Source organism: Girardinichthys multiradiatus, chromosome 24 (genome assembly GCF_021462225.1).
Source record: "Girardinichthys multiradiatus isolate DD_20200921_A chromosome 24, DD_fGirMul_XY1, whole genome shotgun sequence".
Lineage (NCBI taxonomy): Eukaryota > Metazoa > Chordata > Actinopteri > Cyprinodontiformes > Goodeidae > Girardinichthys > Girardinichthys multiradiatus.
Genome location: NC_061816.1, coordinates 24,341,480 through 24,405,324, shown reverse-complemented (window position 1 = coordinate 24,405,324; position 63,845 = coordinate 24,341,480). Strand labels below are relative to the sequence as shown.

Sequence of the window (63,845 nt, the reverse complement as noted above, 5' to 3'; positions counted from 1 at the left end):
GCTAAGGAATCCTCAATGTACTCCTTCATGACTCTTCTCTCCGGTCCAGAGAGATTGTATAGTCTGCTGGATGGTAACGGAGCACCTGGAAGGAGATCAATAGCACAGTCATAGGGGCGATGCATGGGTAAAGAAAGAGCCCCCTGTTTACTAAAAACAGATGCAAGATTGTGGTATTCAGGAGGAATCTTAGACAGATCAACAGGCTCAGGTGGTTCAATTTGTTTGCTAGAGTGAGAGACAGCAGTCTTTAGACAATTCTGGAGACAGTAATCACTCCACTTCTCTACTCTGCCCTCCACCCAATTAATTGCGGGATTATGTCTCTGCAACCACGGAAATCCTAGAACCAATTGTGGGGAGATAGAGGAGACAACAAAGAACTCACCCCATTCATGGTGGTTACCTGAGGTAATGATGTGAAGGTGTGGCACTTTAAACTTCACCTGAGATATGGTTTGACTAGTGATGCCCGAAACAGAAAGGGGGTGGTTGAGAGACTGAGAAGGTATCTTAAGTTTGTCAACTAGATCCAAGGAAATAAGATTCTGTTCCGCACCAGAATCAATAAAAGCATCCACTGGACACTTTTCTTGGCCAATAATAATAGTGACTGGAAAACACAGACGAGATATAGGGGAAAAATGGGACATGCTCATCAAAGTCCCCTGACCTATTGACGAGCCCCCTCTTTTCCCTTCTTAGGGCATCTTGCAACATAATGTCCACCTTGTCCACAATACAAACAAAGACCAGCCCCAAAACGACGTTGTCGCTCTTCAGGAGAGAGACGAGTGTGACCAACCTGCATAGGCTCAGGTTCCACAGATCCCTCCGAAGAGGAAGTGGGTGTATCAAGGTAAGCGGTCCGAGGTGCCATGAAGTGCTGCCACTCTGACTTATGATTCCTCTCTGCTTGTCTCTCTCTTAGGCGGTTGTCAATACGGATTGACAGTTTGATTAAATCATCCAGTCTCACAGGTTGATCTCTTAAAACCAACTGGTCCTTTATCTGATCTGTAAGGGAATTCACAAAAATACCCTTGAGTGCCGCTTCATCCCAACCCACCTCCTGTGCTGCCACCCGGAAGTCGATGGCGAACTCCGCCAATGCCCTCTTTCCCTGTTTGAGGGTAAGTAACTTCTTAGCAGCTGTCTCCTGTTGGAGTGGTTGATCAAAGACTTCCTTGAAGTGACTGAAAAAAACAGCGTAACTCAGAGACTCAATAGGGTTAGTTGTGAGAAAAGCGTGCGCCCAGCATAAAGCAGATCCTTTTAGGGAGGTAACAATAAAAGTGATCTTGGAAGCAGCAGTCGGAAACAGAGAGGGGGAACGACTAAAAGCCAACTCACATTGGAGAGAAAACCCACCAAAATTATTAGGGTTGCCATCAAAAAGTTCAGACGGACGGAAATCAGGTTCTCGGATTCCGGACGAGTGGGTTGTGGGTGGCTGAGGATTCTCAGAACGAGCTGGAGGATTGGAAGGAGCGGGTGAGAGTTTGGTTAATATTTCACTTAAAGCATGTACCATACCACCAAGTTCCGTGAGATGGGCATCTGTCGTCCTTTGTTGTTGTAGCAACTGTTGAAGCATGGTCTCAGTGGATTGGAGGCGTTCCCTCCAGGAGGTCTGTTCATCTTCATCTGATTTGTTTTTCGACATGTCTGCTGGCTGGAACATACTATCAGATATTTACTCAGGTTGTCGAAATATAACCAAATCAGAAGATGACACAGATTCGATGCACAGAATTAGATTGAAATGAGGTTTTATTGTTCCAACTTAGGTAGACCTTGATTAGAGTTGTTAGAAGCCAGAGGATGAGGAAGCCCCAAGGATCCGAGCAGAGAGAGAGTGTTCTGGCGGTGGAAATATTTACAGTGCAGATTTCCTGAAGAAGAGTTCCATATGGCGACAGGCAGGCAGACAGATGGGCAGATTGACAGGAAGGCAGGACAACAAGCGATCAGGCAGGCTGACAGAAGTCCACATAACAGAGACTATGTTCCAGCAATAGACTTCTTCTTCTTCTGTGTTATTTTTTGGCAGTTGGCAAATAACTTGAAGATGTGCATTACCGCCACCGACTGGTATGGAGTGTTGTTTTTCATGGTTTTAAATCCTATTTACTATTACAACAATCAAATTCTATTTATTAATTTAGTGCTTTTGAAAAATCTAATTATAATTTGAATATGTTTGCTACCTAAACTTCTTTGCAAAGTATCTCTCAATATAAAATTTTCTTTAATACCTACAAATTCTCTCCTTAAAATTGTTCTTTCTTGTTCATATTTCTGACACTTCAATATTACATGTTCTATTGTTTCCTCCTCTCCACAATAATCACATTTTCCTGTATTATGTTTCTTTATCTTGAACAATGTAGAATTAAGTCCTGTATGTCCTAGTCTTAATCTTGTAATTAATCTTTCCTCTTTTCTACTCCTTCTTCCTGTTCTTACTTCTCCTACTATCTTGTTGATTCTGTAAAACCATCTTCCTTTCTTTTCTTCATCCCACCTTTTTTGCCACTCTTTCCTTATTCTCTGTTTAATTATATTTCTTGCCTCTGACCTACTAATATTAATTATAAAGCTAATGTTGTTTTGTGTTGCCTTCTTTGCCATCCTGTCCGCCTTCTCATTCCCTCCAACTCCTACATGTGCTGGTACCCATAAAAAGCAAAGGTGACTACTTTGAAGAACCTAGAATATAGGACATATTTTCAGTTGTTTCACACTTTTGTGTTCAGTATATAATTCCACATGTGTTAATTCATAGTTTTGATGCCTTCAGTGTGAAGCTACAATATTCATAGTCATGGAAATAAAGAATACTCTTTTAATGAGAAGGTGTGTCCAAACATTTGGTCTGTACTGTATGTGATGAATGTAGGATTTAAGGAAAAACCATAGGTGACTCCGTAACCTCTGACACCAATCTTGCTCCGATTTTCTGTGTCTTGTTTGCAGCACTTCAGTCAAGAAAACAGCCGTGCAGAAGAGTGGAGTGAAGCTTAGTGAGCACAGATAAAACTCAAAGTGTTGCTGGAACAGTGATGAGCAAAAGCAAAGCACCTTAGAAACCTAAAGTTTCCAGCCTTAGATATAGTGAGGGGATGAGGGAAAACTTTGATCTGAAGAAAACGTTTCCAAAGTGAGACACACTGAGTTGTCTGTCCTCGTGCAGTCCTGTCTGTCACATTCTGGGGCTGTAGTGGACCAAAATGCAGACAAGCACTGGGCAGTAGCATGATGAGACCAAGCTTCTATCTTTAATAAAAGGTTTTCCAAAAACGTTACATAAGTTACTTCCAAGAGTTAACATGAGTATATCCCAAACTTACATGAGTTCTCTGAGGGAAAGTGTAGCACCAACAGAACTTAAACAAGGGTAGTGAAGGGAGGAACCAGCAACTGGAAATGGAAAACAATGAGCTTTCAAACTGAGGGAAGTGAGTGTGGAACAAAGGAATGAGAGGCAGGCAATCAGTGGGAATAGAATCCGGTGTGGACCGGGTAAGCAAGGAGGCTGAGGAACAGGTAAACTGATTACAAAACTAAACCATGGGAGAAGGGACTAAAAAACAAACTCAGGGAAACAGATTTAAGAAAACTATAAAAACCTAAGATATAAGAACCTGAAAAATGAGAACTAACAAAGAAACCATAAACAAAACCCTAACTGAAAAAGTAAACAAACCCAAACAAATACTGACTGAACTAACTGGGAGCGAAGCAGACATAGAATAAATGCAAACCAAACGTAAACAATAAGTGGAACTAAGTATAGCCACAAACAAATAACTAAAAGCTAACTTGTCAGAAGGAACTGAAACAATAGAGACTAACACGGGGAACTATACTAGGAATAAGGCTGAGGAGAACAACTAATCTTTAAGGGGAAGCAACTGGGTAAATAACAAAAGTGGTCTTGGACCAAAGGGTAAAGGGAACTGATAAACTCGAAGAATGCAGCAAGAACAAATAACCTAACAGTAAACAAGCACAGAACGACTAAGCGAGAAACTAAACTAGAAAACCCAAAGAAGCAAAGAGAACTGTTCTAATAATAATAATAATAATAATAAGTGGAGAAAACCATCTTAGTAATAAATAAATGAGGAAGCAACCACCAAGGGAACTATTGGCAAGGAGAGAAGGAACTACTAAAACTAGGAGGCAGGAGAGAGAACAAAACTATCAGAAGGAATAAATAACTACTAAACCCAAAGGAATGGAAACATCTAGCTGAAAAGTAAACAAACACAAAACCACAACAAAGTCCAAAATGGCAGATCCTAACACTGTCAGCGTTAGGTTTGTCTGGGTGGCCCGTTGTTGTGCTGTGCGTCTGCCTGGATGTGTCTGTGCTTGTTTGTTCAGAATTCACTTTGCATGCTGTTTATGTGTGAGTCAGGGTTAATAAGAGGTCTGTGAAGGTTGCTCCAGCAACCTGCTGCCCTCTCTTTACACTCCAGAAAAAACAGAGTGCTTTCTTACAACCTTTACTCGGACATAGCAGCTCACAGCTGAGTTCAGTGGATGCACACTGTCCATTTTATCAAGATACTAAGCTCATGGCTCCCTACAAACACCTGTTAAATCATCAAAATTAAATTGCTTTCAGACAGGAGACACGGAGGTGAAACAGATGTCGTAAAGTGAATAGAGACACATTTAGACATCAGACTTAACTTTTCCTGTTTTATTTTAGTTAGGATTACCTAAATTATTTCCATTTGCTGAATGCGAGAATGATGAGAGATTTTCTGATTATCTTCTTCACACTCAGAAGTTTACACACTTAGATCAATATGCTTTCAAACAGTTTGGTGTTTTCAGTCATCATGGTGTTCAGTCACCATGATGACTAAACACCAGTCATCATGGTGTTCAGGAAGGAGATGGGTTCTGTTTCCTAGAGATGAACAGACTTTGGTAATACTGTGGGAATCGACTCCAAAACCAAAGCTAAAGACCTAGTGAAGATGCTGCTGAAGTTGCTAGTCTTAAGGATGACAAATCCATGTTTTGAAGGGGCCATGATAAAGCACTGATCCAAGTCCCAGAGAGCATTGGTGTGCAGATCTGAACAAATGGAGGAAAGGTTCTAAAAAATCTACAGTCAGTGGAGAATATTCTGGTCCAGATTAGACTTGTCCATATATTATGGTTTGTCTAATTCTATGGTTGTTCTATGATTGCCAGAAAAACATTGCTTCCTTTTTGTTTTCACTGATAGAAATAAGGGGTTCTTCAAGCTGATCTGGATCAGTTAATTTGTCTCAGAAATCTGAGCTTGGACCTGGGATGACCTCACACCCAGGTAAAGTATGTGGGAAAACTGTGGGATGTGCCATTTCTTTAGGTGCAAACTACTATTAGCAATACAAACCGATAAGAGAGTATTTTTCTCCATTTAATACGTTAAAAAACAAAAGGAAAATTATTTGCTAATTGATATTTTACAGCACCATGTCTACCACAGGTTTAATGTGATACCAACTACAAGAAGTGTAATTAAATTGTTCATATAGGCAGATTTCACTATATTTAATACTATATCTGCGGCAGCAATATTGGATACAAAACTCTGGGCTGCTCGCAATACTCCAACTTACCTGGTCAGAATTCCAACTTCAGTAGGCATTCTTTTTGTATGACTGGAAGAAAAATTCAACTTCAAAGAAGTTGCATCATTATACCTAACGAAGTCTCCAACAGAGTTGCTGCAGGGGATACATATCTGTAACCTTTTACCAGAACCTTATTTTTAAACATCCTGGAATATCAATTTAAGAAAATTGTTCAGCTCAGAAAAACAAGAAAACATTGTGGGTCACAGAGATGAATCAAAACAGAACCTCAGCTTTGGTCCTTGAACTGTCAGTGGAGCATCTTTTTTCTGCATGGCCTCTTTCAAAGCCCCTTCCTCTCAGTCAGTCTGTACTCAGCTGCTGAAGTCAATCTTTGTCATTCTAATTAAACTTATCCAAGCGACACTTCACCAACATTCTTGCACTCAGCAGCATCACAGTATGGTTAACTGTCAGAGCATATGCCCTCCTTCAAACTTTCCTTGCCCCTCCCGCTGCATCTCCAGCAATCGCTCTGCAGCTGCTCCTTCACTTGCTCCTGACTGGAAGTGAGGAGAGCGCACTGCCACTTGGAACTAATACCACCTTTTGTTTTTTTTTTAGAGTTTTTCTGATCCATTCTGTGACCCCAGCTTTTCTCTTTTCAGTTTAATAGCATTAGTTTTGCCTTCACACATGACATAATGGGACATGAGGAGATGCCTGCAGAGAAGCTTTCAGTGCTTTGAGGTAAGAGCATTTGCAAATTTTAACAGTGGGAGCTTGAGTTTTGTGCAACAATTATCAGATTTTTAGCATTATGACCGAAGCCATTCGTGTAGTGGTACTCTCTTTATGTTCACAGCAATGTGTATACAATGTGAATTGGGGCTGTAAATAAAAGAAGGAATCAGGGAAATCAACCATATTACAAAAGTGAGTTAGACTTTCCAACACTTTGGTTGTTGTTGTAGTCAGGCCATCCAAGCAGCTGCTGTACTCGTGTCTGTGGATGAAGATGGAGCGCACGGTACTGTGGGTCCTCCAGACTCTCTTGGTGCTGCTGCCTCCTGTGGTTTCTGCACCCTGCCCCCGACCCTGCTTCTGCCCTCAGCCCGCAGAGCTTCACTGCACATTTCGCTCCCTTCTCACTATCCCAGCAGCTGTACCCAAGCATGTAAAGCGGATAAACTTGGGGTCTGTGTTTTCTGGCATCCTTGAACTCGCCAGGATGTAGTAAGAGTGCATTTCAGTTTGATGTTGTTTACAGTGTAGGTTAAACTGACCACACCGGTTGTGTTGTTTCAGGTACAACAGCATTAATAAGATAGGTAACACCTCACTGTCCAGGCTGGGGAAGCTGGAGCTGCTCATGGTCCATGGGAACAACATTCACACCCTGCCTGATGGAACATTCAGAGACTTGGTATCACTTCAGGTACACCCACTGAAAGCACAGTGAACATGTTCTGATTCAGTAAACGAACTGTGGTCCCACCTTTTAACAATTTTGTTCAACGAAAACTCGGAATTTCATTCAATCTCCATCAATTTCTGGTATGTTTCAGTAGTGATGATCAGTTCGCAGTACAGTGCTTGACAGAAGCATTCAAACCTCTTTTCTAAATTCTTTCACAGATAAATTGTAGTTGCTTTTCATAAATTGTATGTGATAGACCAGAATGATACATTGACAAATAATAATTAAAGCCTGCATTTGTAGTCAGTCCTCATTGCTTCAATACTGTGAAGTTGCACAGTTCCACCGCTCAGTTTAGAGAACCAGTTCACAGAAATACTATCATGGGATTAAATGACCAGAGATGTGTCACCCTGATGTCTGTGGTCATCAAATCCTTTGAGCATCTTGTGCAAAAGAACTTGAAGGGCATCACATTCCTCCTGCTAGACTTCCTGTAATCTGCTTACCAGGCAAACAGGTCGGCAGATGATGCAGTCAACTTTGGACTGCACTTCATCCTGCACCACCTCAACCACACTGTTTATGGTCTTCAGCTTGGCCGACAACACCTTCAAGACCATCAACCCAGACATCCTCCAACAGTAGCTCACCTAACTCACAGATCTGCCTCTACCTGTCAGTGAATCACCAGCTTCCTGACTGACTAGCAGCAGCAGGTGAGATTGGGGTGCATCTTCTCCCACACAAAAACCATCAGCACTGGCATCCTGCATGGGTGTGTTGTCTCCTCGCTCCTCTTCTCCTTGTATACAGAAGAGTTCACCTCTGTGACAGCACTGTCATTGACCTGATCCAGGACAATGACTAGTCTGCATACAGACAGGACGTGGATTGGCTGGTCCTATGATGCAACAAAACTGTGTTTACTCTGGATCGCTTTCGGTTTCTAGGAACCGCCCTTTTCGGCAGCTGAGGTGGTCTTTATAGATGGTACTGTTCAGAAGAAGAAAGAAGCAGAGACTGTACTTACTGTGGCAACTCAAGAAGTATAACTTTCCAAAAGGAGCTGCTGGTGGTCTTCTACACCACCGTTATTCTGTCTGTCCTATGCACAGCCATCATTGTATTTGGCTCATCCACAAAACAGGACAGGCCCAGGGTACAATGAACAACCTGTTCATTGTACATTGTTCATTGTAATCTATTCTGCAAAGAGAATCATCAAGGCTGATCAGGTCACAATGGTGACGTGTTTGGGTTTTGATTTTTATTTGTGTATGTATTTTGAACAATTCCTCATGGTTTACTTTGTTCGTTAGATCTTGGTTTCTTAAGCGTATTTACCTGCACTTCTTATTATTCGGTGTTTTTCCTTATTATTTCATTATTTTGTGTTTGCTTCCTTCTATTGTTTATGGTAAATTTAGAGTTATTTTCTATTAGATTTCTGTGCGTGGGGCTTCTTGTATTTCTGTTTCTGCTCTGCTATGGTTAATTAGTATCTCACCCTCAACCATAGCCACCTTGCAATCAAGTTGATTTTGCTCATCTGTGCCAACTCATTTTGTCAACAGCCTTCACCTATTCCTTTTCCCTTTCAATCTTCCTGTTTGTTGTTGTTTACTGCTGAATCTTTCTGTTTGCCTGCCTGTTCCATGTCCGTTATTCTGCCTCATTCTCAGTTACTCTCTATGCCCACCTTCACCCTGTTACTCTGCCCAAACAGTTTTCTTGTTTGTGCACAAACATGGTGAATAAAGCTGATTCTAATTCTAATTGGTTGTGCAGTACACAGATTTGTATGGCAAGAAGAAAGTCATGGTTCAAGACAGACATAACAAGCCCTGTTTGCCACAAGCCATGTTAGAGACACAGCAAACATGTGGAAGTAGGGCCAAAATCCAAAATGCTGTTTGTGGTAGAATACTAACTCTACACATCACTTTGAACTACCAACCCACTGTGAAATATGGTGGTGACAGGATCATGCTGTGGGGATGCTTTTCTTTATCAGGGACAGGGAAGCTGGATGGAGCTAAATACAGGACATTTCTGGAGGAAAACCTGTTGGAGGCTGAACAAAACTTAAGGCTTAGAAATCAATCAAAGACTAAGAAATCAATTGCCCTTAAGGGATAAAAAAAGATAAAGATTCTTGATTCTTGAGTTTCTTGATTGAAATATTTTGGATGAAACAGATGCAGCAATCAATAGTTGTATCAATAGCTCCTTCAATTGCTGTGTCTAGGAGAGAGACTGGGTTAAACACAGAAAGACAGGTCAAGGGTTAAGAGTTGTTAAGAATTAATGACTCATTGCAGTCCACTGTTGCTACATGCTCATCCAGGAGGAGGGACTGCTTCATGTCACTGACTCAATGTCATCTGTTAAGTTTTCTTAGAGAGAAAACCTTTTAACCAGTTTGAATAAAAACTGAACTTAACTGTATTGTTTGATAACTAGGACCAATTTAGAATGGAGATAATTTACCTGGAAATTGTCTGCATTATGTGACTGAATTCACTGTATATATTCCGTACTTGAATTGGATGTTATATTTTTTGTAAATTTCCTTCAGGCATTGTTTAGTAAATCTGCGCTATACATAAGCTGAATTTATTTAAACTGACAAAATGTTGAAAACATGTATCCATTTCTGTACACAGTTCTGCATTATTTTGTGTCTGTCACATAAAATCCAACAAGAAAATTTGAATTTTATAGTTGGAATGAGACAAAATGCGCAAATGTTCAAAGGGTTGGAAAACTTCAGCAATGCATTGTTTCAGAATATGAATATCAGTAACCATAAGATTTTTGCCATATCAAATGACATTTGTTGTTATTTTCTTTCAAATTGAAAGATTAGATTTTCTGTTTTCCTTCCTCGATAGGAATAAAAAGACCTTAAAACTCACAATAAGCAAAAACTAAATTTTTAATTACAGAGAACAAAATTATCTTCAGGTCCTATTTAAATTCCTAAAGTGTCAACAACATAAAAAATAAGTATTAAACGCATCTTGTTCTCAGTTTAAATATTCATATTGTGGCCATTCACATAAGATTTACACCAACAACCCAACTGATTCACACATACAGATAAATCAAAGTAAGTGAGTCCACACCTATGATGTTCTCACCTGCAATCTGTACTTCTAGCATTGTGTTTTTGGGGTAATGTATAGAACCATTCCACTTCTAAACCTAAAAAGAGTCATACTAAGTATCACAGTGTTTGACTGGCTTATCCAAATCTTCAGCAGCTAACTTTAAACAAGTTTCAACATGCCTTTTCGTCAGCAGTGGAGTTTTTTGTGGGAAATTGGAGACCATTGTGTAGTGCAATACTTGTTTTCATTGTAAAAACCTTCATCTACTATTTCCAAGCCTTTCTGAAGCTCTCTTTGAATGCTTCCTGGCTTTTGGACAATTGTTCTTTTGACTCCTCTGTCAGGAATCTTATGAGGTCCACCTCACTAGTTTATTTTACCACTGTTTATGTTTATTTATGATCCTTCCACTTCTGGATATTTGCTGCAGGTGGGCTCACCGGAACACATTCAAAGGTTTAGAACTGCTGCTGGAACTATTGACAGTTAAATGTTTTGCAACAGTAAGAACTGTTTTAGAGGTTTCTTTTGGATCATTTTCTACACACTGTTTCATTAAATTTTTTAATCTGATCTTGATTTCTTTGTATAGGTGCATTACTTGGGTTGTTGTGTTCAACAGTGACTATGCAGCAGGGAACTAAAACCCTTTAAAGAAGAATATGAAGCAGCTAATTTGCTGACTCTCCAGGTTTTTTCCTACATTTCTCCTCTGTCTGTAAGACATTCTGTTTCTGCTCCGAGGAGAGTCCAGGAGACAAACACCAATCCTATCTGACCGTCAGACTTCAGGTTCTTCTGAATATCACAGCCATGAATTGAAATCCTTTAATTAGAAGCAAGATGTTCCCGGCTGACATGTCACATTACAGAACAGGACACTTTTATCAATGATGACTTCAAGCGCGAGTTGATTTCCTGGGAGTGGACGCTGGCACAAATTGTTGCAGCTGCTTACCAGGGGTTACCACTGGCAATGCACCCCCTCTTTGTCATCTCCTCTACCAACAACTTACTGCCAATTTTCCTCCTCTTCGAAATTCTCTGATAAAAATCTACGTTTACTCTGCTGCCGTTACCTGGGATCTACGATCTTCACTCCTTTCACCTGTCACGCTAACTTCACCCACTCACATAACACACCACTTGGACTTAATCTGCTTCCTTGGCATTTCCCCAGACAATATTTTAGCTCATCAGCAGTCTATTTCTGATCATTGTCTCCTCTTATTTGCTGCTTCATTTTGTCCTTCCACCATTAAGACACCTGACCTTATAATTTACAGAAACATAAAAAATCTAAAACTGGACATCTGCTCTCAACGTATCAACAATATGCTGGTTCTTGACCCCTCCTCCAACCCTGACAACCTAGTAGCAAAACACACCTCAATTTCTACTGAGACAATATCAAAACGGCCAAATCCATCTAGAACTCCAAATTAATAAATAGAAACCTTTGCAATTCTAGAATCCTTTTATCACTCTTCAACAAGATACTCAAACTTCAAACTCTCTCTCTCCCCACATGTATTCCAATGAGACCTTCACCTCCCTGCTCTCATATACAGGTCCTTCTCAAAATATTAGCATATTGTGATAAAGTTCATTATTTTCAATAATGTAATGATGAAAATTTAACATTCATATATTTTAGATTCATTGCACACTAACTGAAATATTTCAGGTCTTTTATTGTCTTAATACGGATGATTTTGGCATACAGCTCATGAAAACCCAAAATTCCTATCTCACAAAATTAGCATATCATTAAAAGGGTCTCTAAACGAGCTATGAACCTAATCATCTGAATCAACGAGTTAACTCTAAAAACCTGCAAAAGATTCCTGAGGCCTTTAAAACTCCCAGCCTGGTTCATCACTCAAAACCCCAATCATGGGTAAGACTGCCGACCTGACTGCTGTCCAGAAGTCCACTATAGACACCCTCAAGCAAGAGGGTAAGACACAGAAAGAAATTTCTGAACGGATAGGCTGTTCCCAGAGTGCTGTATCAAGGCACCTCAGTGGGAAGTCTGTGGGAAGGAAAAAGTGTGGCAGAAAACGCTGCACAACGAGAAGAGGTGACCGGACCCTGAGGAAGATTGTGGAGAAGGGTCGATTCCAGACCTTGGGGGACCTGCGGAAGCAGTGGACTGAGTCTGGAGTAGAAACATCCAGAGCCACCGTGCACAGGTGTGTGCAGGTAATGGGCTACAGGTGCCGCATTCCCCAGGTCAAGCCACTTTTGAACCAGAAACAGCGGCTGAAGCGCCTGACCTGGGCTACAGAGAAGCAGCACTGGACTGTTGCTCAGTGGTCCAAAGTACTTTTTCGGATGAAAGCAAATTCTGCATGTCATTCGGAAATCAAGGTGCCAGAGTCTGGAGGAAGACTGGGGAGAAAGAAATGCCAAAATGCCAGAAGTCCAGTGTCAAGTACCCACAGTCAGTGATGGTCTGGGGTGCCGTGTCAGCTGCTGGTGTTGGTCCACTGTGTTTTATCAAGGGCAGGGTCAATGCAGCTAGCTATCAGGAGATTTTGGAGCACTTCATGCTTCCATCTGCTGAAAAGCTTTATGGAGATGAAGATTTCATTTTTCAGCACGACCTGGCACCTGCTCACAGTGCCAAAACCACTGGTAAATGGTTTACTGACCATGGTATCACTGTGCTCAATTGGCCTGCCAACTCTCCTGACCTGAACCCCATAGAGAATCTGTGGGATATTGTGAAGAGAACGTTGAGAGACTCAAGACCCAACACTCTGGATGAGCGAAAGGCCGCTATCGAAGCATCCTGGGCCTCCATAAGACCTCAGCAGTGCCACAGGCTGATTGCCTCCATGCCACGCCGCATTGAAGCAGTCATTTCTGCCAAAGGATTCCCGACCAAGTATTGAGTGCATAACTGTACATGATTATTTGAAAGTTGACGTTTTTTGTATTAAAAACACTTTTCTTTTATTGGTCGGATGAAATATGCTAATTTTGTGAGATAGGAATATTGGGTTTTCATGAGCTGTATGCCAAAATCATCTGTATTAAGACAATAAAAGACCTGAAATATTTCAGTTAGTGTGCAATGAATCTAAATTTTCATCATGACATTATGGAAAATAATGAACTTTATCACAATATGCTAATATTTTGAGAAGGACCTGTATTAATGACAAAATTTTCAATATTCATCAGTATCTCAACTCTGTTGTCCTATGAACCCTCTCCTTTGAGCCCCCTTCTCTCTCTTGCAATAAGCCATTCTCCTGTTTCGTCCGCCCTGACATGGCCACCATCTCAAACCTCCTCTCAAACTCTGAATAATCTACCGCTCTTCTCGATTTCCTTCCCACTGTTCTTTTCAAATCCAGCCTTTCCTCTCTGCTCCCTACCATTACCACTATTATCCATTCCACGTGGAAGGCAAGGTCAGGTTCAGGTAATCCTGCAAGATAACAGATTCAGATTACTAAAAGTTCAAGGCAAGGACAAGACAAGGTAATGTGGCTTGAGGCTGTACCACTAAGGGCAACACTCTGGCAGTGAGTTGCTGGCAGCCTCCTCCTTAAATACTCCTCAGCAGGTACTCAAGGGAATAGAGAACACCTGTCACCTCTCCTCCAGGATCCATGCCATCTAGGGGCTAAGCACAGTAAAAGCACCAAACAAACAGACAAGGCACAGATCCTGACACTTATGTCATGCAATACAATGCAAATTAATTAATTAAAAATCACACAATGTGATTTTCTGGATTTTCATTTTAGATTCCGTCACTCACAGTTGAAGAGTACCTATGATAAAAATTAAAGACTTTTATGCTTTGCAAGTCTGAAAACCTGCAAAAGGTTTCTGTACCAAATTATTAAGTTTTGTTATTCTGATGTACATGCTTTGCAAATGGGGAAACCTGCAAAATTGGCAACGTGACAAATAATTGCTTTCCCCACTGTACATCCCCTTTATGCTGGGTTTATAATTACTAAGATATTTCTGAAAAGTAAATTTAGAAATATTCTTTTTTTGCTGATAACTCATTCATGTAAAGTTGTTTAGGTTCTGTTGAGGTAAAAATAATTCTATCACTGATATCCTTGCGGCCTCAACCTCTCCCAGTCCGGATGTCATGAGAAAGAACAGATGAAGAGCAGGAAATTAAGATTAACACAAGTTTAATTTGGAAGATAATAAGTCCAATGATTTCTAATGCAAAATGAATACATACAGAATAACACAAAGAAAGAAAATTACATAATGCCTTACGGAGAAATCGCAGGTTTTCAGCAAAGCTTGGCTGTCTTTACCCAGATGTCTCTCCCATCACAAGTTCCAGAACATCTTTATACCATTGACTTGAAGCTTACTGACTGTGCCTTCCCCTTTTGCAGTCTGGTGTTGTAAATCAGCCAAGCTCCCTTGTGGTATCTATACCATGCCCAAAAGTTGACATTTATTGCTTTATTGTCCGTACAGCCAGCTTTTACTGCTTGCAGCTGCCGAGAACCTCCCAACCTCTGTTTCACCCCTGATCTCTCCTCAAGGCTCACTCATGGTAAATCTCAGTTTAATGTTCCCACATGCAAACTAAACTGATATCATGAAAGTACATGATTTTAATTCTCAACAGTTCCTACTTTAAATCCTTTTTTTTTTATTTTATTTTTTTTACCATGTCCTGTCTGGCACAGTGTTGCTCAGAATTGTTGTCTGAGTGCCAGGAAATTGCCCAACAGATTTATTTTCACATCACAGCTAATGCTTTAAAGCTCTGCTTGATATTTATAAAAGAAACTTTATTATAAACTACTTTGGGAATATTTCAATTGTTACGGACACGGAGACTGAAATGAAAAGGAAAACAGAAGCTTGAAAAAGAGAGAGATGGGGCAAAAGGGAAAAAGGGGAGAAAAGAAGGAAAGAGTGGAGGAGAGAAAGAAGGATGAAGATAATAAAAGATTACACCTACTTGCTTATACACCTGCAGCTGTTTTTTTGTTGTTGTTTTTTTTAATAAAATTGCACACGGTATTTATGAATGTAAAATGTACTTAGTGAGAGGTGCAGCCCAATATAAAACATCTGTATATGTGTCAACACCTGAAGCTTAACACCTGTGAGTATGAGTGTGGATGCGCTTTGTATACAAGGTTTCTCCACAAAAATATGCAATAGGGAGTTTGAGGACCCACCGACCTGTCCCGTGGTCCCCGGGCGGACACTGAGGAGATCCGAGCCACAGACATCCAAAGGCCCCCCCAAAGCAGAGGAACCCCAGGAGAACCACCGCCGGGACTACCGCAACCCCCCCAGAGAAGAGCAGTGGAGAGTCCCGGGGAGCCACCCAGCAGCGACAATGCAGAAGCCCCAGGGAGCCACAGTGACGAGCCCACAGACCCCGCCGGCAGCCGTCCACGCCCGAGCAGATCCAGCCCTGGACCCAGAGACCCAAGATGGGACACACCACCCCCCAAGCAGAGGCCCGACAGAGCCCAGGGGGCCAGGCCCCATCAAGCAGCCACCGGGAGTGAGCATGCACACACCAAAGGATCCTGCCCCGGACACCGAAAACCACAAGTACACCAGCGGGCAGAGACTCCAACCACCGGCAGGTAGTGTGGCGGGGAGGAAATAGGCACCCCCCTCCCCCCCCACACAGCGCGCCGCAACAGCAAGGCAAGGGCTTCGCGCAACACCACCCCCGCCCACCAGCGCAACAGGGCAGACCCCACCAAGGACCCCCGACCCCGCAGCATGACGGGACAAATTAACCCACCCGGTACCCGGGGCCACTATCCCCCACCAAGCCCCCACAATGCCCCCATCGGCCACAACAACAAAAAAAAAAAAAAGAAAAAAAAACCACTACAAAGACTGCCTAGGGAGAAACACTATCCAGCTCAGCTCCACCATTGCCGCCCAGCCGATCCAAATGCCGGCGATCCCACATCCCAGAAGTGGATACAACCCCTCCACCCCACAGGCTGCAGCCCCTGTGGGGCCCTGAGCGTGGCGGTCGGGGCCGCCACGCACAGGACCACAGCCCCAACACCACAGCACGCCATACAGCGGAGGACGGAATGCAGCAAAGAGCACCCGAACCAAAAGCTGCACACAAAACTCACAATGCGTAAATGCACCCCAACCAGCCCCCCAAAAACAAAGCCGCCCGCGAAAGTGCACCACCATGAAAAGAAGACCCACAGCATCCAGGTCCTAGAACATGCCTGACACCCATACACCTGCCAGAAGCAGCCCCGCAAGAAGACCCACCCTGAGGCCCACAAAAGGCAAGAGAGCCCACAGAGCCAAAACCAAAACCCGTCCGGAAGCCGAGACCAGTCCACCCCGAGACTAACCCCAGCCAGCCCGCTCACTCAAACCATGCAGACCCCTCCGAACCCCCTCCCCCAGATAGAAAAGGGACCGACGTCAGTAACCAGAACCAAGACAAGGAACCAGAAACTGAGCCGGAACCACCCAGGACCAAACGACACCCACACCAATCCAAGGCCAACCACCTATCCCCACCCCAGAAGGAAACTTACACCCACCCCAACATTCGAACAACTCCCAGAGCACATAAGACGTTGGACACCCAGGTTGACCCCGCCCCACACCCTCCTGCAGACCCTCCGCCCTGCCAGCAGAATGTGCTCCTTGAAGGAAAGAGCACCTGCCATGAGATGGGACCTACCTGCCAGTTTTGGAGGGCCCTATGCTCGGCAATGCACCAAAGGCCCCCGAGCCAGGGCCGGTTGCCCAGGAATGCACTAGCCCAAAACCCCGGCAACATACCCGCCAGGACCCAAGACCCCCAAGGCCCAGCCAGGACCCCAACCTGGGGGTCAATACGCCCCAGGAACCCCGAGCCCCCAAGTCCAGCCCAACCCACCCAGGAGCAGCACGGCCACCAAGCCAGTGACCTATGTCCGTCGGTGCAGGCCCCCCGAGAGCATCGCATGCAGCTACCAGATGTCTCCCCCGAGAGCCACCAAAGCCCCACCCCGGCTGGGACCACAACCCCCAGCGCCAGATCCCCCCAGCAATCCCAGCCCAGGGACACCCCAAACGCCCCCCCATATCTGCCACAACGCCCCGCAGGATGAAGCCAAGGGCGCCCCACCCCCACTAGGTGATGGAGCCAATTAAAGAAGCCCATAGAGATTGATCTGACTTTGAGGCAGAGGCTGTCTCAAGGCTTGTATAATCCAACAGAAAATTTCTATACTGATTAATATTAAGAAGGTTTTTATTTTTCCAGTTCATGAGGATAGTTTTCTTAGCATTGCATAAGGCAGTGAAAACCACGTGAACTGAATTTGTCTCTATGGTGACCTCATCTAAGTTGCCCAACAAGCAAATTGAAGGGGAAGGTGAAATATTACATTTCAGACACTTAGATAAGTTTTCACATATCAGGCACCAGAACCTCTGAACGGGTGTACATAACCATAGTGCATGGATGTAATTGTGTGGTATATTACTTGTACAGTGTAAGCAAGTATTAGAAGGTGCCAAGCCACTCCTGAACATCCGTTGACCTGTATAGTATTCTCTATGAAGGATTTTATATTGTATTAATTGCAAACTGGGGTTACTAGTCAGTTTAAAAGTTCTGCAACATATCTGAGACCAGAATGTTTGGTCAAAGTTAACTGCTAAGTCCACCTCCCATTTTGAAATAGGAAGGGAAATTGATTCATCCATATTAGACAGTGTCCTGTATATTTTTGACATCAATTTGGAGGGGTTGAGTTTTAGGAACTCTAGTACACTTGATGGCATTTGTAACCCAACATTTTTAAGTCTAAATTTATTTTTTATAATAGATTTAATTTGTTGATATTCTAAAAATGTATTCTTGTTTATCCCGTATTGTATAATTAATCTGTTAAATGGGATGAACTGAATTCCTTCAAATATATGTTCCAGGTGTTCAATTCCTTTACTCCTCCAATAAGGAAAATTTATATTATTTTTTGTAGGATGTCAGGGTTGTTCCAGATGGGTGTACGCCTGCATGGGATTAGTGAAGACCCTGTCATTTTTAGATATTCCCACCATGCTGTCAGAGAGGTGCTGACGTTGAGGCTTTTGAAGCATTCATGTCGTTTTATATTTGAGCTAATAAATGGTAGATCGGAAATCTTTATATTATTGCATAATGTGTTCTACGTCTAGCCAGGGTTCATCTAGAGGACTGTATTTAAACCATTTTGAGATGTAATGTAGCCTGTTAGCTAAGAAATAAAGATGAAAGTTAGGCAGATCTAGTCCTCCTTTATCTTTGGCCTTTTGCAGTGTTTTTAGGCTAATACGTGGGGGCTTATCTTTCTAGAGAAATTTAGTGATGGAGGAGTCCAGAGATCTAAACCAGTCAGATGATGGTTTATTTGGAATCATTGAGAATAAGTAACTGATTTTTGGCAAGACCATCATTTTTACTGAAGCAACCCTGCCCATGAGTGATATGCGTAGATTTCCATCTAGCAAGATCATCTTCTACTTTTTTAAGAGTGGGATGTGGTTTGGTTTTGTTAAATTTGCCAATCTAGGAGACACATTAATGCCCAAATATGTAATATTCCCTGACTGTAGTTGTGTTGGAATAATTGAATATAGATTTATCTTATATATTTTCCTTTCTTTAACTTGACTATTTGATCTTTATAACCTTTCATGATGTATGTGTGAGTATGAGTTTGTCTGCAGGCAAGGATCAAAGGTGGAGCTGGGAAGGAAGTAGTCACAGATGAGGGTGTCATAAAGAGGGTGGCTGATTGCGCTGAACAGATGACAACTGATTTTAAGATGGGGGGGAGACTGTGGAAGTGTGTTGTTACAAGATAATGGTGTTTATGACCTGTTTACGATGCAGCTGTTTTTCCCATCCTTAGAGAGCAATGTTTTTTGTAACTAGGGACCCCCGAAAGATAATAAAAAGAGTGGAATGGACAGATGGTTTTCAGAGCGGTAGGAAATTTGTAAGTGAAAAGCACATCTCTCTCCGTTCTCCTCGCGGCGAGTTAAATAACAAATTCTTTGTCTTTCTCTTCGTTTTGTGATGATTATAAGTATTTTAGGTTGTTTAAACCTGACAATAAATTGGTCCTTCGAGAGCCAGATTCCAATTACGCCTGGTGGACTCCAGTAAAGACCGTGCGCATGGCAGTCTTCATCAGGGAGACTCACAGACCCTTTCTGGGACTGGATCTTGGCCCGCCCGCTGGGGTCTGATGGCTGACGGAACTCTGAGACAGAGGGGAAGACAAAGTGGTGAGTTGAGTTTGGATTAAAAAAGTGTGACGAATGACTGGGGGTCATTGCGTGAAATAAAACCCTGTGAATCCTAGGCCCTAACAGGTAAAAGTAGGACGGCGGAGTCCTGAAAAAGTATTAAGAAATAATACTGAAATGCCGTGTTTTCAGGATGGTGGAGTCCGCGTTTAAATATTTTAAACAGAAAATACTAAGAAAATTCCGCATTTAAAAATGTGTACATGTGAGAAATGAATGGAGGATTTAAACCACTAGGTTTTGCCTCATACCAAAGCAGTGGGATTGAAAGTGACTAACTTTTGTGGATGTAAAGGCAAGAATTCTCCACTCGAAAGAGTTGAAGTGAGAATTACCACAAAAGGAGATTTTTCTGTCACCCTACTGAGCAGAATAATCCAGCATTTAGAATACCCTAGGTATTTATATGCTGGACCAAATAAAAAAAAAAAAAAATGGGAAAAGGGGCGAGTAAAAATAAACTAAAAATGAATAACAATGCAAAGATTGGAAATTTATAGAAGCACAGGATCAAATTAAAATATTAAAATGAAAATATTTAGATAAATGGATAACCACATATCATTATGATGGTCGTTTAAACTCTAAAAAATTAGTTAATCTATAGGATACAATAATTAAAGGTACATTAAAAGTACACGTGATTTAAGAAAAATGGACAAAGAAGGTTATGATGATGTAGATTATAGGTTAAAAGTAACTAAAAAGAGAGAGATGTGATGCAGGAGATAAGAATGGATGTTTTTGTGAAAAGCAGAAAACGTCAGAGGGCTAAGAAGTCATTTTTGATGGACTTGCAAAGTAGAACAGCAGGACAAAAGAAAGGGAGTAAAAAGATGAGGTTTGAGAGGATTGGATGGGCTAAAATGAGTCCCTTTGGTGAATGAATCCATCCCCACCATGGCTATACCTCATGTATGTTTTATTTGTGTTTATTTTTTTTAATTATTGTTTTGAGACGCTGAAGGCTGTTGATACAACTTGTCACGGAGGTTCGTGGCATGACACGGTTTTCTTTTTTCCTGTGTAACCTTAGAAAATATTTTACTCTTTTTAGATACACACGCAGAGCTGACTACGCAGAAATAGCCTGAGTGAAACAAAAAGAGGAAGAACCTTTTGAAGAATATAGGATTAGAATGATAAAAGTGTTTAAAATACATAGTGGTCTACAAGAAGATGAAAACGAGCAAGGAGCTTATAAACAGCAGTTTAAACAAAAATGCACTACATGCTGGTTCCAGGGATGAAATCAATACCTGGGTAAGGACACATTTTATAGGGTTCCCCACAACAAATCATGCCCTCCATGCAGAACAAGTAATGAAGGTTAAAAAACAAAACAGAAAAAGATAGCCAGCACCTTTTTCAGCAGATTTATTATTAAAACAACAGAGGAAGAGGAGGATTTAGAGGCAGAGGACAAAATCGCAGGGTGTTGGTGTTGTGGGAAAGAAGGACATTTGATCAGAGACTGTCCTGAGAGGAGAAATAATAAGCATGATCTAGGACAGAAAACAAGTGAAATTGTTCCTAGTACCTCAGATGCCGATAAAAAAAAACAAAAAAACAAAAAACACAGGGGCAGGATGTCCTCCTAAATTTCTAGGACCTTCTCTCCCTAGATAGCATAAAACCTGAAGTTACCTTCCTGTTGAATGGAAAATCAATTACTTTTCTTTGTGATACCGGAGCATGCAGGATCACCTGTAGAGAAACAATCCCAATTTCCAGACTTAGTGATCAGCAAATAACAGTAAGGTCAGCTAGTGGGAAATTGACATGAGTCTGTGAGTCTGAACCAGTTTGGATAAGAGATCCCAATGGACAGTCATGTCAGCTATCTATTCTAATGTTCCAAACAAACCACCCCTAGACATAGGGACAGCTTTATTAACAGAAGGAAGAAATGTCATTACTCGACTACAAGATCACATGATCTACATATTACCATGTGGCATAAAAATACTCCTGGAACAGATAAAACGTATGGAGAAGCATTAACTAAAGTAACCCCTACCAAAGTCATGGTAACTTATGTTTATGCAGATGGGAAGAGTACGTCAGTTGCTGAAGTAGTGTTAGCGGAAGACACTAGGAAGCTCTGCAAAATGTGGACACCTCCACACATATCTTTATTCAAGGATAAAGAACTCAAGTGGCAGGACATGGGAAGAACAGTGCAGAGGGGACAAAATGCCACAGACTGGTTTGCAACAACAATGAATACAGAAATCAGTGCATCCACAGGATTAACTAGGAAGCCATTGTTCTGGACAGTGACAGTGCAGGAAGGGATACATTTGCATACAAAGCATCAATGAGAAATATTCCTTACTGAACAGGAGGAACAGTTCTTGAGTGAAGTCCCTGATAAGTTATGGTCAAAAGACCCTACTGACGTCGGCTTAGTAAAACCTGTCCAAATCAGGGCAAAAACAGAATACAGGCCCAGTGTAAAACAATACCCTTTGAAATATGATGCACGTGAAGGAATAAAACCAGTAATAAAGGATTTAATAACTGCAGGGGTGATAATAAAATGCGAGCACTCACCATGTAACACCCCCATTTTTCCAGTTAAAAAACAAGCTCCATCAACAGGATGGCGCATGGTACAAGACTTACAGGCAGTTAATAATGCAGTTGTTCAGAGAGCACCGTGTGTTCCTGATCCTTATACATTATTAAATTCCCTAAGACCAGATGATAGAATATTTACTTTGTCTTTCTCTTCTATTTGTGATGATTATAAGTATTTTAGGTTGTTTAAACCTGACAAGTTGTATATTAGGAAAATTGTGGAAAGAACAATTGATTGGCAGAACTGTCAATTTTAACCAATTTATAGAATAGTCTGAAATTCTTGAGAAAGAATTTATCAATCCAATTACCTGAGCGACAGAGGTTTGCGAATGCTGGAGAAAGAGTAAAACATAATCTGCATAAAGACATATTTTATGTTCAATATTCCTGCATTTTATGCCTTTAATACCTTTAGATAGTCTGATTGCTGCTGCTAGTGGTTCAATAAAATTAGCAAATAATGAGTGGGAAAGTGGGCATCCCTGCCTGGTGCCCCTCTGAAGACAGAAGCGGGAAGATGTTTGGTTATTTGTTTTGACACATGCCGCTGGGGAACTGTATAATATTTTTATCCAGTTTATGAAAGAGCTTCCAAAACCCAATTTAGTCAAGGTTGCAAACAATAATTTCCAGTTAACTCTATCAAATGCTTTTTCTGCATCTAGAGATAATATATTGGTCTCAATATTTTTATTGTAGGAATAATCTATTAAATTAAGTAATCCGCGTGAATTAGTGGATGAATGCCAACCTTTAATAAATCCAGTTTAGTCAGGATGTATTATGAGAGGAGTAACCTTTTCTAGTCTTTTTGTGAGGGCTTTACAGATTATTTTGAGATCGACGTTAATAAGGGATATGGGTCGGTAGCTGGTAGGGAGTATTGGGTCTTTTCCTGGTTTTAAAAAAAGAGTGATGTTGGCAGAATTTATATTTGGCGGAGGTCTGCCATTTCTTTCGATTTCCTGCACCATTCTTTGGAATATTGGGGCCAAAATATTCCAGAATTCTTTGTAAAACTCTGTTGGCAATCCATCTGGGCCTGGAGCCTTTTTATTAGGCATGCTTTTTAGAGCTTCTTGGATTTCGGCTGAAGTCAGTGGTACATCCAGGGCCATCGCTTGATTATCTGATAGTTTAGGAGTTGTTACTTTGTCCAGAAATTGATCAATGTAATTATCTGATGGGTCTATCTGTGGTGAGTATAAAACTTTGTAGAAATCTCTGAAAGTGCTGTTTATTCTTTCAGGATCATAAACTGTATTCCCTGTCGGGTCTTTTACAGAAAATATTGTTGTTCTTTCTTTATTTATTTTTAGTTGGTTAGCTACAAAGCTACCTGATTTATTGCCATGTTCAAAGTTTTGTATACGAAGTCTTTGTACTAAGAATTGGGTTTTTTTTGTCGTTGATTTCATCTAATTCAAGTTTTTCTTTATGTAGTTTGCCCAGCTTTTCCTCTTCCTGGAAAGCATCTAACAGTTTAATGGTTTCTTCTAATTCCTGTATATGTTTGTTTTCTTTTTTCTTCTTATGTGATGAGAATGAGATTATTTTACCTCTCATCACTGCTTTCCCTGCCTCCCAGAGAACAGATGTTGATGTCCCCGGGATATCATTAAATTCCAAATATGAAGTCCATTCTTTTTTTAAATATTTAATAAATTCTTTGTCCTTAAGCAATGATGTATTAAACCTCCAGTTTTTGCTTTGTGGGTTTTCTTTCTTATTTACAAGAGTTAAGGAGACAGGTGCATGATCACTGACAGCTATAGGGTGTATCTCAGTGTCTGAAATGTCAGTCAACAACGAGCTGCTGACTAAGAAATAATCCAGACAAGAGTAAGATTGATGGACTTGTGAGAGGAATGTATATTCTCTGTGATTAGGGTGAAGAGATCGCCATGCATCGCAAAGTCCGTAATCACTCATGTACTGTTTAACTATGTTTATTGATTGCCAACTGCGCCGAGTCCCTGTTGTACTCCGCCTGTCTATTTCTTTATTTAGACCAAAGTTGAGATCGCCCCCAAGAAGAAGTGAGCAATCCAAGTGTTTAGACAGTGCAAACAAAAAAGAATGGAAGAATGGGGGGTCATCATTCCTACTTTAATTCACATGTGACCATCTTGATAATGCTCTGGTTAATTTTGGAACCTTTTTGTGGTGCTTGTTGGTTTAGATGCTGAAGATTAGCTACAACAAGCTGAAGGAAATCAACAGGCACACACTCCAGGGGCTGTGGTCTTTGGCCAGGTTGCATTTGGATCACAACCAGTTAGAACTCATCCATCCAGACTCCTTCCAGGGACTCACCTCCCTACGCTTTTTGCAGTTGGAAGGAAACCAGCTTCAACAACTCCATCCTGCCACATTTAGCACCTTCACATTCATGGGCCAGTTCTACATCTCCACCCTGCGACACCTCTACCTATCTGACAATGTGCTGACCTCACTGCCTTCCCAGCTGGTAGAGACAATGCCACAGCTTGAGAACCTGTACCTGCATGAGAACCCCTGGACCTGTGACTGCAGCATAAGCTGGTTCCATGACTGGGAACAAACTTCACCAGGTTAAGTTATTATTATTATTATTATTATTGTTGTTGTTATTAATATTATTATTGTTGTTGTTGTTATTATTATTATTAGCTGTAGTAGTTGTTGTAGTAGTAGTAGTAGTAATGATACTACTGCTATTATTGTTATTATTATTATTATAGTTTAAGAAGAGTAAATCTTAGCTTATGGCACTGATGTTCTTTTTGTTGCTCCAGGGGTTCTGAAATGTAAAAAGGACAGAGCACTCGCAGGTGGCCAGTTGTGTCCAATATGCTCTTCTCCCAGACATATGAAGACAATTAAGCTCCATGCTGCTCAACCTCTGGTTTGCAGCAGCCCTGTCATCAACTCCCTTCATAGAACTACATCACCAGAAGATTCTGAGAGTGAGACATTGACCTCAGAGGACTTTAGGGGCCCAATTGGTACCATATCTCTAGGCCTCTCTGATGATCATGGGAATGAATTAGATCTTCAGTGCAGTGTTGACAAGCTTAAAGAACTTACCAAGATCAGCTGGGAGCAGGTCAACAAGCTTCAGCTGGTTGCAAATATCACCTTCTCAGTGGACATTTGGTTGACATTTGTTGACAGAGAAAAACATGAGCAGCTGTGGAAAGTGATTGCATACTACAGTAATGTTCCAGCCCATTTAGAACGGGGAGTCACTCTAAGGAAAGATCCTTACCCAGCATATGTGTATAAGCAGGACTCTGTGCAGGACGCCCAGTATTACACGGGTCTTAAAGTCAAAATGTTGGCTCAGCCCGCATGGCTGATGCAGACATCTGTAGAACTGCAACTGAACCGACCTCAGTCATCGACCAGAATGGTAAATTTAATTCTGAGGACGAACCTCTCAGAGACAATGGACACTGAGCTGCAGCAAAGACTCAGAAGGTCCTGGGTTATGATCGAGTCAGCAAACAGGACACATAAAGTTATGGTTGTGGTCCTTGGAAGTCCAAATGAAATGCTCTGTAACTTGCACAGTTCTGACCAGCCAGTAGTCCAATGGATGCTGCCAGATGGCTCCAAACTGAACAGCCCTTATAGAAGTCCTGAAAACAGAGTTTCTGTTTCTTGAGATGGAAGGTTGAAAATGAAAGCAGTCACTCACACAGACACAGGAATTTACTACTGCATCGCCAATGTTCATGAAGATTTTGCTGTGCTTTCCTTTTATCTAACCATCCAGGAATCCTCTAGATCTCCCCCAAGGGAGGACATATCTATTACATCAATGGAGGAATTTGCAGGAAACCCAATTTCTCTGGGCTGCTCAACATCCGGCTCCCCTGATGCTGAAATACACTGGATTCTACCAAGCAGCAGAATAGTTAATTTGCAAGCTACTTCTTCCAAAACATTGGTGTATTTTAATGGTACTCTTCATATCCCACGGACTCAGGTGTCAGACAGTGGTTATTACAAATGTGTAGCTATCAATCAACATGGTGTAGACACCGTAGTTAAAAAAGTTATTATAGTAAGGTCCAATGGCCTAATTAGACCTTTCCGCAAGTCTCCAGCAACGCCTCAGTCAGCTTCAGGAGTTAACACTCAGATCAATGTCCCCACAGACAATACAGAAGAAGCATCAGGTGACATCGATAGATCTACAATACGCCACCGCATCAGCGGTGTTAGACAAAAAATCCCAGGGAGTCTAGCTCCAGAAAGAAGAGGTGTTCATCCATCCAGGAGCACCTGGCAAAGACCACATGTGCTCCAGAAACCAAATGGGTCTGACACTGGAAACCAGAAAATTTTAGTTGAGAAGAGGAGGATGAATCTGTCCAAAAACAAAATTGACCCGAAGAAATGGGCAAACCGTCTGGCGAAGATTAGAGACCGGAATACTGTGACCTCACTTCCTTTTTCATTTCCAACAAATATGAAAACAACAGAATTGACAACAAAGTCATGGGAAACACCTGACAAGTCATCAGATGGCCTGACTGTAGATGAAAGAGAGGGTCAGCATTACTCCATGTCTTACAGCCCTGAACAACATACACAACTGCAAATCAATACATACAGTACTCATGGTCAATACAATCATGTGACACCTAAAAGCTACACTGAATATAGGACACATGATGCAATCACTAACAGCAGACACACTACAGAACCCCAACCAACAGAAAGTGCATACACTGCACGGCACACAACCCATGACCCATGGAACCAAATTACAATTTTAAACAGTAGATTTTTCTTCCCCCAGACCAAATCTGTTCCAACGCATGCTATCACTGTCGGGCAGCCCAGTGCACACCCTATGAACAGCAGCAGCACATTTTCTCTTCCAGAGTACCAAAGCACAGATAGGACTGCTAATAAGGTCCAAACAGTTGATCTGTCTGAGGGGCTGCAGAGCAGTAAGGGTAGGAACAAACCAAGTGATGTCAGTAGCTCCATAAATCATAGAAAACCCTTCTTTATAGATAGTCAGATCACTCCTTCAGTCAATCCAAATCACTCTGCAACAAGTCAAGAAAGAAATAGAAACTATTTGAGTGAGACCCCAACTCTGTCACAGTTTCAACCTGATCGAAAAGACAAAATGCTCGGTGATTTGCATTCTGAAGTTGTGGTGACGACAGGATTTCCAATAGCTACTTTCCAGTTCTCTGCTAAAACAAAGATGGATTCTACAAGACAGCCAAACTCACGCCTTCGACAAGTTAACTCTAAAAGAAGGAACAGTGTCCGGAGAAGGCCGAACAGAAAGAAACAAAAGCTAAATACACCCAGCAACTTTATTACCACCACAACTGTGAATCCTCCCCTACCTAAAGCAAGGACCTCTCATTCAAAAGAGTTAAACACGAAAGGATCAGGAGTTACTGTCCTTTTAAGTACCACTGCTCCATTCATAAAGAGCCAAGTGATGTCATCAGGCAAACTGAGTCAAACAGAAAGCACAGTCCTTAGGCAGAACCACGAGGCACTCAAAAAGCTTTCCTCACAACCAGCCTCTTCTTTTGAAACAAAGGACAGCCATCTACACATGCATAGACCATCATGGCAAAGCACTTTAGATGCACCATCATTTCCAACAACTTCTCCAGGCTTGGCTCATAGATATACCACTCCTCATAGCATTCTGAGAGTCTCAGAAAGTGCATTTCCTACTGGGAATTCAGAGATTCTCACATCAATCCCTCAGAAGAGGTTTGCAGACAGTCCTCCTCCACCTGGTGAACATGTCAAGAATGTCAAGAATCAAAAACCTGACCATCAGCAGACTTTTACTGAGGAGGTTAGAAATATGCCTTGGAAAGAGACTGGATTGGATCCTTCACTGCATCCCTCCCATTTTACCTTCACTACTTCATCCATTGAGGGTGGAAACAAGGCAGTCTCTGAAGAAAAATTCAATGAACCAAGGATGATTTTTGAGGTCACTACAGAGATTCCCACAGCATCAGAAAATGTGAACCATAGCTCTGATCAAAATGAGTTAATAAACATTGACTCAAAGCTTAAAGAAAATCAGAAAAAAAACCTAAATGCTGGGGCTGATGCTCCCCTTATGAACAATTTAAAAATAACACGTGTCTCAGTTACCTCATCGTTGCCTCATGTTACTTCTTCTAGAGTGGCTTCTCGTATGTCAAAACTCAGAATACCTTTCTCAAAACCTCTAATAAAGCCTTTACCAACACCCACCACTCAATATACCAGAATCACAGTCAGTGCCAGCCAGGACCAACAAATAAAACTCATCACTGCCACCTCAGAGCCAAGCAGATCATTAAACTTTCATCCTACAATAGTTCCACTTAATCACAAACTAGCTAACATAAGTCCAACCTCTCAGGCTTACACCTCTATCCAAATACCCACTGAGGTCTCATCCAAGCCATTCCAACAGACACTGTCACCATCTACTATGGATATGTCCACAAAGCACCAGCTACCTAAGCATGCATCTATTCAAACAGGGAAGCCAAGGATAACAATGACCCATACCCAGACAATCACTGTGAAAGCAGAAACAGATGCTAAGCTTCCATGTGAGGCTGAAGGTCAGCCAGTGCCTTTCCTGTCTTGGACTAAAATTTCCAACGGTATGTAAGACAATGAAAACTCAATTTTCTGTGCAGATAGACGTTTTCCTGCAAATTGATTCAGAACAATTATTGTGTAGCCGTCCGTATACAGCTGAACCTGATATTTGCATCCACTGTATAAATAGCACATAACCATGTTTTTACCATTTGTCTGTCATTGAAACAGAGAAAATGTTCCTGGCTTAGGTAGGTTAGTATTACAAAAAATGTTTGTGTTAAATAAAAATAAAAAAATTTGTTTTCACTTTCTTTAAATTCAGATGTTTCCAGACATCTTCTCATTATTTAGTAGGGTTGCCTTATAAACTGTCTTGACTTGGGTCTTGGGACAAATATTATGAGTTTTCTTCCACAAGCTTCTCACAATAGTTTGGTGGAATCTTGGGCCAAATAAGTACTTTGATAAATTTAAAATCAAGAATTTGGTGCAGAAGTTGGAAAAAATCAGAGGTTGTTCTTTAATGCATTTAGACGATACAATTATTCATACCCTTGGCAGATTTAGATTTAAAATGACCCTCATTCACCCAATAAGTTTTGTTCTGATAGGGAAGTGGGCATAATTGGGTTTAAATTAGCTACCACTAGATGGCAACCAGTATAATCCTTAGTATGAATTGAATATGCATGAGTAGCCACTAGCCAACACCGTGGCTGCATGGGTAATTTGTAACAGTTGTTTACAAGGGGTTAAACATATACCTACACTCAAGCTAATTTTTATTTATCTATTTTTATTTTACCTTTATTTTCCAGGAAAGAAATCCATTGAGATTGGAAATCTTTTTAACAAGGATGTCCTGGCCAAGATAAAAAGCAGCACAATATACAGTAATAAATAAATAAAAAGCTAATACATTTAAAAGGTAATACTAAAATTATTTTCAGTAACACTTAGACATAACGATTACAAAAGAGTAAAACCTCTGACAGTTTTTGTTTAAAAAATAAATTATACAACACTTCTACATTACAAGTGCAAGATGAGACTAAAACTTTTGACAGTTCTTGTTTAAAACTAGATAAAGAAATAGGAGACTCCAGCCTCAACTTGAGCTGCAGGTCATTCCAACACCATGGGTCAAAATAGGACAAACTCATCCTTCCTGACTCTTTGCGCACTCAACTACTGGCTCTAAGACTGGGTGTTCTGGGGTACATTGAACTTGGAGTGAATATATGATGGCAATTTACTTAAAACGGCTTTATATATAAAAATGTACCAGTGCCTCATTCTGCGAGTATTGAGTGAGGTAAATCCAACAAGGTTAAATAAAATAAAATAGTGAGTCCTATACGGTGAACCTGTTACATACCTTAGTGCAGCATGGTAAATAGGGTCAAGTTTAGCTAAGGTAGTGGGACAGGCAAATCTACAAATGGTGTCACTGTAGTCCAACTGTGATAAAAACAAGATGGTTACTAGTCGCTTGTGGGAAGAAATAGAAAAGCATGGTATCAAGCCAAATACCATGATATTTATATGTGTCTACAACGTCTTTGACACCACCATCCAGTGTTTTAATAGGAGGAATGGTTGCCTTAGACTTATGGGAGAACAACATAGTTTTAGTTTTGCTAGCATTTAGGACAAATCAAGTCAAGAAGGGCATTTTGTAAGGTAATGAAGTAGTCTGCAGATTTAAGTGTACTGTATCTAGCTAACCATGTTGTACTAAAGCCTAGCATTTGTATTGTATTGATTAGGTGACAGTGGTTGACGGTATGAAATGCCTTAGTTAGATCAAAGCTAAACAAGCATGATTACTTTCAAGTGCTATTTTGACATCATCGATTACTTTTAAGGCTGCTGTGATTGTACTGTGTCCTGCCCTGAAGCCTGACTGAAAATAATAATATATAAATAATAATAATAATAATAATAATATAAATAATAATATTGTTAGTTTTAAAAAACAGCTTGAACTGACACCAAAAACTCAAACACGTTTGCTAGAACTGAAAGTCCGGAAATATCAGTCACGGGTTGTGCAATAATTGGAGTAGCTAACTAAGAAAGAAAAAAAAGAATTAAAAAAAGCATCAAGTCTATCAGGCCCTGCAGACTTCCTAAGATCTAATATTTTCAAAGCATGCAAGACATTAGAGCATAGCAGAGTAGTGAAATCCAGATTGTGATTATAGTTATGAGCAGATATACTGATTTGCTTTGCTGCTGATTTAGCCAAGTCAGAAAATTCCCAAAGAGCAGTCTGTGTCGAATCAAAGATATGACCACCCTTATTGAAATGAACATTAAAGAAAATTAGACATATTCTTTTGATTAACAATAAAAAAGTTATGTTTAAACTTCAGAGGGAGACTGAAAGCTGACTTATTTGGTAGCTTTTTAATTGTCTTCCAGAACTTGGAACATTGGAACATTGTTTGTAATTAAGTTTAAATACTAATTAGATTTATATTTTCTAATAAATGAAATCCTTTGTTTCTAAGTTCACAAAAGCACAAAAGCACAAAATCAGATTCAGACATGTTTTTTTTTTTCTAAATTTCTAAATTTTTTTTGCTGCACTGGAGGCCTTCATTTTTTATTTTTCGACAGAAGGTAGACAGGAAAGAAGGCAGAGAGAGGAGGAGACATTCAGCAAAGGTCGCCGGGTCCGGGACTCAAGCCTGGGACAGCAACATTGAGGACCATAAGCTCTGCACATGGGCATGCGCTTAACCCCTACACCACCAGCGCCACGACCTTTTCTGAACTTTTGTTTATTATTGCGATAACATTATCACAGAAAAACATAACCATGGCACAGGGTTTTACATTTATTTGCTGCCAGTTTGGTCCAAGAAGTGTTTGAAATGACGTTTTACAAAAATTCGACTCTTTGACTTAGTCATTTTAGTGTTCCTCACACAAGCATTGCAACAATGGTTAACAGGTTGTCATCAAGATGCCAGTTGTTTGAAAATCTGGTTTGGCTAACGTAGCAGGCTCAGGCCTGTGGTTCTAGGCTCCAGTAGGATCTAGCAGGCTCAGGCTGGTTAGCCCAAACTCCAGGAGGATGTTGCAGAATCAGGCCTGTTGTCCTGGGCTCGAGGAGAATGTAACAGGCTCAGACTCATTGTCCTGGGCTCAGGAGGATGTAGCAGGCTCAGGCCGGTTAGCCCAAACTCCAGGAGGATGTAGCAGGTTCAGGCCTGTTGTTCTGGGCTCCAGGAGAATGTAACAGGCTCAGACCCGTTGTCCCAGGGTCCAGGAGAATGTAGCAGGTTAAGGCCAGTTACCCCAGGCTCCAGGAGGATGTAGCAGGTTCAAGGCGATTGATCTAAGCTCCAGGAGGATGTGGCAGGCTCAGGCCAGTTGGCTCAGGCTCCAGGAGGATGTGGCAGACTCAGGCCAATTGACCTTGGCTCCAGGAGGATGTAGCAGGCTCTGGCCGATTGACCAGGGCTCCAGCAGGATGTAGCAGGCTCAGTCCGCTTGACCAGGGCTCCATGAGATTGTAGCAGGCTCAGGCCGACAGACCTAGGCTCCAGGAGGATGTGGCTGGCTCAAGCCGACTGACCTAGGCTCCAGGAGGATGTAGCAGGCTCAGGCCGGTTTGCCCAAACTCCAGGAGGATGTAGCAGGTTCAGGCCTGTTGTCCTGGGCTCCAGGAGAATGTAACAGGCTCAGACCCATTGTCCCAGGGTCCAGGAGAATGTAGCAGGTTAAGGCCAGTTACCCCAGGCTCCAGGAGGATGGAGCAGGTTCAGGGCGATTGATCAAAGCTCCAGGAGGATGTGGCAGGCTCAGGCCAGTTGGCTCAGGCTCCAGGAGGATGTGGCAGACTCAGGCCAATTGACCTTGGCTCCAGGAGGATGTAGCAGGGTCAGTCCGATTGACCAGGGCTCCAGCAGGATGTAGCAGGCTCAGTCTGATTGACCAGGGCTCCATGAGATTGTAGCAGGCTCAGGCCAGTTAGTCCAGGCTCCAGGAAGATGTAGCAGGCTCAGGCCAATCAACCTAAGCTCCACAAAGATTTGGCAGGCTCAGGACCGTTAACCCAGGCTCCAGGAGTATGTAGCAGACTCAGGCCGACTGACCTAGGTTCCAGGAGGATGTGGCTGGCTCAGGCCGACTGACCTAGGCTCCAGGAGGATGTGGCTGGCTCAGGCCAACTGACCTAGGCTACAGGACGATGTGGCAGGCTCAGGCCAGTTGGCCCATCCTCCAGGAGGATGTGGCAGGCTCAGGCCGATTGACCTAGGCTCCAGGAGTATGTAGCAGGCTCAGGCAAACTGACCTAGGTTACAGGAGGATGTGGCAGGCTCAGGCCGACTGACCTAGGTTCCAGGAGGATGTGGCTGGCTCAGGCCGACTGACCTAGGCTCCAGGAGGATGTGGCTGGCTCAGGCCAACTGACCTAGGCTACAGGACGATGTGGCAGGCTCAGGCCAGTTGGCCCATCCTCCAGGAGGATGTGGCAGGCTCAGGCCGATTGACCTAGGCTCCAGGAGGATGTGGCTGGCTCAGGCCGACTGACCTAGGCTCCAGGAGGATGTGGCTGGCTCAGGCCGACTGACCTAGGCTACAGGACGATGTGGCAGGCTCAGGCCAGTTGGCCCATGCTCCAGGAGGATGTGGCAGGCTCAGGCCGATTGACCTAGGCTCCAGGAGGATGCGGCAGGCTCAGGACAGTTAACCCAGGCTCCAGGAGGATATAGCAGGCTCAGGCCAATTGACCTAGGCTCCAGCAGGATATAGCAGGCTCAGGCCAATTGACCTAGGCTCCAGGAGGATGTGGCAGGCTCAGGCCGATTGACGTAGGCTCCAGGAGTATGTAGCAGGCTCAGGCAAACTGACCTAGGCTACAGGAGGATGTGGCAGGCTCAGGCCAGTTGGCCCAGGCTCCAGGAGGATGTGGCAGGCTCAGGGTGAATGACCTAGGCTCCAGGAGGATGTAGCAGGCTCAGGCCAGTTAGTCCAGGCTCCAGGAAGATGTAGCATGCTAAGGCCGATTTATCTAGGCTCCAGGAGGATGTAGCAGGCTCAGGCCAATTGACCTAGGCTCCAGGAGGATGTGGCTGGCTCAGACCGATTGACCTAGGCTCCAGGAGGATGCGGCAGGCTCAGGACAGTTAACCCAGGCTCCAGGAGGATATAGCAGGCTCAGGCCAATTGACCTAGGCTCCAGCAGGATGTAGCAGGCTCAGGCCAATTGACCTAGGCTCCAGGAGGATGTGGCAGGCTCAGGCCGATTGACGTAGGCTCCAGGAGTATGTAGCAGGCTCAGGCAAACTGACCTAGGCTACAGGAGGATGTGGCAGGCTCAGGCCAGTTGGCCCAGGCTCCAGGAGGATGTGGCAGGCTCAGGGTGAATGACCTAGGCTCCAGGAGGATGTAGCAGGCTCAGGCCAGTTAGTCCAGGCTCCAGGAAGATGTAGCATGCTAAGGCCGATTTATCTAGGCTCCAGGAGGATGTAGCAGGCTCAGGCCAATTGACCTAGGCTCCAGGAGGATGTGGCAGGCTCAGGGTGAATGACCTAGGCTCCAGGAGTATGTAGCAGGCTCAGGCAAACTGACCTAGGCTCCAGGAGGATGTAACAGGCTCAGGCCAGTTAGTCCAGGTTCCAGGAGGATATAGCAGGCTCAGGCCAATTGACCTAGGCTCCAGGAGGATGTGGCTGGCTCAGGGTGAATGACCTAGGCTCCAGGAGGATGTAGCAGGCTCAGGACAGTTAACCCAGGCTCCAGGAGGATATAGCAGGCTCAGGCCAATTGACCTAGGCTCCAGGAGGATGTGGCAGGCTCAGGCAAACTGACCTAGGCTACAGGAGGATGTGGCAGGCTCAGGCCAGTTGGCCCAGGCTCCAGGAGGATGTGGCAGGCTCAGGGTGAATGACCTAGGCTCCAGGAGGATGTAGCAGGCTCAGGCCAGTTAGTCCAGGCTCCAGGAAGATGTAGCATGCTAAGGCCAATTTATCTAGGCTCCAGGAGGATGTAGCAGGCTCGGGCCTGTTGTCCCAGGCTCCAGGAGGATGTAGCAGGCTCGGGCCAGTTTACCAAGGCTCCAGCAGGATGTAGCAGGCTCAGGGCCATTGACCAAAGCTCCAGGTGGATTTAGCAGACGCAGGGCCTGTTGACCCAGGCTCCAGGAGGATATAGCAGGCTCAGGCCCATTGTCACGTGCCATGAAAACAAAAAATGAAGTAATGAAATGAACACTGGCCATTTTAATTAACAAGTTATCACCAAGATGCCGTTGCCTGAAAATCTTGTTTGGCTAACGTAGCAGGCTCATGCTTGTGGTTCTAGGCTCCAGGAGGAAGTAACAGGCTCAGGCCAGTTAGTCCAGGTTCCAGGAGGATATAGCAGGCTCAGGCCGATTGACCTAGGTTCCAGGAAAATGTGGCTGGCTCAGGCCAGTTAGGCCAGGCTCCAGGAGGATGTAGCAGGCTCAGGCCGATTGACCTGGGCTCCAGGAGGATGTAGCAGGCTTGGGGCTGTTGTCCCAGGCTCCAGCAGGTGTAGCAGGCTTTCCGATTGACATGGGCTCCAGGAGGATGTAGCAGGCTCAGGCCAGTTAGCCAAGGCTCAAGGACGATGTGGCAGGCTCGGGCCAGTTAGCCCAGCCTCAAGGAGGATGTAGCAGGCACAGGCCAATTGACCTAAGCTCCACGAGGATGTAGCTGGCTCAGGCAGATTAGCCTGGGCTCCGGACGATTAGCCCAGGCTCCAAGAGGATCTAGTGGGCTCAGGCCTGTTGTCCTATGCTCCAGGAGAATAAAGCAGGCTCAGACTGGTTAGGCAGGCCTGTAATACCAGCTCAAGGCAGATGTAGCAAAGCGTAAAAAGTCCAAAATTCTCTAGAACTTGTAAAGAAATTTCAAGAAAAACAGCAACTGCAACTTAAAAAAAAAAAAATGCACACACATCCATTAAAACCAACTTGGCCCAGAGAGACAGCGAGTAGACAGTAGTCGTGTTGCCATCTTGGATTTGGGAGTTAAGTAGTGCGTGGTGGTGGTAATGTTAAATTACAGATGTCCCTTAGCAAGTTGCAGAGAAACCAAACAATTACTCATTGTACTCATCCAAAAAGCCCTGGCAAAATGCTGACTGGATATTTGGTAGTTTGTTTAAATGTGAAAGTGTTTTGGCATTGACTGGCTTTTAAGGATAGTTTTTACATTTTACAAACAGATTTGAAAACAGAGCATTTACATAAGCTGGAATGCTCTAACCATTTGAAAAACAAGTCTGATGTTATATCTAATATAACTGTATGCTTACCTTCCAAAAATCCTACTTTTTCTCATTAGTACCCAGAATATTTTCTCAGAAGTCTTGGGGATGATCAAGATGTGTTTTGGTAAATGTAAGATGGATTTTGCATTCTGAGTAAGTGGTGGTTCTGGCCTTCGAACTCTCCCATGGAGGTTATTGTTTTACCTTGACTAAAGAGGTTAAGGTAACCGAGCTTTATATGTTGCTCTGAGTTCCTCTGGGACCTCCCGGATGAGCTGTCAATGAGCTCTTGGAGGGATTTTGGTAGAAGAACCACTCTTGGGAAGGTTCTCCACTGTTCCATGTTTTCTCCATTTGTGGATAACAATTCTCACTGTGGTTCTCTGGAGTCCCAAAGCCTTAGAAATGTCTTTGTAAGCCTTTCCACACTGATGGAGTTCAGTGACTTTGTTTCTCATCTGTGCTGTCAATTTATTTGGATCAGGGTATGATGTGTAGTGTGTATGTAGTAGTGGACCCTGGATTGGGTGGTGGTGGGGGGTAGTAGTAGCAAGTTGTTATTTTGTTCTTCATAAATGAAATCATTGTTTGAAAACTCCCTTCTGTATTTATCCATGTTATTATTGTCGGATATTAAAAATATGTTGATTATCTGAAAGGAGATGATGTAACAGGCCCAGGCCTGTTATATCCTCCCTGGAGCCTAGACTTCCGGCCTGAGCCTGCTACGTCCTCCTGGCCTGAGCTTGCCACATCCTTGTGGAGCTTAGGTGCCCCCCACCCCCAATCCTCTCCTGACTCTTCATCCTTAATTTTCCTTCTTTAAACAGGCGTCCTGTGACCCTGGGCCTGTATTCTAAACCATGTAAGAGGATTCAGCCATAAAACATGTGTTTTACAATGAGCAGTATCAATTTTAAAAGCAGAAATGGTTCTGGCTCAACAGTACATAGACCAACGAGTTGAATGTCGCCTGGATTTCAGGAGCAGATCATTTGGGTCTTGTGAGTTGACGAGTAGTCTGGCAAAAGTGGTAAGCAATGTCACCTTAGTGGACAGTTTGTCCAAAGATGGGCAAAGAAAATTTATTCTATACTGACTGTGGGAGTGAGTGGGAGTTTACATGTGAGCCAGTTTGTTACAGTTAGGTCTATAAATATTTTTCTGTTTTCGTAATTTGTGTTCTGTACATTGCCACAAAGGGTTTGAAATGAAGCTATGGAAATGTAGTGAAAGTGCAGATTTTTTATTTTATTTCAGTGAGTTGAATTTAAAATATTGTGTAAAAATGTTAGTCATTTTTATATCAGTTTTATATACAATACAATGCAGTGTTCTTCACTTCGCTAAATGTAAATAGGTTTTCCTACACAATGGAGATGATCCTGCAGTCATCCACCGATAGTGTCTTCTGTGGATGTCCACACCAGAGTTTACCTGTGCATTCCTTTTAACCCCAGGATTTACCAAACCGTACATTTTGCAATTCCTAATGTTCTTGCATATTTTCAGCCCTATTTTCTGTTCATGAAGCCTGAAGGATGGTCATTTTTTACTTGGATGGATAGCTCTTTAAACTAAATGTTGTGTTTTAACAGCAAAATCTTACAAATGCAAATCTCCAGACCTTTCCCCTCTTTAATTGAATTTAAAATAAGAGCCATTCATTTTCTATCCCCACTTCTTCTATACAAGGCCACGGGGAGCTGGTGCCTATCTCCAGTGGTCTATGGGCGAAAGTCGGGGTACACCCTGGACAGGTCGCAGTGTAACACCGAGATACACAGGACATACAACCATCCACATACACATTCACACCTAAGGACAATTTAGAGACACCATTTAACCTAACTTTAACCTACCAGTCATGTTTATAGACATGTACGAGGAGAACATGCAAACTCCATGCAGAAAGACCCCCAGCCAGGAGTTGAACCCAGGGTCTTCTTGCTACAGGGCAACAGGGCTACCAACTACGCTACCATGCAGACTAAATAACAATCACTTTTGATAACAGTAATTGTGGTCCCTTTAAAAACTGTGGCACATACAGTATGTATGACACAGCTGGAATTCCTAAACCCTCTTATCAATTTATATATATGGACCCTCAAAACAAAGGTGAGAGTGTGCTCTTCATCTATACTCATTACATAAATGTAATTTTATTATGTTTCAGTCTACATATAAAACAAAGTTTATGATAGTGTCCAAATATTTCTGGACCTAACTGGAGCAGTGTGATTGATTGGTGGACTGGTGTACACCATCCTTACAATGAAACCCAGTGATGTCAGCATCATGCTGTGGGAATATTTTTCTTTAGCAGAAAGAGGGAAGCTAGTCAGAGTTGATGGGAAGATGGACGAAACTAAATCCACTACAATTCTGGAAGAAAACTGGTTAAAGAATGCAGAAGACACGAGAAAACAGTGTAGGTTTACCTTTCAGCAGGAAAACCTCCCTAAACATACAGCCAGAGATACAATTGAAAGGTTTAGGTTAAAGCAGTTTCATGTGTCAGAATGGCCTAGTCAAAGAGCAGACCCAAATCCATCTGAGAATCTGTGGCAAGACTTGATAACGGAAGTTTACAGACACTCTCCATCCTGTCATAACTGAGCTTGAGCTGTTTTACTAAGAATGTGCAAGAACATTTTGAAAACTATTAACCCTTTTCCTTTTACTTGAGATTTATGCTTTCATTTATGTTGGTCGATCAAATTACAAACATTTAAATTTGTGATTGTAATGTGATAAAATGTAAACATGTTCATGGATTATGAATTCTTCCTTTCTAAGATAGTTGTTTGCTTCTGTCTGTGTAGGAGTAAGTATTGCCAGAAACATGAAGGTGCAGAGATTTGAGGTCCACCATAATGGAACTTTAATCATCAGAAACTCACAACTACCCGATGGGGGCCAGTACGTGTGCACAGTTCAGAACCAGTATGGCAAAGACAAGATTATGTTTAACCTTGTAGTCTTGTGTCATCATCCACAAGTCCTTCAACCTCAACAAAGAGACATCCATGTGTCTGAAGGAGGTAAAGTTGAACTGGAATGCAAAGTCAAAGGGCATCCTGTATCTCGGGTTACATGGGTCCTCCCTAACTCTGTCCAAATGACTCCTACCTCAGCTCCTGTACCCTCTGGGCAGCGGGTGGTTGTAGATAATATTGGAACTCTTCGTATCAGCCAAGCCATTTTCACTGACAGTGGGATTTACAGATGCCTGAGCAGCAGTGCAGCTGGAGCTGACACTGTGTCAGTGGGACTTCATGTCTCACCAAAGCCCCGTTTGATTCAGCAGAGTCAAGATGAAAACATTATTCTTCCAGAAGGCAGTGCTGCTCACATTAACTGCACTGCCACAAGGGCCTCTCTGCCCGTCATTCGCTGGATCACACCTGATGGCACACACCTCACTGCTCCTCAGCTACATAATGGAAGGAGCCTTATTGTCTTTCAGAATGGAACACTCCACATACAGAGACTGAGCCCCAAGAATTCTGGGAGATATGTGTGCATAGCCAGTAATGCAGTAGCATCAAGCAGAAGAACGGTAACGTTAAGTGTCAGAAGTAAACCTTTGTCTGCTAAAGCCACAATTACATCTTCATCTCCCCAGAAAACAGATGTGATCTATGGAAGTAAGCTGCTTCTGAACTGTGTGGCCACAGGTGATCCAGAGCCCAGAATCATCTGGAGAACACCATCTAAAAAGCTAGTAGATTCTCAATTCAGGTGAGCAGATACAATGAAATCATGGACAAGTTCTTCATAATTCTTATCATAGTAACTCTAAATGTCCTGAATACATTAAATGTGGTCCCAATGGTACTTTCATATTTTGTGCAGTTTTGACCCTAGGATCAACGTGTTCCTTAATGGCAGCATAAGCATTCATTCTGTGACTGACAAGGACAGAGGTGGCTACCTGTGCGTAGCCCGTAACAAGATGGGTAATGACTATGTTCAGGTGAAGGTCAACGTCCTGACCAAACCAGCAAAGATTGAGCAGAAGCTGAAGAAATCCAGTCAGGAGATAGTGCAAGGCCAAGACCTGAAGTTGGATTGTGTGGCATCTGGCCTACCCAGCCCTGAGATTAGCTGGGCACTACCAGATGGAACTATGATCAACCCAGTCAAGCAGAAAACAGGAGTCAGTGTGGGACGCAGTCGCAGGTATGAGCTATTATTCTTCAACTCAAAATGAGTTATACATTTTCCTGTGTTAGTAATGCCTAATCATATTCAAATGTTAACTAACCTTTAATTGCAACAGGAATTAAATTTTATTGATTCACCCAGTTCCCAACTGACAAATCCAGTCACCAAAGTGTAACATTAAACCTTCTCTTCTCAAATTGCTTGTAGGTATGTGGTGTTTAATAATGGAACGCTGTACTTTAATGATGTTGGCTTGCCAGAAGAAGGTGACTACATCTGCTATGCACAGAACCAACTTGGCAAAGACGAGATGAAGGTGAGAGTCAGGGTAAAGGGTGGCACATCCCCACCCCATATCCAGTATAAAGATCAAAGTACTATCAGAGTTCTCTCCGGTGAGACAGCAACACTGCAGTGCAATGCCATGGGTGACCCATTACCTGTCATCACTTGGATGTCCTCCAAAAACAGACTAATTTCCCCTGACTTAGACAAATACAAGGTTCGTAAAGATGGAACGCTGGTTGTTCAAAAGGTTCAACAATTTGATGGAGGTAACTACACCTGTATGGCTAGGAACAGTTTTGGTCAAGACAATAAAGTTACCAGAGTGGAAGTTTTGGCAGCTCCTCTAGTTATCAATGGTCTAAGAGGAGTTTCCAATACCATCAACGTGACTGTGGTTCAGGGTGAGCGGAAACTGGTGGACTGTGAGACAAAGGGAACCTCTTTATCTCATCACATGTGGATTCTGCCAGGGAATGTAATCCTTCCTGTATCATACCAAAGTAATCATATGAGAGTTCATCAGAATGGTACTCTGGAAATACGATCAGCCAAAAAGACAGACTCGGGACAGATGGTTTGTGTTGCTAGTAATGAAGGAGATGAGGCCAGAATGTTGGTCAACTTGGATGTCATTGAAACAGTTGAAAGACCACAAATTAAATCTCCAAAAGCAGAAAACCTTTCACTGAGAATGGGAAATACAGTGACTCTGAACTGTTCAATCGATGACTTTAAGTTGGCTCATCTTACTTGGATCTTACCCAACGGCACACTTCTGCACACGGGTGTTCGGATTTCAAAGTTTTTTCACCAGCTTGATGGTTCTTTGATCATCAGCAACCCGTCTGTTGCTGAGGCTGGTGTGTACCGCTGTGTGGGGAATAATTATGCCAGACATATTGAGAGTACAATTACATTGTCCTCAGGGAGAAAGCCACAGATCCTGAACACATACATCTCCCCTGTCAGCATCATGGATGGTGAAACACTTTTCCTTCATTGTCAAACCACTGGTGAGCCACTCAGACTGACATGGACCCTACCCAGTGGGGTTTTTCTTAACAGGCTGCAAAAAGCTGGACGGTATTCTATACTGCACAATGGCACAATTGTCATTCGACAAGCGTCAGTCTATGACCGAGGGTCTTATGTTTGCAGAGTTGCTAATGAATATGGCAGCTCTTTGCTTTCAGTCTCAGTAAACATCATTACAAATCAACCCAGAATCACCAGTGGCCCTCCCTCTGTGACTTATGCCAAACATGGAGTTGCTGTTCAGTTGAACTGTGCAGCCACTGGGATCCCTAAAGCAGAAGTGGCTTGGGAAACACCTGATAAAACCCGCATGGTTGTAAGTGCACAGCCACGCCTTTTTGGAAACAAGTATCTCCATCCAAAAGGCTCCCTGATAATTCAGAATCCAACCCAACGGGATTCTGGAGTTTATCGATGCACTGCCAGGAATCCTGCTGGTGTAGACTCTAAAACAACTTTTCTGAATGTGTTCTAAAGAATTTTAATTTCCATGAATTCCCTAAGCCATAATCTATGCCCAAGCAACTGCCCAATTAAAGAGACAATGTTGGAACACAATTAAGGCTGCTGTTAATAATAAAATCAGCCACCCTAACTTTAACATACAATGGTACCTTAATCGTGTGCTGACATAGAGGCCTAAAGCTAAGATTATGTGCACCCTACTTGATTTGTGTCTGCTATTTTGTGAAAAATCTTTGTAAAAAACATAATTGCTCAGGTAATTTAGAATAAGAAAACTTCTGTACAGGTTATGTATTGTATAGTGGTCACTAATAGTCTTAATCACCTCTGTAGTATATTTAACTTTTCCAATTTTATCACTATTTGAGATGGAAATAAATTATTTAGGAGAAAAGTCTTTTTATTTACATTTACATTTATTATAATGAAATTAGGATATAAGGTTGCCATCCGACCAGTCAGAATTTTATTTAATCACAAGCTTCTCAAAAGCAGCATATTAAAGCAGACAATTACATAGCTCCCATTTATGGAATTTAGAAATATTTTGCAACAAAACCTACATTTATTTTTATGAGCTGCTTTTACCAGTGAGCGAATATTTCTAATAATTATCCCAATTACCTAATGAAAGCAAGCCCACAGTAAGGTTTCCCAAATTCATCTACAATCTAATCTGTTACATATTGTTAGATCTGGATGGAAACCTGACATTCTAAGAATTACCTGTAATTTTTTTTAAATAAACAATGTTGAATTGTATACATAAATAAAAGGGTAAAGGGCATATATCAACACTTTTAATACCTTTCAATATTATTACTGTTTGGGTTTGTTGCTTATTATAGTTATGTTCATTTTCATGGCATAAATCAAGCAATATATAGAAAAAGTAGTGCTTCTGTGTTCTGCTTCTGTGTTCTTTTTTCTTCTCTGCTCTGTTCTGTTCTCTCAAACCTCCAGTCGGTCGTGGCAGATGGCCGCTCACACTGAGCCTGGTTCTGCTGGAGGTTTCTTCCTGTTAAAAGGGAGTTTTTCCTCTCCACTGTCGCAGTTCAGATCGCAGTTCAGGTAAGATTTCAGTATAACATTCTCTGCTAAAGTAGCTTGTTAAATAAATAAAAAACATATGTTTTCCGTAGTTGGGTCGGATTGAGGCAGATTTGCATTCACAGCAGGAGCGAACCACACTAGAATTTGTTTGAAAGTGGATCATTTTATATTTAGCCAAGAAGGGCTATCTATTAATTGAGTCAGATTTATAGAACCACAGAGAGCTTATACTCGTACTCGTCATCTTCCGCTTTATCCGGGACCGGGTCGCGGGGGCAGCAGACTCAACAGAGACGCCCAGATGTCCCTCTCTCCAGACACCTCCTCCAGTTCCTCCAGGGGGAGCCCAAGGTGTTCCCAGGCCAGCCGAGAGACATAGTCCCTCCAGCGTGTCCTGGGCCGTCCCCTGGGCCTCCTCCCGGTGGGACCTGCCTGGAACACCTCCCAAGGAAGGCGTCCAGGAGGCATCTGGTATAGATGCCCGAGCCACCTCAACTGGCTCCTCTCGATGTGGAGGAGCAGCGGCTCTACTCCGAGCCCCTCACCCTATCTCTAAGGGAGTGCCCGGCCACCCTACAGAGGAAGCTCATTTCAGCCGCTTGTATCCGGGATCTTGTTCTTTCGGTCATGACCCAAAGTAACGTAGACCGACCAGTAAATTGAGAGCTTCGCTTTTCGGCTCACCTCTCTCTTCACCACAATGGACCAGCACAGCGCCCCCATTACTGCGGCAGCTGCACCAATCCGTCTGTCGATCTCCCGCTCCATTCTTCCCTCACTTGTGAACAAGACCCCGAGATACTTGAACTCCTCCACTTGAGGCAGGAAGTCCCCCCCCCCAACCTGAAGAGGACAAACCACCCTTTTCAGTTCGAGTACCATGGCCTCCGACTTGGAGGAGCTGATTCTCATCCCAGCTCCTTCATACACTATACTATCAAGCTTTATTAATAACCTTGCAAGGGGGAACAATTTTATAGCAGTATTCAAGAGCTCTGCCAAAACTGTTCTAACTAGACAAACAAGGAGCAATCTTTTATAACAGGTTCACAGTAATCCCTGTGAAGCCAAGGCCCCCTCCTGAGGCAAAAAGCAGAATCAGTTGTAATTCTTGGAACTGAAGCCCTTATACAGTGACATGCTTATCTGGGACTCTTTTCCTGGAAGTTCCAACCATGGAACAAACAGAGCCATCTGTAGATTTATTTTTTCCAGGCCCTGATTGTAAATTAGGCCATAGATTAAGTGAGAGGGAGAGGGGGTGGTTACTGTTTTAGGGCACACAGAGTATCAGGTTATGTCTTATCCAAGGTACCGAAATCTTCATCAACAGTAGACCGACAAATACTTTAGGCAATATAGTGTAAATAAATGATCTCTTGTCAGTATGTGACAATGTAATAATTCAGATTTACGCAGATGACGCAGTCATTTATACACATGAAAAAATGCTAAAGAAATAATATAGATTAATTGATTCTGTCTCATTTCCTTGAATGTATCTTAACTTGGTCACAAGATAGCAAAACAACCCTGAAGCCTATTGAGTTGATTTACATACAAGCTTTAAAATCCCTAGAGAAGAAAACACAACAGTATCATCAGTGTTGTGTACTTGATCTTCAAAGTTATTCATTATAACGCCCTTCTTTATCTTTTAATTTATTGTTGTTATATTCCTTATTGATCTTTCTTGTACGTATCACTGAAACAGCAGATGGGTATTATCTGGAAAAAAGCTATAATCTGCTGCAGTACATCTTTGCTCTTTGAGCTCAATGTTTTCTGTACGTAATCCCAGGTAAATAAACAAATAAAATGCCCACCTGTTGTTTCGTCTCCTCAATAAGTCCTTAGCATAAAGCAAGAGGTGTGGCTCAAATGTAAGGAAGTTGTTGGACCACTTGTTTGCTGACTATTGGACCATTTGCACGTTGCTGGACGCCACCAGGCCTCCTGGCGTTTTTGGCCATTTTGTATCCAGGACAGCCCGTGCCTAAACATCCCATCTGCCCCGTGCTTGATAAGACAGGGGCGTCGTAACCCTGAGGCCACGTCAACTATATAACAGAGGATGAGACGATCCACCATTTGCCTTCAGCTGGAGATCGTGACACGGTCACCAACATCTGAAGCATCACCTGGAGAAGAGTCCCGAGTGGATTTCATTTATTCTCTCTCGTTGGCCAACGAAGAATTCATAAAAGAGGTTTCTGGACTAAGAAGGCCAGAAATTTCATTTTGCCGATCGAAGACGTGAGTTTAACACGTAACTAAAAAACCACGGAGTTTCAAGGAGCCACTTTGTTTTGTCCTAGTCGACTTTGATGGTCAGATCATATTTTCCCTTTCACCAAGGAGGCCAGAGGACGAAGATTACAAATGTAACACGTTTTGGTAGAAACGGTCGATTAAACAGTGACATCTCTGGTAATAGTTATTAATTATTACTGAGTATTTAACGGTTGTAATTATCAAAGGTGTTGAGCCACAATTACAACACCAGAAGACATCTCTGGTCTCGATTCATAAATGAGGATTTTGGTTAAGAAATTAATATTGTCAAATTATGATTTTTAATTATACTTATTGATAATAATAATTCCAACAAAGTTATCTACTATTGAGAAGGCTTGACCTCGTGTTTTTGTGTCATTGTCCCCATTGTCACTGAATCCCACTGGAGTGTATGACATCGTAAAGCCATAGTCAAATTGTTTTTTCCACTTAGATTTCATCTGTTCTTGACTTTTCGGTAACACTGATAATGGGTTTTTTACATAACAATTTGTCCCACTTTTTAATTGTTTTAATTCAGGGACATATGTGGGTTTTCTAGCACGAATAATTTAAAGTCATCTCACCACATCTCAAACAGATTTTAGTCAGTACATATTCAGATTAATTTATTTTGTCTCACAGAACCCCGACTGCAGCAAGAGGATTAAATTAGTATAAAAAGTAAACTCCTTCTTATTATTATAATTTTCATATTCCTCGAAATAGTGGGCAAGGAGGAGGCAACCATCTTTCAGTCAGATTTATTGACCAATCCCAGGCCCATTAAAAACTACAATTCTTTTCAATATCTAACCCTTAGAAAGCAGATGGATATTAGCTAAATTATCATCAAAATTGCAAAGTACTAAAACCACTTCTGCTTGTTGTTTTGTATTGTCCACCAAGCCCTTCCTCTCAATTTTAGATAAGTTCTCAGATTTTTTTAAAGATATTTTTTTGGCACTAGTGGCCTTCATTTGTATTTTTTGACAGTAGGCAGAATGGAAAGAGAGGTACAGAGAGGGGCAAATGTCGCCGGGTCCGGGACTCGAACCCGGGACAGCCGCCTCGAGGACTATAGCCTGTGCACATGGTCGCGCGCCTTCACCCCACACCAACAGTGCCACGCCCAAGTTCTCAGATTGTATATCTGATTAAAGTTAGATACTGATAAGGTCCTTATAGTTGGGGATTTAAACATTCATTTTCACACTAAAAATTATAACATAAATGTTGTCTTTTAATGCTGTCTTAGATTTCACTGGCTTTCCTCAAAATATCTGCAGACCTACTCTATCCTGTCTTCATACTCTAGACCTTGTGGTGAAACATGGCATGGAGTGTGAACACATAACCGTATTTCCTTCTAACCATGTCCTATCTGACCATTTTATAGTTTAACCGATTACTCTGCCCCTGACAGACCATTTCATTATTGTAGATTATAAATAGTAGTAGAAATTTATCAGACAATGCTGTAACAACTTTTAAAGAATCTGTTCCATTTTTAGTTTCCTCAGTATCACAAAGCAGAGGGTAGTGTTTTCATTTCTACTCTTTTACAAATTGATGTTCTTGTTCACAGTTCATAGCTGTAGAACCTGTTTTATAATGTTTTGATGCAGTTCAGCTTTCTGAGTTAACATATGTTATCTTCATCTAAACCTTCAACTTAAATGAAAGACCCAATCCCTACCAAATTATTTAAGGCCTTTGATTACCCCCACATTTTAGATATAATTAATTGATTCTTAGTATACAGGTATGTACAACAGGCTTTTAAGGTAGCTGTAATTAACCTGTTAAGCCCTAAGACGTTTTAGAGCAATTTCCAACCAAAATTACATACCTTAAATAAATGACGTATAGCTCCGCAGTTATAAGGCCTACATTCAAACTTTTGGTACCTGTGTAAAGGTAGGACATAAAAGAATATTTTTCATGTGGAACCACAATTGTAACTTACTCGTTACTATGTCTGATTTATTTTTGATTAAACAAAGAAAAAATAAAATTTGTTTGAGCCTCGCCAAAAGTTTTTTCTAAATAAACATTGCATAAACATTGTAAAACAATATGCAAATGGTTTGGAATTCCTAGGAGAACCCCCAGGTTGCATTCATCCACATCTTCACTATAACTGCAGCAAATCTGGACTGAATAAGTTGAAGCATATATGTTCCACAAAAGTTTTAGAAGGCAATGTGCCAGGCAAAAATGACAGTTATGCAAAACTTTCCCAAATGTGTTTTTCACCTCATAAAAAAGAAAATAACAGGGAATCTGGTCAAATCACATGGTGATTTGCATTGTATGAGTCCTTCTGCATATGACATAGCCTTTGGTTATGACATTTACCCTATGTATCATCAAACTGTACAGTTGCAAACATAACTGGAAGCTAACAGAGTAGCACACAGGTTAGCAGCCAGTGGACAGCAACCAGCAGACTGTAATGTGCATTTGCTTGCACCAGAGAAGGAGCTAGAAAGATAAGTTATGCCTTGTTATAAAGGTGAGTGTCTCTAGTTTGTTATGGTATGAGACATGTGGGGGTGCTGCAAAGAGAACGGTGCTTTTTGTACGGTTTTGTTGACAGTCAGCAATGTCTGAAGGACCTTAAAATGTCAATTCAATTCAGTTCAATTTACTTTATTTATATAGCGCCATTTCACAACACATGTTGTCTCAAGGCACTTCACAAAGTCAGGTACATACATTCCAATTACTCCTAACCATTGAACAGTGCAGTCAGATTCAGTTATTTATTCAAATTGGATAAAAGGTTTTTCTATCTAAGGAAACCCAGCAGATTCCATCGAGTCAGTGACTTGCAGCATTCACTCCTCCTGGATGAGCATGTCATGACGGTAGACAGTTTCTGGAATTGACTTTGCAGCAATCCCTCATACTAAGCATGTAGCATGTAGCAACAGTGGAGAGGAAAAACTCCCTTTTAACAGGAAGAAACCTCCAGCAGAACCAGGCTCAGTGTGAGCGGCCATCTGCCACGACCAACTGGGGGTTTGAGAGAACTGAGCAGACACAAAAAGAACACAGAAGCACTGATCCAGGAGTACTTTCTATGGGAAAGAAAAGTAAATGTTAATGGATGTAGCTCCTTTAGTCGTTTCATCTAGAAAGAAAGAACAGATAAACTCTGAGCCAGTTTTCAAGGTTAGAGTATGAAAGAGAGCACATATAATTAGTCACAGTAAAAGCTCAGTCAGTAGCTATGTCTAGGAGAGAGTTAGGGTTAAACACCAAAAGACAGGGCCAGTCAGTAGAAGGTGAGCATTAAGTTGTTGCCAGTAGAAGCTTGGACGATGCCCTCCTCCATGAAGGTGTCACAGGTAGACACAGAGTCAGGCCAGGTGTAGCTTCTAGGAAGAGAAAAGAGAGAGAACATAAAGTTAAAAGCTGAAATAACAGCAAATAATGCAAAATTGGAGAGTAGAATGAGAATTTAACAGAGAGAGTGAAAGTGTTCATTATGTCCTCCAGCAGCCTAAGCCTATAGCAGCATAACTACATAGATAACTCAGGATAACCTAAGGCACTCTAACTATAAGCTTTATCAAAAAGTAAAGTTTTAAGCCTAGCCTTAAAAGTAGACTGGGTGTCTGCCTCACGGACTAAAACTGGGAGCTGGTTCCAAAGGGGAGGAGTCTGATAACTAAAGGATCTCCCTCCCATTGTACTCCTAGAGACTCTAGGAACCACCAGTAAACCTGCAGTCTGAGAACGAAGTGCTCTGTTAGGAATATGTGGAACAATCAGATTTCTGATGATGATAGAGCTAGATCATTAAGGGCTTTATATGTGAGAAGGATAATTTTAAGTTATATTATGGATTGAACAGGGAGCCATTGAAGGGAAGCTAAAATAGGAGAAATATAATCTCTCTTTTGAATTTTCATCAGAACTCTTGCTGCAGCATTTTGAATCAGCTGAAGGCTTGAATCAGCCATCAGCATCTACAACGGCTCTTTGAAGAAACCTACATAATGAGCTACAACATTTAATTTCCCTTTGGGATTAATAAAGTATTTTTGAGCTGAATTGAACTGAATTAACTGCATTTTGTGGACATCCTGATAAGTCAAGTTTATTTATATAGCGCTTTTCAGCAACAAGGCACTCAAGGCACTGTACATAAGGAAAAAAATTACAATGATACAGAAAATCAAACAACAGAGGTAATTAAAAAAATGGTAAATAGACTGAACTTAAATAGCGCTTTTCCAGTCATACAGACCACTCAAAGCACTTTACACTAGAGCCACATTCACCCAATCACACTCACTAACGCTCACACACCGATACGCAGATGGGTAGGCAACTTGAGGTTAAGTGCCTTGCCCAGGGGCACATCGACATATGGCAGGAGGAAGTTGGAATTGAACCCACAACCTTCTGATTGCAAGATGACTACTCTTCCTACTGAGCTACAGTCGCCTGCATAAAGAGCGTAGAATGATGGAGAAGAAAATGAAAGGAAAGTTGGACTGAAAATGTAACAAATAATGTTTAGATAACACATTCAAAGGCCACTCTAAACAAATACGTTTTTAATCTTGATTTAAAGCAACTTAGGGTTTCAGCGCTTTTCCAGTTTTATGGAAGTTTATTCCAGATTAGTGGAGCATAAGAACTAAAAGCTGCTTCTCCATGTTTGGTTCTGGGTATGCAGAGTAGATTTGAGCCAGAAGACCTGAGAGGTCTGGGTGGTTGATACACTGACAACAAGTCTGTAATGTATTTTGGTGCTAAGCCATTCTGTGATTTATAGACTAACAGAAGTATTTTAAAGTCATTTCTTTGACCTACAGGGAGCCAGTGTAAGAACTTTAGAACCGGGGTGATGTGCTCCACTTGCTTTGTTTTAGTGAGGACGTGGGCAGAAGCATTCTGCATCAACTGCAGCTGTCTGATCGACGTTTTAGGCAGACCTGTGAAGACACGTTGCAGTAATCAATTCTATTAAAGATGAACGCATTAATTAATTTTTCAAGGTCCTGCTGAGATATTAGTCTTTTAATCTTTGAGATGTTCTTTAGGTGATAGAAGGCTGACCTTGTTACTGTCTTTATGTGCCTCTTGAGGTTCAGGTCTGAATCCATCACTACACCCAGATTTCGAACCTGATTGGTGGTTTCTAGCTGTATTAACTGAAGCTGTGTGCTAACTTTTAAACGCTCTTCCTCTTGTCCAAAGATTATTACTTCAGTTTTGTTTTGATTCAGCTGAAGAAGATTTTGGCACATCCATGCAATGATTTCTTCTATGCAATTACCCAGCACTTGAATGGGTTTATAGTAACCTGATAGTAAAGAACTACATTAGTCCAGCCTTGAAGTATTAAATGCATGGACTAGTTTTTCAGCGTCACTCCTGGATAGGATATTTCTAATTTTGGCAATGTTTTGGAGGTGAAAAAAAACCTGTTTAATATGGGATTTAAATGACATGTCCTGGTCAAAAATAACACCAAGGTTTTTTACTTTATTACCGGAGGTCAATTTAATGCCATCCAGGTTAAGTGATTGACTAAGCAGTTTCCTTTTCAAAGAGTCCTGTCCAAAGACAACAACTTCTGTCTTGTCTGAATTTAGAAGCAGAAAATTTAAAGTCATCCAAGTTTTATGTCTTCAAGACATGCTTGTAGTCTATCTAACTGGTTGGGCTCATCAGGATTTATGGATAAGTAAAGCTTAGTATCATCAGTGTAACAGTGAAAATTTATCCTGTGCTGCCTGATAATTTTACCCATTGGAAACATATTAAAGCATAGTAAAGAGAATTGGCCCAAGTACTGAACCCTGTGGTCCACAATTAACCCTGGAGTTTAAAGATGATTTATCATTTACATGAACAAACTGAAATCTGTCAGACAAATACGATTTAAACCAGCCTAGTGGTGTTCTCCTGATCCCTACAGCATATTCCAGCCTTTCTAAGAGAATATTGTGATCGACTGTATTAAATGCAGCACTGAGACCTAACAGAACAAGTACAGACACAAGTCCATTCTGTGAGGCTAGGAAAATATCATTAGCAGAGCTATTTCAGTGCTATGAGAATATCATTAGCAGAGCTATTTCAGTGCTATGATAAGCTGTAACACCTGACTGAAACTCTTCAAACAGGTCATTGCTGTGTAAATGCTCACACATTTGATAAGCAACTATTTTCTCAAGAATTTTAGATAAGAACGGAAGATTGGATATAGGTCTGTAATTTTTCAAGTCATCTCGATCAAGCAAAGGTTTCTTAAGTAAATGTTTAATTACAGCTACCTTAAAAGCTTGTGGTACATATCCATTTACTAAGGATAGATTAATCATATCTAAAATGGAGGTGGTAATCAGAGGGAACGCTTCCTTAAATAATTTGGTTGGGATTGAGTCTAACATAGGAGTTGAAGGTTTAGATGAAGCTAATATGTTTGATAACTCAGGAATGTCCACATGATCAAAACAGTCCAAACATAGATCAGGTTCTACAGTTACTTCCAATGTTGTCTCACCTGCTGAGGATGAAGTAATCATCTTCGGGAGTATGTCAATGATTTTATTTTCAATAGAATCAATTTTATTTAAAAAGAATCCCATAAAGTCATGACTGCTGAGAGCTAAGGGAATGGATGACTCAACAGAGCTATGACTCTGTGTAAATTTAACAAATGTAATTAAAAAGAAACCTGGGATTATTCTTGTTCTCTTCTATTAATGATGAGAAATAAGCTGTTCTGGCTTGGCAAAGTGTCTTTTTAAACAACAGTAGGCTATTTTTCCAGATTAAGTAGGAATCCTCTAGGTGTGTAGAGCGCCATTTTCTCTCCAATTTCCTAACATTTTGCTTTAAAGTACTGTTGTGGAATTTTCTTATCAAAGTGGAGAGAAGTTGACTCACAACAAGAAAAAATCCGGACTTTGTCTTTATAAGTTTTATTCAAAGGCATTCAGCATTTGAATGACTATGTCACTGAGCAAGTCAGTTAAGCAGAGCCCCGGACACTATTTACAGACAGTATTTATACCAAACATGACAGTGTTATCTCAACTTCAAAGAGTCTGTGTTTTATGGCCCAGACCTTTCTTGAGTTCAAAGGTGACAAGGTTATCTAGGAACAGACCTAACTGCCCTTCCTGACATCACCCTAAAATATGGGTCTTAACCATTAAACTTCTGATAATGGCTTTTACAGCTTCTTCCTCTAACACAGATGTTCTGAGGAGTGAGATAAAAAAGGTCATACACATTGGAACACTTACTGCAAGAATTTCCACCACACTCCCCCCTTGTGATTACAAGACAATCATATAAAAAAAATTCTAGCAAACCAACACCCAGAAAAATAATCAAAATAAAATAAAAAAAATAAATAAATAAATAAATAATATATATATAAATCAAACGCCGTATAGTCATGGCCATCTCTAAGAGCTAAGGTTCGCAAATCACCAGGAAAACAAAACTGAAAGAACAAGAATAACAACACCGCAAAAAAATAAACCACCAAAACTCCATGTATACCACTAAATTGCTGAACATCAGTAGTAACTCCCCAAACAATTTAGAGTTCGCACATCATTAAAGCATCTTAAGCAACATAAAATCCATTGTTATCCATACCATCTGCCATCTCAAATGCAGAATCATCACAATCAGTACAAACAGAAATTAAGTCGACATCCTTATCAACCTTCAACATGGAAAAATGTATCAGTATGATCATAGTAGTCAGGAAAGTGATGAATCTCTCTTCGAATCCGCTGATGAGTATTATTAGCATAATTCCTCAGATTAGCCATACATTGTCTTTGCAGTACCTTTTCCCAAATGAACACAGGAGTAATAAAAATACTTGCAATACCAATTATTAGCATCAGAACAGAACATCTTCCATTTAACTGCATCGTGTCCCTGAAGTGGAATGTCCTTTCTTCTGGTACAGAAAGCAAACAGCTTTTTCCAAAGAAAAATAATTATAAACACAACTTAAAAAACAAAAAAAACTAAAATCCTACTGCCTCTCCTGAGTGGCTTCTGCGCTTCAAGCTGCCCTGTTACCACACTGGTACAGGTGGGCGGTCATTGGAAGCTCCTCTAGGTAGGAGGTTCAGAACCAGAATGCTGCTCAGGTGGTGTTTCAGTGAACACCTTGCAGTGCGTAAAATGGACCCAGGTGTCACGTTCCTGGACCTTTACGGCAGTGTGAGTCACCAGCAGAATTTGAAACGGACCTCTCCACCGTTTGTCTCTCCAGTGACGTCTCCTGGTATCTCTAATCAGCACCCACTGTCCTGGCTGGAACTGGTGCAGGGGTCTGTCAGCTACTGGGGGTAAGGCAGCTTTCCCCGTCTGATGGGTGAGTGAGAGAGAACATGACAGAACCTTACAATATTCCAACATAGAATTTTCAAAATGAGCAGTTGTTAGTGTGCTTAGGTTAGTACTCAGTCTTCCCCCTGTATTTGCAGGTCTCCCGAAAAGGATTTCAAAAGGACTCAAATTAGCTCTGGATCCATTTCTCATCCGCATATACATAAGAACCAGAGGGAGAGCTTTTGGCCAGGACAACCCTGTTTCTTCACAGCATTTAGCCAACTTACTCTTTATTGTTCCATTTTCTCGTTCTACTGCTCCACCTGATTGTGGGTGGTAAGCACAATGTGTCTTCAACTGGAAACCTAGAAGCTTACTAATTTCTTGCAAAGCTTTGTTAACAAAATGTGTCCCGTTATCACTGGAAATCACCTCTGGGACCCCCCAACGGGGAAGAATCTCTGTCAACAAAGACTTCGCAACAGCACTGCTGTCTGCGTGTTTTGTTGGAAACGCTTCAATATATTTAGAAAACATATCCACGATCACCAAACAATATTTCTTCCCTTCAGCAGGTGTCAACTCAATGAAATCCATCATCAAGTGCTGAAATGGGAACTGTGGAGGTGGATGTGCCGCTTGTGATTGTGCAGGAACCCTGGAGGGGTTATGAGAAGCACAGATCAAACATCTTTTACAATAATTTTCAGCTACTACTGAAAACCCATTTGAAGATCAATATTTTTTAACCATACCCAGCATTCCCCCTTTGGACACATGATCCAATCCGTGCGTCCATTTAGCAAACCAGGAAAAAAACATTTTAGGCAGGCATGGTCTACCATCAGAGACATGCCAGCCAGAACTGCTGTTAAAGATACACCCAGCTCTTCACCATTTTTCTTTTTCCTGTGAAGTAGCAAAAGATTGCATTTCAGGAACAGTGACAGCTTGCGGATCAGTCAGAGAAAGAAAAGTTTCATCTGAGGAGAAAGGCCTCAAAGCTGCGGTTTTTGCTGCCAGGTCCGCTGCTGCATTACCCCTAGAAACAGAATCAGACTGTCCTGTGTGCGCAGCACACTTAACCACAGCCAAACGTGCGGGTAACAAAATAGCATCCAAAATATCAGACACTTGTCTAGCATTCAAAATAGGTTTTCCATCTGATTTCAAAAAGGAGCGATGTTTCCACAAGGCCCCGAAATCATGCACCACTCCAAAACAATATCTTAAATCTGTGTAAATAGTCAGTCTTTCCTTCTGCCATCTTGCAAGCTTCAGTCAAAGCAATTAATTCAGCTGTTTGATCTGAGTAGTGCGCTGGCAAAGGACCTGAGCGCAAAACAGCTGAGTCAGAGCACACTGCAAACCTTACTTGGTTCAGACCCACAGCAGAACGGGAGGAAGACCCATCTACATACAAAATAAGATCAGGGTTAGTCAAAGGGGTGTCTTGCAAGTCAGGACGAGGGGTACAAACAACATTTAAGACAGCTGCGCAGTCATGACTTTCACCATCCTCCTCAGTAGGCAGTAGTGTGGCTGGATTTAAAGTGATACAACGTTTAATTGTAATGTTGGGCATGTCCAACAATATTGAAGAATACCTCAGCCACCTTGCTGCTGATAGATGAGACGTCTTTTGTTCCAGGAGGATGATAGAAACAGAATGTGGAACAAAAACTGTCAGTGGATTATATCCAACAATGTCACGTGATGCTAACACTGCTTTCTCAGCTGCAGCAATAGCTTGCAAACAACCAGGCAGCCCAGCTGCAACTGGTTCAAGCTTACTGGAATAATAAGCCACAGGTCGCAATTTATCACCATGGGATTGCAACAACACAGATGACATGAAACCAGATTTTTCATCCACCATTTGAATAAATGGCTTGTCAGAGTTTGGTAAAGCCAATGCAGAAGCAGAAGACAGGGCTGTTTTTAAATCATTGAAAGCCAGTTCTGCCTCATCTGTCCATTTAATTTTGTCTGCAGCTGCCTAGTCCCTCCCATATATTAAACTGGCCAAAGGCGCTTCCAGCTCAGAGTAATTCAGAATGTGAACTCTGCAATAACCTGTCATACCTAAAAATGACATCATTTGTTTCTTGGTGACAGATTTTGGGATTTTTAGAACTGCTTCAATGCGCTGAGGGGACAGTTTTCTGCTTTTATGTGAGAGAACATGACCAAGAAATGTCACTTCTTCCTGTACACACTGCATTTTAGATTTTGAAACTTTGTGACCCTTTTTAGGAAGATGTTGAAGCAGTTTTAAGGTGTCCTTCCTACATTGATCCGCTAATCCTGCTGATAATAATAAATCATCAACATACTGTGTAAGGACAGTTCCAGGAGACAGAGTCAAATCAGCAAGAGTCCTTCAGAGCTGTGTTAAAAATAGTTGGACTCTCTGTGTAGCCCTGACGAGTAAAACAATATGGCTTCCCATCAAACTCAAAAGCAAACCAATACTGACTGTCCTTGTGTACAGGGACATAAAAAAACACATTTGCCAGGTCTATCACTGAAAAATATTTAGCTTCTGGGGGAATTTGTGACGGAATCGTAGAAGGGTTCGGAACTGATGGTGCACGGGCCACAACAGACTGGTTGACAGCCTGAAGGTCCATGACAAATCTCCATTCGTCAGGCTCTCCAGGGTGCCTAATTGTTTTTACAGGGAACAACGGTGTTCTCACAGGTGAATTTGGACAAGATACAATTACCCCAGCTTTAAGGGGGGAATCAAAAACAGGACGAATTCTCTCCAAAGCTTCTTTTTCAATAAGTATTGTTTCTGACATGGCCTGCAGTTTGATTTAGGAGTAACAACAACTGGCTCACAATCTGTAATAAGACCAACATCATATTTGTGAGCAGCCCACAATGAATCAGGCAGCTTTGCAAGATCTGCATCCGAAGAAGAGGCAGTAGCTAAAAACAGATGTGAATGTGAAATCAGTTGCACTGTACGATTACAGGAAACAACAGTGGGACAATGTCTTTTAAAATCATTTTGAGAAGGAGACGCATACACATAAGGGACATCTGTCTCCCTCCATTCTGTGGCAAGGAGACAACGTCTAACAAAAAAAACCCACATCCTTCCATTCCATATTTTCAGACTTGGCAAACAATACATGTGGCACCGAACCAGAAACTTGAAAAAAATGCAGCTGTTCAGAGGTCAAAGTCACAGATAAAGCTGCCGTGTGATCATTCCAGTACATGTCAGAGAGGTGCATTCTCATTTGTAATTTTGTACCAACTGTCCTCATCAAAATCAGGTCCTTCAGATATATGTGAAGTACAATGCAGATCATCTGCACTCATTATCATTATTGTGAAGTGCCTTGAGACAACATGTGTTGTGAATTGGCGCTATATAAATAAAACTGAATTGAATTGAATTATCTTACTGTCAGGTGTCACAGCATTTACTGCCAATGTGACAAAATGTTGAGGTACAGGACCAACTGAAAGCTTCCACTGATATGCATATAAGGGTTGATCTGGGGTCCAATGTACTGCAGTGTAGTCATAGTCAAAGTCCTTCTGAGTGTGAACTGTCAGTCCATCAGGGTTTGAAATAATAGCAATATTTAATCTGCACATCAAATCTCTACCCATCAAATTTAAAGGACACAAAGGAGACACCAAAAAATAATGTTTTAACTGCACTCCCTGTGGAGTGGAACACTTTAGAGGAACCGAAAAACTTTCCCTAACTGTTTCACCTGAAGCAGAGACAGAATGAACATAACGACCACTCAGTTTTGGCTGCTCTTTGATACATTTAGCTGATAAAACAGAGTGTGTCGCTCCTGAATCTACAACAAAAGAAATTTCTTCATCAATCACCATCATAGAAAACATAGGCATTCTTTTAAAAGCAGGGTTCTGTGTATGGAGATACGTGCCTGGTAAAACTACGGAGGCACCTTCTAAGTGTAATATGGCCTCTGTAAGCAACCTATGTGAATCAGTATCATCATGCAACTGTGTCACGCTCCTTAAGAGACCCCTCCTCAATGCGAGTGACAGACAGATCCAGGGTCCCGTCCTCCCCCCGTCAGATACCGCTGTCAGGCCGCTGCAGTTTCTCAGGACATTCATTCCTCCAGTGTCCCAACTTTCCACAGTTATGGAAAGCATCGGAGCAGGACAACTGTCCCCTTCCCCGACCTCTGCCCCGGCGTCCCCGGCCTTGTTCTCGAGGAAAAGAACCACGTTGATTTGTGCTGTAATACAGGGTCAGGGCAGCGTTATGCAAATCAGTCTCTCTTTTGTCCACTTTTTTCATCTTCCTGTTGTTGATGACATCATCGCTGTGTAAAGCATGTCTTTTCAGCTCCTCAAAACGCATCCCCATGTCTCCAACCAACATAAAGAGTCTTAGTTTGTGCTGCGATATCAGGGAGAAGTCCTTCCATAATATATCCACACAGCATCTTTTCCCATGGGCCCAAAACAGTAAAATCAGCGGGGCACTCCATACCTGAATGTTTATTGAATGCTTCTTCCATCCGATAAAGAAAATCAGCGACAGTCTCATCAGGACGTTGTTTGACTTGTTGCACGGCACAATCACTCCTCTGTGGAAATTTTGTGATCTAGTCAGTGCACAAATGTTCTATGGCATTATACCATGGTCCATTATGATTATTTAAATCACCATTTTCACCTCCAGTTGTCACGCCAAGGCGCACTGCAGGATTTGGCAATCTCAGACCAACTAAATCTCCAGGTTTGATTTTTGCTGCAAGGAGCCGGCAAATTTCTGTGCCGGTAGGTCTCATTTCATGGCATAAAGCTTTAAATTCCGTAGCAAACTTTCTTCCGTCTTCTACGGGATCTGAAAGTAACGCAGCGCTGGCTTGGATGTCTGCTGCAGTCCACGGTTGAAACACCAACTGAGGCTCATTTGTTCCAGCTACTTCCAACATAGGGCATTGATACTCTTCTTCCTCTTTTTATCTTTTCCTCGTTGTCTTCCACTTCGTAGCCATGTAAACTCATGAAAGCTAACAGGAGAGGAGAGGAAAGGTATTTTCTGGTCCTTTGATGATCCCAGTCGCTGCTCATCTGTAGGCTGGTGCATGATCACACCTTCTGCTCCGCTGGGGCCGCTGTGCTCGGTGAGGTCAGCCTGCACTGCAGGTGGATGTGTGGGTCGACTCATGGGCTGATGCTGAAGCGGACTGGCGAGTTGTCTTGGCTTACTTGCGGGCAGATTTGCTGGTTGGCCCGCTGCTGGAGGAGGACGGGAGTCTAGATCGAGGTCTGCCATCTGGAGGGCCCGCAACTCCATCTGTAAAGATGGATATAGACAGGAGGGTGAAGCATCACTAGGTCTATATGGAGATGTAAAACGTGGGGTTATCAACGGCACGACCAGCATTGTCCCACGTCCCCGGACAAATCTTTTCCCCCTGCCATCTGTTTCAATTCTGATTTTCTTTCCCTACGCATAGCCTCCATAATCCATTCATTCCAACATTTTACCCATTTTTCTCTCTGATCTAAATCTTGTTTTTTAATCCTTTTTTTATTTTCTCCCAATCACCATCAACGGTTTTATTTTATTCAACTGATTTACACTCAAACTTCCACCTTGTGGAAAACCAAACTTATCCTCCCAAATTAAGGCATATTTAACACAATAATCCCCACCTTTTTCTTTCATTATTTTATAAATCGCAGAGTCTGGAGAAGGAGGCACCCCTGATGCCTTTGAGGTTCCGGAACCCATTTTTTCCTTTTTACCCGTTCAGCGGCACATCTGCCGTCTGGCTTTTCTCCTTTATGAGGTGTAGAAATTGCAAAAAACCACCTGCAAAACCCTGTGTTCTGCTTTATCTTATTGTTACCAATAAGAACCTCCCTGTCTTTTCCTAACAGGGTGACCTGGCCCTCAGCTGATGTCCTCCCTCTCGCAAATCCGGACCCTAATTAATTAGTTAGGAGATGATGGTTAATGTGTAATACAAAAATATACATTATATCATACAGAGCAACCTCTCACCCAGATATATTTGTAGACAAATAGTTCGGATCCAATCGGCCAGAAGCCGCTGGCGGGCACCAGAACTCCCCTCCGTAAAATGGAGGTGGACCGAGGACAACTCTCAGGCTGGCCAGGCGTCCGTGTCCCTGTCCTGCGGTCTCCCCTGGCACGTTAGATCCTGTTCGTGATGCTAAAATTGTTGTGGAATTTTCTTATCAAAGTGGAGAGAAGTTGACTCACAACAAGAGAAAATCCGGACATTGTCTTTATAAGTTTTATTCAAAGGCATTCAGCATTTGAATGACTATGTCACCGAGCAAGTCAGTTAAGCAGAGACCCGGACACCATTTACAGACAGTATTTATACCAAACATGACAGTGTTATCTCAACTTCAAAGAGTCTGTGTTTTATGGCCCAGACCCTTCTTGAGTTCAAAGGTGACAAGGTTATCTAGGAACAGACCTAACTGCCCTTCCTGACATCACCCTAAAAGATGGGTCTTAACCATTAAACTTCTGATAATGGCTTTTACAGCTTCTTCCTCTAACACAGATGTTCTGAGGAGTGAGATAAAAAAGGTCATACACTTTGGAACACTTACTGCAAGAATTTCCATCACAGTACGCAGCTATGAATTAAACCAGGGAGCCAGCCTCCTATGAATAATTACCTTCTTTTTCAAGGGGGCTGCATTGTCTAATGCACCACGCAATGATGAAGTAACACTATGATCAAGAGATTCAATTTGTGAAGGGGAAGAAACAAAAATATTGCCCTCCACCGTGTTTTTCTGTGATAATGAGGAAATTAAAAGTGGAACAGATTCTTTAAAGGTTGTAACAGCATTGTCTGATAATGATCCACTATAATGAAATTTTCTTTCAGGTGTGGAGTACTTAGTTAAATTAAACTCAAAGGTTATTAAAAAATGGTCAGACAGGACACGGTTATGAGAAAAAAAACTTTTTTTTACACTCAATGCCATAAGTCAGCGCAAGATCCAGTGTTAGGTATTATTTAATCAACTCAGAGGCAAGGAACAATACAGAGTCAGTTTTACTTGCGGCAAGGGTAGCTCACACTCTGCAGTGCAGATTACAAAGTGTAGGCACCCCTCTCTATTTATACATGCTGGTTCACACACAGTTCAAAAAACATTCAGGGTGTGTGTGTGTGTGTGTGTGCGTGTGTGTGTGTGTGTGTGTGTGTGTGTGTGTGTGTGGTCAGAAAGGTTAGGGTTCAGGTTTCAGGATTATAAACAAAGAGGGAGAGTGGGGACCTGGTACGAATAGCCCCCAGATGCTGCTGATAAAAGCATAACTCACTCCTCTCCCCATTTCCCTTTCTGTGACATGTAAGGAGGGAAAGGCACTTAGAGCAGACATGAGTGATAAACAATACAAAAGTTTTCAAACCCTAACAGTCCCCCCTTTTTTATCACGAATATAGTCATGATTAAATACATGTAAAAGAAAACACTCTGTGTGAGCACAAACCCACGGACGGAAAGCAGATTATATTGTGGGAAACACTCACACGGGCCCCTTTGCCCCTAGGCGACCACCAATCCTGGCAGAGTAAAACAATATGATAAATCAAAGAAAATAAAATGTAATAAAAGTAAAAGAATTAAAACAAGCCTTGTTCATGTCATCATTGCATTTTTCTCATTTCACTTAAACAGCAACTTCTTTCAATTTTCTGCTATAAGGTAATTTTATGAAGTACAATTATGAATACACTCAGGCATTGAAGATATATTCATTTACAACATGTCATCATAGTCATCTGCTTTTGGGTCCAGTGTTGTGTCGACTTGAATCGATGCTGCATATTCAACTGTGACTGATTGAGTTACTATCCTTTTTACTAAGCATTTGCAAACTGGGATAATACATATTGACAAGGTGCACAGGATGATCAGGAATGCTGCTATGGCAAATAAGAAAATCTTAACCCAATTCATCCACCCCCTTCGGAGCATCCAGTCTAGCCAAGAGGAGCTGGGAGTCAGGTGGTCGTGTGTCATGACATTTTGCAGGTTACGCAGGTTATTCAGCGCCCCTGTTATATTTGAGAAATGTATATTATCTGGGATATATGTGCAACAGGTGTTGTTCAACAAAACGCAAACGCCCCCCGTTGATGCTGTTAGAATATCCAAAGCCATGCGGTTCTGAATTATCATGGCTCGCATAGCACTCATTTCTGTGTTTTGGCCCTCTTCTACTATTATGGAGTTATTCAAAAACAGCCCTAATCGGTAGCTTAAAGTTTCCACACACAGCATTAGTTTCCCCACACCTAGCCAAGGAAGGAGAGATAGTGTCACTTTCTCATCTTTTGGCCAAAGCTTAAATTCATCTGGGACAATAGTTCCCCAGATAGGGTCGTGTGGTTTCATTTCTATATCTCTCTTTTGCCTTTTGGGGAAGGTGGGTATCATTGTTACCTTACTGAGTATTATAGTGTGATCAGATGTGAAAACTGGAGCACACACACCATACCAATTCGGGGGTAATATAAAATAAGCATTATTCCCGCATAACCAAGCTACCCCCTCGACCCAGTATGCTCCATTTTGATTATTACCTTTGGAGACCCATGTGCCTCCACACTGCGTGGTGTTACTCATAGAGATAGAAGAATCATTTTCCTTTTCTCTACTCAAACAATCATGGTGGAATGTGTTTCCGTTGACATGTGCTTCGAATGGTGTGGCTCTTCCCTTATTACTAATGTGCAGAGGCTGCCATTTCTTGGGGTCACATGTACAGTTACGTGGGTCACATGCATATGCAAGAAAATTGTTGTAATATGTGTATGTTTTGTTGTCCTTACCAACCATTTGGATGCCTTCTCCTCTCGTCAGGTTCTGACCAGGAACAATAAAATATGTACGCTTCGCAAATCCCCAGAGTCCTATTGAAAAGGCACATGCTGCTTCTGTGAAACTCATTTTTCTCACATACACTGTAGGGCCCTGGGAATGAACTGGAATGATAGAACATACATAACAGCCTGTTTTGTTTTGTGCTTTAGCTGTTTCATATACGTAACGATACCAATAATTTTGCAGAAAAAGATGTCCTCCTCCTTCCTTTAGGGGTCTGAGATGAGAGCCGTCCGGTGTCCATCTCTTCTCCTTTGGATCCTGCCTTAAACAGAGAAAGAGCCCTGCTAACAGAATTAGGCTCAGGCTTATCAGTCCTGTCCGTAGTTACAAAAAGCCATGCTAAGTTGGGCACAGGTCAGTTGTTTTCTTCACCAGTTTGAGATGCTGGGCCCTATGGGACACCAACCCCTTTGTATCCATTTTCCCCTGTTACCCCGTCGGTTGGTTTGGCTCCTGTAACGGTGATATTAGCTTACAGTGGCTCTTGTGGATCCAGGATGGTCTCTCTGCGATTTTCAGAGCTGTCGGTGTGGTCAGGAGAACACGGTATGGCCCTTTCCAGCAGGGGGTGCTCCAGTCCTTTCTGTGGAATGTCTTAATCAGGACCAGGTCTCCAGGCCTCAGGTTGTTCTGTGAAATTGGAGCAGAATTTACTGGCAGACTACTGGACAACTGTACTTCTTTTGTTTGTAACATTTTATTCTTCCATTCAGCTAATGATGTTTCCTGCTGTGCTTTTCCTATGTCATCCATTTCTGATGACAATGGAAAAGGTCTGCCATGTACTATTTCAAATGGAGTGAGACCAGTTTGATTTGGAGTTATTCTCATCCATAATTTAACCAGGGATAGGCTTTCAGGCCATGGCCTCCCTGTTTCTTCCATTGTTTTCCTTAATCTATTTTTTATTGTTCCTTGTGTTCGTTCAATCAGCCCAGCAGATTGTGGGTGGTAAGAACAATGGTTTTTTAACTGAAACCCTAATGCTTTAGAGCACAGTTCTATTACATTATTTGCAAAATGAGTCCCATTATCTGATCTTATGATTTGTGGGATACCATATGTGGGGAAGAAATGTGTCACTTAACTCTTTGCCACTGTGAGTGCATCACAGTGCTTTGCAGGGTATATTTCAACCCACTTTGAAAATGCATCTATGACCACTAAACACTATTTCTTTCCCCCTGACCATGATAACTCTGAAATCCATGTGTATCGTGTGAAAGGGATGAATTGCTGCTGGGAACTGGCCTCTTTTGGGTGTCATGTTTCCCTGTGGATTATGTTTTCAGCAGATAATACATGATCTACAAAAGTGTTTTGCATAATCAGAAAGATTTATGGTGTGGAAATGTAGATTTACTAAGTGTATCATTCCCCCTCTCGACACATGCGAAATTCCGTGTGTCGCATGGGCCGCCGTCTTGTATAAATTCTTTGGTAATATTGGCTTATTTTCCAAATGATAAATGTCAT

At 42.0% G+C, this 63,845-nt stretch overlaps 1 protein-coding gene across 1 annotated transcript; it reads left to right on the top strand.

The window, feature by feature from the left end:
* The first annotated feature begins 6,138 nt into the window (after positions 1 to 6,138).
* On the top strand, positions 6,139 to 42,696 carry mxra5a (matrix-remodelling associated 5a). Its single transcript, XM_047354785.1, is given in 8 exon segments — positions 6,139 to 6,335; positions 6,560 to 6,782; positions 6,894 to 7,023; positions 24,184 to 24,574; positions 24,779 to 28,642; positions 38,666 to 39,584; positions 39,699 to 40,025; positions 40,218 to 42,696. Coding segments are annotated over 7 exon segments (7,407 nt in total). The 5' UTR covers positions 6,139 to 6,335; positions 6,560 to 6,597; the 3' UTR covers positions 41,809 to 42,696.
* The last annotated feature ends 21,149 nt before the right edge of the window (positions 42,697 to 63,845 follow it).